This window comes from Delphinapterus leucas, chromosome 2, assembly GCF_059928025.1.
Source record: "Delphinapterus leucas isolate spDelLeu-1000000601 "Yukka" chromosome 2, BTC_Dleu_Yukka2, whole genome shotgun sequence".
Taxonomy (NCBI): domain Eukaryota; kingdom Metazoa; phylum Chordata; class Mammalia; order Artiodactyla; family Monodontidae; genus Delphinapterus; species Delphinapterus leucas.
Window position 1 is genome coordinate 138204426 of NC_143130.1, and position 72089 is coordinate 138276514.

General features: G+C 40.5%; 1 protein-coding gene across 1 annotated transcript; it reads right to left on the reverse strand.

The window, feature by feature from the left end:
• Positions 1-12707: 12707 nt before the first annotated feature.
• CCDC198 (coiled-coil domain containing 198) lies at positions 12708-42502 on the reverse strand. The gene is made up of 6 exons (XM_089907751.1): positions 41977-42502; positions 39521-39633; positions 21049-21135; positions 19805-19906; positions 18867-19026; positions 12708-13192 (listed from the first exon to the last, which is right to left on the reverse strand). The coding sequence occupies exons 1-6, from the start codon at positions 42197-42199 to the stop codon at positions 12963-12965; spliced, it is 915 nt and encodes a 304-aa protein (XP_089763877.1). The 5' UTR covers positions 42200-42502; the 3' UTR covers positions 12708-12962.
• Positions 42503-72089: the final 29587 nt, after the last annotated feature.

Below are 72089 nucleotides of genomic sequence, written 5' to 3' on the forward strand. Positions count from 1 at the left end.
AGTTTCCACGGCCTCCAAAGAAGCACGCGAGGGAGCTGAGAACTGAGAGCCTTGGGGACTCCTTTGCACAGTATGTGGGATGGACAGCCCACCCCAGGGACTGTATAGAAAATATAGTTGATTCTTGGAGGATGAGTAGCACCCTCCAAATTGAGGTGGGGCCCAACAGCAGGAGAAAACTGCAGGGCTTCCTTGTAAGCAGTCAGTACACAAGGCTAGTGCCGAGAGTATGGCAGGAAGTAACATAGCTGGGGATGGGGCTGGGGCTCTTGCTAAGGAGAGGGAGGTAGATGCCCAAGATCATCAAGATGAATATCTTTCAGTCAAGGCCAGAGAGGACAGAGGACAACACTGATGAGTTATTCCTCACACCCCACAAGGACAGGGCCGTAAGCAGGCCTGAGCTTCTTCCCCCAAACTTGGACCCTGGCTGGGGAGAGAGAAACAGGAGTGGAGGAGAATCTTAAGCGAATGCATTTTAAGCCATAGTGGTTGAAGTACTTTGAACTGGTGAGAGGACAGTGTTGGGAATGGGAGCTTGAGAGCTAGAGTTACAGAGAGAGGAACAGCATTTCAAGATAGTATACCCTGAGACATTTCCCTTATGATTAGTGAACCCACTGTTCATCCGTGAACTTCTAAAAAATTATATTTGGAGCTTTTTGTCAGTCGTCTTTTTTTTTCTACAGTTATTATGGTTTATTTTATTTTATGTTATTTATTTATTTTGGCTGCATTGGGTCTTTGGTGCTGCACGTGGGCTTTCTCTAGTTGCAGTGAGCAGGGGCTACTCTTCCTTGTGGTGCGCCGGCTTCTCATTGCGGTGGCTTCTCTTGTTGTGGAACACAGGCTCTAGATGTGCAGGCTTCAGTAGTTGTGGCATGGGCTCAGTAGTTGTGGCTCACAGGCTCTAGAGTGCAGGCTCAGTAGTTGTGGCGCACAGGCTTGGTTGCTCCGCGGCATGTGGGATCTTCCCCGACCAGGGCTAGAACCCATGTCCCCTGCATTGGCAGGCGGATTCTTAACCATTGCACCACCAGGGAAGCCCCAGTCATCCTTGAACTTTTGTCTTTGCATACTGATATTTTTATTTCCGTTGGCTAACTTCTGAGAAATGGTTTGCGAAAGCTGCTGATTTTTAAATATATCTTTTATCCAGACACCTATTTTTAATTCCATTATGCATTCTAAAAGTTTTTCAGCTGATTCTTTTGGGTAGTCTAGGCATATAATCAAATTGTCTGTGAATCATGGTAAATCTCTTTTTAATTCCATAGTTATGTACTTCTGGCTTTTGTTTCATGTCTCATTGAACAGACCAGACTCCTAGAACCACAAAATTTTTTCTTCTTATTTTATTCCTAATTTCAACAGGAGTAAAGCTACTAGTTAACAAACATGTATAGAGCAGTTATTAGGCATTGGGCGCTGTTTATTTTATTAGTTATCTATTTTATACATATTAGTGTATACGTGTCAATCCCACTCTCCCAATTCATCCCCCCACCACTCTCCCCCACCACCCCACTTTCCCCCCTTGGTGTCCATATGTTTGTTCTCTACATCTGTGTCTCTATTTCTGCCTTGCAAACCAGTTCATCTGTACAATGTTTCTAGATTCCACATGTATGCGTTAACATGTGATATTTGTTTTTCTCTTTCTGACTTACTCTGTATGGCAGTCTCTGGGTCCATCCATGTTTCTTCAAATGACCCAATTTCCTTCCTTTTTATGGCTGAGTAATATTCCATTGTATATATGTACCACATCTTCTTTATCCATTCGTCTGTCGATGGGCATTTAGGTTGCTTCCATGACTTGGCTATTGTAAATAGTGCTGCAATGAACATTGGGGTGCATGTGTCTTTTTGAATTATGGTTTTCTCTGGCTATATGCCCCATAGTGGGATTGCTGGGTCATATGGTAATTCTATTTTTAATTTTTTAAGGAACCTCCATATTGTTCTCCATAGTGGCTGTATCAATTTACATTGCCACCAACAGGGCAAGAGGGTTCCCTTTTCTCCACACCCTCTCCAGCATTTGTTGTTTGTAGATTTTCTGATGATGCCCATTCTAATTGGTGTGAGGTGATACCTCATTGTGGTTTTGATTTGCATTTCTCTAATGATTAGTGATGTTGAGCAGCTTTTTATGTGCCTCTTGGCCTTCTGTATGTCTTCTTTGGAGAAATGTCTATTTAGGTCTTCTGCCCATTTTTTTGATTGTGTTGTTTGATTTTTTTTTAATATTGACCTGCATGAGCTGTTTATATATTTTGGAGACTAATCCTTTGTTGATTCATTTGCAAATATTTTCTCCCATTCTGAGGGGTGTCATTTCATCTTGTATAGTTTCCTTTGCTGTGCAAAAGCTTTGAAGTTTCATTAGGTCCCATTTGTTTATTTCTGTTTTTATTTCCATTACTCTAGCAGGTGGATCAAAAAAGATCTTGTTGTGATTTATGTCAAAGAGTGTTATTATGTTTTCCTCTAAGAGTTTTATAGTGTCCAGACTTACACTTAGGTCTTTAATCCATTTTGAGTTTATTTTTGTGTATGGTATTAGGGAGTGTTCTAATTTCATTCTTTTACATGTAGCTGCCCAGTTTTCCCAGCACCACTTGTTGAAGAGACTGTCTTTTCTCCATTGTATATCCTTGCCTCCTTTGTCATAGATTAGTTGACCATAGGTGCATGGGTTTATCTCTGGGCTTTCTATCCTGTTCCATTGATCTGTATTTCTGTTTTTGTGCCAGTAACATATTGTCTTGGTTACTGTAGCTTTGTAGTATAGTCTGAAGTTAGGGAGTCTGATTACCCCAGCTCTGTTTTATTCCCCTCCAGATAGCTTTGGCTATTTGGGGTCTTTTGTGTCTCCATACAAATTTTAAGATTTTTTGTTCTAGTTCTGTAAAAAATGCCATTGGTAATTTGATAGGGATTGCATTGAACCTGTAGATTGCTTTGGGTAGTATAGTCATTTTCACAATATTGATTCTTCCAATCCACAAACATGGTATATTTCTCCATCTGTTTGTGTCATCTTTAATTTCTTTCATCAGTGTCTTATAGTTTTCTGAGTACAGGTCTTTTACCTCCTTATGCAGGCTTATTCCTAGGTATTTTATTCTTTTTGTTGCAATGGTGAATGGGATTGTTTCTTTAATTTCTCTTTCTGATCTTTTGTTGTTAGTGTATAGGAATGCAAGAGATTTGTGTGATTGATTTTGTATCCTGCAACTTTACAAAGTTCATTGATTAGCTCTAGTAGTGTCCTGGTGGCATCTTTAGGGTTATCTATGTATAGTACCATGCCATCTGCAAACAGTGACAGTTTTACTTCTTCTTTTCCAATTTGTATTCCTTTTATTTCTTTTTCTTCTCTGATTTCAATGGCTAAGACTTCCAAAACTACGTTGAATAATAGTGGCAAGAGTGGACATCCTTGTCTTGTTCCTGATCTTAGTGGAAATGGTTTCAGTTTTTCACCATTGAGAATGATGTTTGCTGCAGGTTTGTTGTATATGGCCTTTATGATGTTGAGGTAGGTTCCCTCTATGCCCACTTTCTGGAGAGTTTTTACTATAAATCGGTGTTGAATTTTGTCAAAAGCTTTTTCTGCATCTATTGAGATGATATATGGTTTTTATCCTTCAATTTGTTAACATGGTGTATCACATTGATTGATTTGCATATATTGAAGAATCCTTCCATCCCTAGGATAAATCCCACTCGATCACAGTGTATGATCCTTTTAATGTGTTGTTGGATTTTGTTTGCTAGTATTTTGTTGAGGATTTTTGCATCTATATTCATCTGATATTGGCCTGTAATTTTCTTTTATTGTAGTATCTTTGTCTGGTTTTGGTATCAGGGTGATGGTGGACTCATAGAATGAGTTTGGGAGTGTTCCTTCCTCTGAAGTTCTTTGGAAGAGTTTGAGAAGGATGGGTGTTAGCTCTTCTCTAAATGTTTGATAGAATTCACCTGTGAAGCCATCTGGTCCTGGACTTTTGTTTGTTGGAAGATTTTTAATCACAGTTTCAATTGCATTACTTGTGATTGGTCTGTTCATATTTTCTGTTTCTTCCTGGTTCAGTCTTGGAAGGTTAAACCTTTCTAAGAATTTGTCCATTTCTTCTAGGTTGTCCATTTTATTGGCATAGAGTTGCTTGTAGTAGTCTCTTAGGATGCTTTGTATTTCTGCAGTGTCTGTTGTAACTTCTCCTTTTTCATTCCTAATCTTGTTGATTTGAGTCCTCTCCCTCTCTTTCTTAATGAGTCTGGCTAACGGTTTATCAATTTTGCTTATCTTCTCAAAGAACCAGCTTTTAGTTTTATTGATCTTTGCTATTGTTTTCTTTGTTTCTATTTCATTTATTTCTGCTCTGATATTTATGATTTCTTTCCTTCTACTAACTTTGGATTTTGTTTTTTCTTCTTTCTCTAGTTCCTTTAGGTGTAAGGTTAGATTGTTTATTTGAGATTTTTCTTGTTTCTTAAGGTAGGATTGTATTGTTATAACGTTCACTCTTAGAACTGCTTTTGCTGCATCCCATAGGTTTTGGATCGTCATGTTTTCATTGTCATTTGCCTCTAGGTATTTTTTGATTTCCTCTTTGATTTCTTCAGTGATCTCTTGGTTAGTTAGTAACGTATTGTTTAGCCTCCACGTTTTTCTGTTTTTCACGGTTTTTTTTTTTTTTTTTTTTTTGCGGTACGTGGGCCTCTCACTGTTGTGGCCTCTCCCATTGCGGAGCAAGGCTCCGGACACGCAGGCCCAGCAGCCGTGGCTCATGGGCCCAGCCGCTCTGCGGCATGTGGGACCCTCCCGGACCGGGGCACGAACCCGTGTCCCCTGCATCGGCAGGCGGACTCTCAACCACTGAGCCACCAGGGAAGCCCTGTAATTGATTTCTAATCTCATAGCATTGTGGTTGGAAAAGATGCTTGATATGATTTCAGTTTTGGTAAATTTACTGAGGCTTGATTTGTGACCCAAGATGTGATCTATCCTGGAGAATGTTCCTTGTGCACTTGAGAAGAAAGTGTTATCTGCTGTTTTTGGATGGAATGTCTTATAAATATCAATTAAATCTATCTGGTCTATTGTGTCATTTAAAGCTTGTGTTTCCTTATTTATTTTCCATCTGGATGATCTGTCCATTGGTATAAGTGAGGTGTTAAAGTCCCCCACTATTATTGTGTTACTGTCGATTTCTCCTTTTATAGCTGTAGCAGTTGCCTTATGTATTGAGGTGCTCCTATGTTGGGTGCATATATATTTATAATTGTTATATCTTCTTCTTGGATTGATCCCTTGATCATTATGTAGTGTCCTTCCTTGTCTCTTGTAACATTCTTTTTTTTAAAGTCTATTTTATCTGATATGAGTATTGCTACTCCAGCTTTCTTTTGATTTTCATTTGCATGGAATATCTTTTTCCATCCCCTCACTTTCAGTCTGTATGTGTGTTGGGTGCTGTTTTAAGTACTTTAATGTATGATCTTATTTCTGTCACTGTGAGGTAGGCACTATTATAATTTCCATTTTACAGTGAGGAGGTTTTGAAGACAGGCAAACTTCAAATGAAATTGCAGTTTTTCCAATTAAATGTGTGGGCATTGACATTTCATACACTTTATTAACATCGGTTTTCCCTTTTCAGAATCGAGAATGATAATGTCTATCATGGAATCAGGATCAGGAATTCTGTGCACATAGAAGACTCATTAAAAAATACACAGCTTTTATTAACTATTGATACCTGATTCAGAATTTCTTTCGGTTATTTAACCTCTATGTGGCCATGAGGAAGTTGCAGAGCCGGGCTGTGAATTCTGAGCCTAGAGCCTATTGTTCTTTACCTTTAGACAGGTGTGCTGGTAAATGTTTAATATCCAGCTCTCTGAGAAAAAAAAAAGTCCCGATTGGCAACATTTGCCAAGTTTTGTGGTGTTAACTACTTTCACCATGGTTGATGTGGTATCACTGAATGTGGATTTGGGAAGAGGTCCTCATAATTCCTCTTGGGAGCCGGAACTGGCCACACTAGGCAATTCCAGCACTCCTCAGCCTCCAGCATTACATCATAGGGCAAGGAGGTGGTTGCTGTGTAAGGTACCTGTTGGTTGAGGTTCTTTGGCTTCAAGAAATAGAAATCAGGTGGAGCTGGTCCAAGTCAAAGGTGAATTCGCTGTAAAGATACAGTCTTAGAAGGAAGGGCAAGGAGGCAGCAGGGCTTAGGAGGGCTGGGAATGAGGGATAGATGTGCTGTGGGGTCTCAGTGCATCCCTTGTCTCTGACTCTGTTTACTGCAGGTCTGTGTTCCTGCATCTCTGGCTCACAGAGCAGAATGCTACTATCCATCAATCCTGAATGTACCCACTGAGGTTCTTGCCACCAGCAGAGACTGAGGTCCTCTCTGACTGGCTCAGTTGGGTCAAGGGTCAGTCCTAGACAGTCAGCTATGACCATGTGACGTTAGTGTTGGCCGTAGTCTGTTTGCTTCTGTTCATGATCACATTGGAGATGTCATTCTAGACTAGGACCAGCCCCTTCTGTCTCTGAAATTCTGTTACACTTAAAACTCGTCACACCACGATCCTCTGGACTCCTCACCATCTGTGTCTTGATGACCTTTCTGAGGTCGTCCCTGTCAGTGTCCCCTTTGCTCACTTTACTTTTCCAGCCTTCTTGTTGGTCCTTGAATATTACAAGTTCATCTCAACTCAGGGCCTTTGTACTTGCTCTCATAGGTGTTCTCATGGCTTCCGTCATCACTTCATTCAAGTCTCTTCCTCAGAGATTCTAAAACCATGGGTCAAATCCATTTCACCTTGCTTTACTAATCAAGGTCATTTTCATTGTTGCTACAAAAGATTTGCCTGTTCTCCAACCAGCACATAGCCCAAGTTGTTTTCCGGGAACTTGCAGTCAGCTGTGTCTAGTTCAAGCCGAGCCAGTTAAGACTGGATGGGACCACTGACCCTCCAGCTGGGCATGCCTGAGTATTCTTTAGCTGTCAGAGGGCTGAAAACTCCACCCTCAGATTGTGTTAAGCACTTACATATTTGAATGTGCCAAGGCCTGTAGCTTAGTTACACCTGCGCAGAAGGACAATTACTGCACCTTTTTCCAATCACCTTTCCCCACACTCCCCACGCCCCCCATGCCTCAGACCACCCTGCTGCTTTATTCTTTATCTCATAAATACCCAAGCCCCTTGGCTTCAGGGAGGCAGATTTGAAACTTGTTCTCCTGTCTTGTCTGTCCTGAGAATAAACCCTCTCTTTGCTGCAAACCTGGTCACCGCAGTGTTTTTGCTTGTTGTGTGTCAGGCAAAACAAACCTGGTTCCCTAACAAGCCCCTCCCTGAGCATCCTGCCTGAAACAGTCCATTCCACTGTGCGTGTCCTCATACCTGCTTTATTCTCTTCAATATTACCTGAAATTGTATCATGTATTTGACTCTCTGCTCCAGGTCTCACCGCTGGAATATGACCCATGGGTCCAGGGACTTTGTCTTGTATGGCTGTATTTTCAGCATCTGGAACAGTGCTTGGCATCTAGTAGACACTTAAAACCTATTGGCTGCATGCTTGATTAAGTAAATGAATGAGAGTGAGCTGCAGACTTATTATGAAGTACACATTTGAAAATAAACCTTAACTCTTCACTTTGTTTTAAAATGTTTTTGTTTATTTTGCACATAAATAGTATAATAGTATGCCTTTAAAAGTGAGATGTAATTTGGATTTTTCATGGTCTAAACTTCCCTAATCTACCCCTTAGTATATTTTCTCTCAAGCTTTCCCCACAGTATTCTAAATTAGGTTTTGCAGTAATATGTGGAAATAGGCTTTTGTTTTTCATTTGAGGCAGGAAATATTTGAATTTAATTATGATTTGATGATCCTGGTAAGAAGGGAAGTGGCATGAAGAGCTGGTATTTGTTTTCTGTCTTTAAAGGCTCTGTGTGAGCAGAAAAGATTATCTTCTTGTTTACAAAACTATTTCATAGGTGACTCCTGCAAGAATCATGTTCAGTTAACTCCCAGTACAGTAACTCAGAATTATCGTCAAAATAGATAGATGAAGAAGAATGGCCCTTTGCTGGAAAAAAATAATCGAGAAAAGCATATTTCCAAAAGTATGCCAGAAAAAAGACTTTTTCTCATGAAAAATTCAGAGCAAGAAAGAAAATGCTACTTCCACAAGAGAAAGCATGTATTTGGTCATAGACAAGCCTCCCCCCACTCCCCCCCCCCCCACCATCCCCAAAGCTGAGGAGATTTTCAGTTAGAGAAAATTGACAACTTTGCCTTGAGGCTTAATTTTATAGCATTTACCAGCGGCAGCAGCTGTGTTTACTGACGGCCCTGCGTTGCCTCTGAACAAATTCAAGATTAAGTAAAGGATTGGTGTTCTCAGATAATTACCAGCCAAACGCACAGTCTCTTACTGTGTGTGGAGCTCTAGGCCTCATGTCCTTACCTTTAAAAATTACCTCAGAAGCTGTTGCTTTTAAAGATAGAAGTTGGTATATCTGCTATAATAGAATGTTTGTAGCCCTGAAGCTGTGGTTTTCAACCCCAGCTGCACGTTGGATTCACCTGGGAGCTAAAAGCAGGAAAACACCAACCCAGTGCCAGAACTCTAGCCTGACCCAAATAAATCAAAAGGCGGGAACACAAATCCTACTTGTTATTAGGTGTTTGATCACTCGCTGGCTGATTCCAACATGTGGCTCTGAGAACCACAGCCCTCTGGCCCAGGATACGGTGTGCACCTGAGTTCCATCCTGGATGGGGTGTCTGGTGGGGTTGCTCACTGATCCTGCTCGCAGGCCAAATCGTGAAGACAGTTAAATGTATCTTCAGTCTCTCATCTGCCTTTCTGTACCCCTCACCCCACCCCTGGAAACTCCCCTCCTGACATATTTCTCAGGTGCTCTTATCCTGCCCTGTGCCCCCATTTAAGCACTCAGGCTCCACGGCAATTCTTTCTTGCTAAAAGAAAGCTCTCACCATTTCCAGTGTAATAGCATTCCGCTCCCCAAACAAAAAACGTAACAGAAATGTGAGAATGCAACTGGTGAGCTAAGGTTAAATTGGGGAGAGGAGGCGTGTGCTTCTGGCTCCCATCAGGCCCCTTCTGGTAAGCAGCGGTCTACTCAAAAACACCCAGTTCTGCTGGGTGACCCTGGCAAGTTAGTTGACCTCTCTGTGCCTCAGATTCCTCATCTGTCAAACAGGGGTGACCCACAAAATTGTTGCGTGGATTATATACGGGAAGCACTTGGAGAGTGCTTGACACATCATAAGCAGTCAGTGCACATTAGCAGTTATTACTATCACCGTTATTATTATTATCGTAATTTCAAATTCTTGAGTTTAAGATTGGGTGAAGGAGAGTTCCACATGGAGCAGGAAAATAGAGAAGGCATTATGATTGACTTTCTTTTGCAGCTGACACACTCCGATTGAATTTCAAGAAATATTTTGAGCTATGGCATCTTCATTGGTACACATACGTGTCTAGCTCCTCTATCCCAAGACAATGTCTAATTTGTGCCATCCATTTAGATGTATAAATTCCAAGATCTAGGGGAAAAAAAAACCCCCATCTTTTTTTTTTTTTGCGGTACGCGGATCTCTCACTGTTGTGGCCTCTCCCGTTGTGGAGCACAAGCTCCGTACGCGCAGGCTCAGCGGACATGCCTCACGAACCCAGCCGCTCCGCGCCATATGGGGTCTTCCTAGACCGGGACACGAACCCATGTACCCCTGCATCGGCAGGCGGACTCTCAACCACTGCGCCACCAGGGAAGCCCTTCTTTTTAAACTGTATAATCAACCTTGTACAACTAAGACTCTTGGGAAATGAAAGTGAGAGTGAGCAATTGACGCTAATTGACTAGTTAACACATAAATTAATGAATTCCACAAACATTAAATAATAAACTCGGTGCCAGATGTCATGCTAGGAAGCAGGGGGGTGGGTGTAGGGTGTGGATACTACAGGGAGGAGACGCCGAGCCCTCATGTAGCTCAGAGACCAGTGAACGTGTAGAAGGAAGTGTCGTCCAAGTTCAAGTCACAGACCAGAGCCATGAACACCTTCATTGGCCCTGCTGTCTTCAGTGCTGGGAGTTGCCCATCCCACTTTGTTTTTTTGTTTTCTTTTTTGCAGTACGCGGGCCTGCACTGCGCCACCAGGGAAGCCCCTCCCACTTTGTTTTAAATCTTCCAGGTCAACCATAATATGAGGATGTTGAGAATAGGTTGAACTCATTTCTCCTCTCAAGGATCTTACTTTTCCTTTTTTTGTTGGATTCCATATATAAGTGATATCATATGATATCAATATTTGTCTTTCTCTGTCTGACTTACTTCAGTCAGTATGATAATCCCTAGGTCTATCCATGTTGCTGCAAATGGCAAAATTTCATTCATTTTTATGGCTGAGTAGTATTCCATTGTATATATACCACATCTTCTTTATCCATTTATCTGTCGATGGGCATTTAATATTCCATTGTGTATATATACCACAACTTCTTTATCCATTCATCTGTTGATGGGCATTTAGGTTGCTTCCATGTCTTGGCTGTTGTAAATAGTGCTGCAATGCACATTGGGGTGCATGTGTCTTTTAAAAATATATTTTCTCAGGATATATGCCCAGCAGTGGAATTGCAGGATCATATGGCAACTCTATTTTAGTTTTTAAGGAACCTCCATACTGTTCTCCATAGTGACTGCACCAATTTACATTCCCTCCAGCGGCGTAGAAGGTTTCCTTTTTCTCCGCACCCTCTTCAGCATTTATTGTTTGTAGATTTTGATTTGCCTTTCTCTGGTCAGAATGGCCGTAATCTCTCATAATTAGTGATGTTGAGCATTTTTTTCATGTGCCTATTGGCCATCTGTTTGTCTTCTTTACCAAAATGTCTATTTAGATCTTCTGCCCATTTTTGATTGGGTTGTTTTTTTGAATTAATCCCTTCTCAGTTACCAAGGGGGAAAGGGCTGGGGAAGGGATAGATTAGGAGGCTGGGATTAACCTATACATACTACTATATATGCAAAAGATAACCAACAAGGACCTACTGTCTAGCACAGGAAACTATATTCAATATTTTGTAATAACCTATAAGGGAAAAAAATCAGAAAAAGAATATATATATATATATATATACACATACACATACATATGTATACACATACATGTATATATATATATATATGCACACACATATATATAACTGAATCATTGTGCTGTACACCTGAAACTAACACAACATTGTAAATCAACTGTACTTCAATTAAAAAAAAAGAAGGATCTTACTTTTCCAAACAGGCTGACTGGTCAAACAATCTATGCATTCCTTTGTAAGAAATACGCTTTTTACCTCCCAAAGAAAAAGTAAGAATGCTGCTTGCAAAGAACTGGGAGTAAAAATGCCCAGGGATGACCTAATTAATTGTCTCTGTCCTTGGAAGAAACATGAATGTTCATCCCTTGACACAGCAGTCTTTTTATCTTCTTAGTGACTGATCTGAATGCACTGAATGTCAAATTCAGGGGGTGTTTCTATTGTTTTCTTTTTGGAAGTTTCCTAGAGAAGGCTTAAAAGGTATTTTTGTTTTACTTTGTTTTAAAGTTCACTAAATTCTTAGAAGCTTCTGGATGGCTTAAAAATATTTTTAGGTTATGCTAAAAGTGGAGTCAAATTTTATACAAAAGAAGTTCTTAAAATTGCCTAAAAATCTACTTTGGGGGCCCCTATAGATAGCACAAGGGATTCTTGTGATTGAACTTCTCTATATCTGATTACGGGGTTGCTCACATGAATCTACGCACGTGACAAAACTACACAGAACTAAATACACACACAAACGAGTACAGGTAACTGGTAAAATCTGAATAAAGTAGATTGCTTGAAGGGTAAAAAAAATTTAATTTTGTAAATATAATCACTTTTGGACTGAACATTTCTAAGTTTCCTTTTAAAGAGTTCTAAGATCTACACCATAATCTAAGGGATCTTCATTTAATTTTGAGTTTCAACTCACAGTGACGTTCCACACTTGACATTATTTTACCTTTTTCCTATAGCCTCTCTGTTATGAGGTAACAAGTTTCTAACTCACAGGAAAGTGACTTAAGTGAGCTTACTGTCTACTGTAGCATCACTGTGACTTTTCTTTAAAAAGTCATTTTTATTTCTATCAAATTTACTCTCTCATCTATTTGTTTTATAAGAAATAATTTGCTTTTAAAACAGTGGGGTGCCATGTCTCAGAGATGGACCCCAATAGACCACACTTTGGAATTGATGCCTTGTGTAGCCCCTTTTTCATTACCTGTGGCCTGGCCTATGACTTGTAGTAACCAATCGAGTGTGTGTTGTTGGGGCAGTGATTTGGGGCCCGTTCCATGAATTAGACTTAAGAGGATAGGCAGCTTTTCCTCCTCTGGAAACGTTTGCTTTGGGGAGCCCTGGGCTGATATAAAAGCAAATTCACTACCCTGCAGGAGAGAGCACTTGGGGAATCCACATGAGGAGGTTCTGGGATGATACAGAGAGGGGGCGAGGTCCAGCTGTCTCAGTGTCCTGGTCGGCCTCCAGAGGACTCCAGTCCTAGCTGCCATCTGGCTTCAACAGCATGAAAAACTTCAAAAGACACCAGCAGAAGAACCACCCAACTGAGCCCAGCAACCCACAGAAAAGTTGGACAATAAGTGGCTGTTATTTAAGCCCCTAAGTTTTGAGGCAGTCAGTTATGTAGTATAATTAATATATCTCACAGGTTTAATCTTAGGATTTCAAAATGAAAAGAAAGTGAATTGGTGTCCGCAAAATAGTTCATATACTACCTTGGAGAATTTTTAAAGGAAAGTAAGCTTTCAATGCACTCAATATCTAGGTTAGTGAATAGTATTATTATTCTCAATCAAAAAACTCATCAGAAAGTGGAATTCTCTCTGTCCTGGTTCTCACCAGTGCTCGTGGTTTCTTCTCGTCTTTCCCCAACTCATCTGAGTCAGAGCTGGAACTGTCCCAGAGAAGCTGTCCACGAGCCTCTCGTTCACGGAACCATGTTTCCAATTTGCCAATTTTCTGGGGACAATAGTCATTACTTGCTTGATGTTCCAGAAATTCTGCACTCTGTGTATTTTCTACAAAGAATTAGAAGTTCATTTAATTTATTTTTTCCCCTGACAATGATGTATTTGTTTAAGTGCTTAGGTTTTTAGGAACACAAAATAATCTACTTGGTGTTCTTTAAAAAAAAATATATATATATACACACACACACACACACACATACACACATATAAAGGATTTCAACTGGTGTTTCTGTGAGCATTAAAAATGCTTTCCTTGCTATTTAAAAAACTTCTTAATTTTCTGAAAGTCACAAGAATGGCACAGTATACACTTGTATATCCTAACTTATCAACAACATTTTGTCACAATATTGTTTTATACATATATGTACACACACACACACACACACACACACTTTTCTTCAGCTGAACCATTTGAGAATTAGTTGCAGAGTCACTTCCTCCCAAAATACATCACCACAAGTCTCCTAAGAACAAGGGCAATTTTCCTATGTAACCACAATACAATTATTACACTTAAGATATATGACATTGAGACAACATTGTTTTCTAATATACGGTCTGTATTCAGATATCCATGGTTGTCCCAGTAATACCCTTTATAATGGCTTTTTGTTTGTCTGTTTGTGTTTTATTTTTTAGATCCAGGATCCAATCTAGGAATATGTGTTGCATTTTATTTTCTTGTCTCTTAGTCTTCTTTAATTCAAGAACACCCTCCTATCTTTTTCTTCTTTCTTCTCTTCTCCTTCCTTCCTTCCTTCCTTCCTTCTCTCCCGCTCTTCTTTGCCTTCCCCTCCCCTTCCCTCCTATCCCCCTCCCATCTCCCCCTTCTTCTTCTCCTTCGTCTCTCTTTCTCTCCCCATCCCCAACTCTCTCATTGGCTCTTTTCCTCCTCCACCTTCATTATCTTCTTTTTTCCCTAACACTGACATTTTAAAGCATCCAGGTCAATTGTTTGGTAGAATGGCCCTAAATTCGGGCTTCTCTGATTGTTTCCTTGTGATTAAATTAAGATTAAGTGGTTTTGGCAAGAATATTGCACAGGTGATGTTGCCTGGAACTACTTATTGAACTTCTACTACATGCTAGGCACATACTATACACTTTTCTTAACCTTCACATCAGCTCTGCCTTTCGTAGCAGAATCACCTATGGAGCTTTTCAGAGACACAGATGCCAGATCTACAGAACTAGGGAGCTCAAAGGGTCAGGCACTTATTTTACCTTCTTTTTTTTTTTGGAAGAGATTTAATTTATTTTTTGGTGTGGGATTTTGTGCATGTATGTCTTAACTTTAGCTTTTTATTTAAGTAGTACTCAGTGCCCTTTTAGAATGCGCTTCAGAACAACAGGCTTTATGCAAGGAAGGTGGCTTTTAAGAAAACAAAATCTTAACGATCATTTTCAAGCTTGGAAAATCATCCTGGGTCAAAGTCCAGATTTTCCCCTCGGTCTGGCGGAATCAGCTGTAACTTTATAGAAGTTGTTTTCATGATTGTTGTTTATCAAACCTTAAGGCATATTTTATTTAAGCCCTTGATATCTGAAGTTGCATACGGTTACAAAAGAATATTAAACATTTCAACGTGAGGATTCATGCCTTGTGACTCGCGAGTTCCCTTTCTGCATCACTGAGGGGCTACCCTGCTCTCCCCTTGCATGTTACTCTACTTACTAGCATTGTCTATTTACACAGCCCCGACAGAAAACTATAGTTAATTTATTCTGCAGCCCTAATCTGTCTCCTGAGCTCTGATACATTTTTTGTACAACTGGACACCTCCTCTTTGATGTCTCCTGACAATATGTCAGCTCCACCTTCTTTTTCTGTCTTAAACCTGCCTCTTCTCCCAGTTACCCTAGTCCAGCACTTGGTTGTAACTTTGTTCCATCTGCCTAGTTCTTCAGGAGAAACCCAAGAATCCTCCTGGCCACCTCACTCTCTCCACGTACCCATGTGTAATTCATCACCAGGTTCTGCCAATTCTCTCTCCTAAATATCTTATATCTGGCTCCTTCTCTCCCTCCTCTGTGTCACCCTTCTCTGCTGGTCCAGACACCACCTCTCTCTTGCACTACTGCTATGTACTTCTCACCTGTCTCCCCACATCCTCTTGCATTCCTCTCCCATCCATGCTCCACAGTTCAGACAGAGTAATATTTAAAATATAAACCCAATAGTTCACTTACTTGCCCTTTCAGTGGCTTCCCATTGATCTTAAGATAGAGTTCAAAGTCTTTATTTGATTTATGAGACCCTGTGTGCCCTGGGCCCTGACTGTGCCTCCAGAGCCATCTCCAGTCATTCTCTATCTCAATGTCTCTTCTCCATCTGGTGTCTGGAATCTGTCAGGCTCCTTCCCACTCAAGGGCTTTTGCACACTTATCAATCACAGTTTAGGATGTCCCAGGACTCTGTTCCTTATGCTCACGTGCTCACCTGCTCCCTTCATGCAGCTACTTCCTGTCTCAACTTAAATATCACTTCCTCACAGAAACTGTCCAACTCCTCAGATTATTAGGTCTCTCAGTTATACTCTCATTGGACTTTCCTTTGTTCATTGTGTGTGCTATTGTGTAAGAACCACATCTACTCAGTTCAGTATCTGTTGAAAGAGTAAACAAGTAAAGGAATGAACAAGTGAGCCATCAGAGAATTTTGGCAGGCGGGAAGTATTGGTAACTGGGACCTGGGAAGGGCTTCATTCATTGGGGCCAGGGCGTGTCAATCATCTCTGCTCTACACATGAGCCCAGAACTATTAGAAGCTTCACTCAGATTGAGAACAGGGATTTTCTGCAGACTAGAGGCAGGAGCTTTGAAACAGGAAGAGACCATTTGTTAATGGTGGGATCTAATGTAATATTAGCAATAGCTTGACTCTCACTACGCTCTTGGTGTTATGATATTTCAACTCTAAAGTTAGTATGTGAGGCAAAAGTCACATGTTCAGTTTTATCCTTGAAAATCCCTTAAGTCACTCACAAAGCACTATATACAAAGTTTTGTATACTAAGCATTAAAGTCTGAGAACTTCTGAGCTAGACGTCTTATTACTTGTTACATTTTGATAAATCTCTGTTTGATTCTCTATGGTTGCTAGACTTAAAGAAAAAGTAAAAAAAGAAAAACACAACCTTTAAAACCTAAATGTGTTTTGGGTGAGCAGAGTAGAGGAAAGTGTATCCTACTTCACAATTAATTTGGGGAGAGAGGAAAGAAACAGAAGCCAGTGTGGGAAAAATAGGGAGTGATTTTAGGTAGTACAAGGATCATACCAACCATTAAAAATGTTTGATGGTTATGTATTTTATAATATGTGTTTTAGAAAAATGTATTACCACTATATCGAACCCATAATGTCACAGTTAATTCACAGACAAGGCTAAATTATAAAAATAAAACAAAGCAAGATACCTTAAAGGAAAATACTAAGTAAATAATAGTACAAGTGGCCAGATAGGACCAGAGTTGTGAAGGTGACATTCAAATGATGTATGTGGAGTGACACTTCCCCTGAAGCAGGTAGTTATTTTCACTATAAGACATCAGTTCCATATTTCTTCAGTTTTGTCCCTATCCATATGATACTTTACATTTTATATGTGCTTTTACACACATCGTTTGAATTTTATGTAAACTCTACATGGTAGACACAATGCTTTATTCCCATTTTATAGATGTGGAAACTGAGGTTCAAAGAGGTTAGACAACTGGAAGTTAGCTATAATCTCTCTGTGGAATAAAGCTATATGAACAAATATATAGCTAATATTTATTGTGCGGCTGCTCTTAGCGGTACTATTCGGGCTTCTATTATTCTAATTCTATTCTAATAGTGGTACTATTGAGCGGCTATGTACCAGGCACTGTTATAGGAACAAGAAAAGATCCTAGCTCCCATGGAGCTTACAATTAGTGAATGTACCATCAGGGCTCAAATAAAGGACTTTGATTCCAAGTCCAGTGCTTTTTCTACTCACTAGACTCATATGGCTTCTGGAAAGTGTAGGAGCCACATTAACATGTTAAAACTCATAGAATTGTATACCTAAAAGAGCAATGTTCACTTTGTGTAAGTTATATATTATCATGTATTACACAGATATATGTAATTTACTATGTAACTATCTATAAAATATAGGTAAAGCATGTGTGATTTCATTTTAAAGAGGCAGCAAGAAACAAAGACTGATTTTTATCTCACAAGAGAGCTGAAACTCTCATCCTACCTTCCAAAAGAGGGAATAACAATGGACAAATAGAGCCTTAAATAAGAGGAGCCGGGTACAGAGGAACCTTAATTACCAGAACCCGACTAGCAGAATGCTCATGGAAGTCTATGATCTTAGCGACGTTTCATTTTTAGGAGAAAGAAAAGTGAACTGCTTTTAGAAGACAAAGAAGGTAATCAAAGATGCTACTTCGGAATATGTAAAAAGGAACCATTGCTTGAGCATATGTCTACAGAGTGGCGAGGTCTATAAGGCTTTGCAGTGGGAAGCCTTCTCTTGAGACAGAAATTGGAGGAGTCATAACCTCTACATTTGCTGACTTTCCCAAGGTTGTCCTGGACCCAGCTCTGAGTCGCTGGAGTCCTGATGAGGCTATATGAGGGGATGGGTGGGAGTGCACCCTTTGGAATCAGAAAGACCCGGCCTTGAATCCTGGCTTGTCACATGGGGGCTAATAGTAACTCCTGTCTTATAGGTGTGAAGCTTAAACGTGATAATTCATGTTAAGGGTGGACCACGGTGCCTGGCTTAGAGTAAGCACTCAAGAAACCTTAGCTGGAACTAAATGAAACAGCTTTAAAAAGTATCAGGAGAGCAGAGGAGAACCCCCTTCTCCATGTGCCTCTGTCTCCCCTGGCCTCTCCAGATCTGGAGCATCTTCCAAATGTTGGGGTTTTTTTTGGCCTGATCTCAAGCAATGACTCTAAGTGTCTAATTTTAACTGAGGCGCCTTTCTTGGTGGTTTTGTCAATATTTTTTAAATGGTAAAAGTTGTTTTTCTATGTGACTACACAGCATATTTCATTCTGGGACGTGGACTATAGGTTAAATAGATGTTCCAAGTAGATTTTTCAGCCTTTTCTTATTTAATTAACTTATTGATTAAGCATCTCATTCCTCTGAGCAGGGGCAGTGTCTCTTTCAGCTGGTAACTTTGCATCTTAGAAGCTCAAGACCTCCAGAGAGGAGGCCAGCATTTCTGTAGGTCTCTAAGCGGTCAGTCTTGCTAATGGGCGATTGGCCCACAGCGCAGTAAGCTCTGTATGTGAACAATACCATGCATTTGCAGTGGTGGGTTTGCTCTGGGGGAGTACAGACAGGGAAAACTTAATGGGACGCTAATTGATGGGGCAACACAACACAGAGTTTATGAGCAAAATGTCTGTTGGAAATCACAGAGCCATCTGAGGCCCCTGAGCAACTGGCCTGACTGCAGTGTGTGGGCTGGGAGTGATCATAGCAGGAGATGAAGCCAGGAAGGTAGGCAGAGGCTAGATCCTGAAGGCTTAGAGTATCAGGGCAAGGAGTTATTATATACCTTGTCCTCAGGCTCAAGGAGACTCACTGAAGGATTTTTTCTTTTTTCAGCAGGAGAGTGATATGGTCAGATTTGCATTTCACCTTCCCCACTCCACATCAGAAGTTTATCTGATGAAGTTTTTAAAATGCTTGAAATATTTTACTAAAAAAATTGTGTGCCTCACCTGGACTTCTGTTCAAGGTTTCATCAGGCAACAAGGTTAGAAAGTCATCGTCATCATTTCTTGGGATGCTTTGAAGGATTTTCTTGACTTTATGGTCCCTCTGTTTCTGCTTATTAGTTCTTGCCTCCTTGGGAAGACTTGTCTTCAATTCCACTTGGGCCTGAAATTGATCAGCTATAAACAGTTAGTATTCTCCCCTCAAGCTACTTTCACCAGAGAAGGTCAACAGATCAGCTACTTTGCAAATTGTGTGCTTATCTGTAGACATCTGTCATACCCTAAATAGAACACGGTTCTCTTTTTTCCTGTTAGAAGGTATGGAAACTTTCTTCAGGTGCAGGTTTGTTAGGAGAAAGGGGAGCATGCCTATAATCTCAAAACAGTGAGGACCTTTGTAAAACCATTTCACCATAGGCTAGCTGATATATTTGGAATTGCAGAAGACAGGGACTTCAGGCTTATTCACTAGAGTGAGGAATTTGGGTTATGACATTTACAGGAGACCTTACTGTAAAGGGGTTTGTTACAAGAGACCTTGCTTATAAAATGATTCTATGGCTTAAATTATAGAGAGATGCCTAGGTATCAATACACAGACCAATTCACCACCCTCTTCCTTTTTACTAAACCAAGAAAAATTAACCTCATTTTCCTGCTGGAGCCAGAATGTCATAGAAGCAACAGTTAAAAAAAGGGAGACTTGAGACATGGATACATCCTTGAGAGGATGGAAAACAGAGGAAAGACTCAACAGAGTTGCTAGCAGAAGGGACCTTCCTGCTTCTTCTCAACCCCAGTAGTTGAAACTTCGGCTCCAATGACTAAATTTAAAATGCTAGGTAAAGACTAGAGATGAATGCTTAACTATATTCGTGTGCCAGGGCAGTGATTATGTAGAGTACATTTGGTAAATATGACCCTCTTCTTCTCATGTTTACCTCTTGTCTTTTACGGTTCATTTCCAGCATTTGCATCTTATGTAAATACTGTCTTTTCCCAGAAGGATACATTAGAGTTTGCATCTTCTTTTCCAGTTCCTGCTATGAAAGATGACGCACTCGTTAGCATGGGGTAATTAGTTACTGACTCTGCAATCACAACTTGAAATCCTTTTTGGAACAGAGTGAGATCTTAGTCGTCAGTCATAATCCATAGAGATCTCTTGTGACGTCAGAGGTGGACCGTTGCAGCTTCCCGACCAGTTCTTAGTGAAGCTATCAGTGAATGAAGTGGCGATTTGCCATGTGTACCATATCATTTTTAAGGTTCCTGTAGCGTTTTGCAAACGTTGCATGGAAATATGTTTCCATATCTCATTTTGACAAGATATCACTTTCCATGTCAACAGCTGCTTTAACTATCTTTCCAGAAATGTGTTGCGGTTTGATGAGACCTGCTTCTCTCTCCCTGCTTCTTCTGTCATTGAGTAATTGTCTGGCTGTGAAACTAGAGGGGGGCCAACCTATTTCTGTAGGGTTTACTCCCATATTCCACTATAAGCCCTGGTACACTGCAGTTTAGGAAGGATTTAAAATTGATTATGTGTGACTTGGGTGATCTCCCCCGGTGTATCATAAACTCCAGTGAGACAATGTGAACAGTTAATGAGGGCAGCCAGGGGTGAATATACCCTCATTCATCACTTGCTGTGGCCAGGAAGGGGAAGGGACATGCAGCCAAATGTGTTCAGTGATCCCCTGTTCTGTTTCCTTGTGGACATGAACTGTGGTGGCTATGTGAGCCTAAGGGAGGGGCCCATCTCTATGGGCACTGTCAGTATCACAAACATGGCCTTGGGGATCTAAAAGTACCTGGACATCTTTTATCAACTCAGTCATCTGTGGATGGCAGCATCTAGATAACTCTGAAATGAATCAGGGGAGGAAAGTGTTCACAAATTTGAACGCTTCTAGAATCACCAATCTCCAAGTAAAATTCCTCTCTCTCATCTACATCTCCCTGTTTTCACCAGGCAGCAGAGAAGGGCTCAGAGTTCATCTGAGAGGCAAGAGTAATCACCAGTTGGAAGCAGGCCCAGAAGAGAATGGATAGCTTTGGAAAGTTCTAGCTCTGAATGACTTAATAGCTCTCTTTGCCTTTGAGGTCTTCCGTGTGGGGAGTACAGGAAAAGGATGGCCAGCCCCCCAGTTCCCCACCCCCTCCAGGTTTTGCTGCCACTCACCTTGGCTTTGTGAGTCCTCCCAGCTTCTTCCTGGCTCAGGAGCCTTTCAGAAGTAATTACTTGTGGCAGGTCAATGGGTTCAAGCTTCTGGAAGTCCAACATTTAGAGTATTCAGCATTCCTCACGCCATGAGATGATGAAACATAAAAGCCAGATATTAAACTATCTTAACACTCTGCACGTATTCATGAGAGCACACAGGGAAGGCGGTTTCTCCAGGAGTACAGCTGTATCTGTGTGAAAGGCTTTTTGACCTATCTGGGTTCTTCAGTGTTCTCTTGCACTGTTGCCAGTGACTCATTGATCTAAGTATTGGCCAGAGAGTTAAAGGATTAAGAATCATTTTCTGTCTGCATTGAGGGACTATGTCCACAGTTATCAAGCAACAAGGGTCTTAGAATATTAGAGATGAAAGAGGCGCCAGGAAGCTCCTTTACTTTATTTATCCCTTAACCACCCAGCTAAACTATTCTGGTCCTTAGGGAAGTAACCTATTTTAAGCTCTCCAGAGAAGCTCCCTCAGCCTCCTCAGTAATAATCACTGGTGCTTGTGAGGCATATTGACAATGAAAGTGCACTGTGCTAACAAATCTCAGACATGGATTTTTCCAGCAGGGCCTTGGCTTTATCAGGGGGGTGATGCTGAAGTTTCAAGCGGTCACTGAGACTAGGCAGCAGTTGATGAACTAGTGATTGGCCGCCAGCTCTACCTGTCTTAGATGACTTAATTTGGAGCACTAGGAAGTGACTGAGCAGGCTTGGGAGACAAGGGCTGGTCTCTTCACATTGACATGCAATCAGGGACCTGAATTTATTTGTTCACTCAGTGATGACTTATTGAATGACTGCTACCGGCCAGGCATTGGGTTGCAATGCTCAACAAAAATGGGCATGGTCCCTCTTGGGGCTTACGATCTATGGGGAGACAAGTACACTTTTGCTTGTGTGATTATTTGATGAATAATTACAAACTGCGATTGGGGCTTTGAAGAAAAAGTCTGCAGGGTAGGACTATGACAAGATATAACTGGAGGACTCCACCTTGGGAATGAGGGGTTTTATGAATTGGATTATGTTCCCCCCAAATTCATATGTTGAAGCCCTAAACCACCTCCCCCCAGTACCTCAGAGTGCAACCTTATTGGGAAATAGGGTCCTTGCAGATATAATTAGTTAAGATGAGGTCGTACTGGAATAGGGTGGACCCTCAATCCAATATGTCTGGTATCGTTATAAAAAGGAGAAGTTTGGATGCAGACATGCACACAGGGAGAATACCACGTGAAGATAAATGTAGCAATTGGGGTGATGCTTTCACATGTTCAGGAATGCCAAAAATTGTCAACAAACCACCAGAAGCTAAGAGACAGGAATGGGACAGATTCTTCTACGTAGCCCCCAGAAGGAACCACCCCTGCCAACACCTTGATTTTGGACTTGTAGCTTCTAGAACTGTGAGACTATACATTTCTATTGTTTTAAGCCACACAGTTGTTATTCTCTGTTACCACAGCCCTAGAAAACTAATTCAAGGGACAGAGGGGTCAGGAGGCAGTCCAAGAAAGTTTCCTGAGGAAGTAATTTTTTAGCAGCAGTTGGAAGGTTGGGAGTTTTCAGGGGATTGAGGAGTTCCAGGCAGAGGGAATCACATGGGCAGTAGCCCCAAGGCAGGAGAGAGCATGATCTCTGGAAGGAACTGTAAGAAGTCAGTTGGCTACAGTTGAGAGTGAGAGGAAGAGTGGCTCACATGGGACTGGAGAGGTAGGCAGGGGCCAGCTCATGAAGGGCCTGATGGGGCATCATGAAGACGTTGTCTTCTTAAGAGGAGCAGGCAGCCATCGACACATGTTAAGCTGAGTAGGGACATGCTACATTTGCTTAAAAAAATGATCACTCGAGCTGCAGTGTGGGAACTATACTGAAGAAGAGCAATTATGGATGTGGGTGAGCACTTAGGAAGACAAAGATGATGGGCTGGGGGCTCATGGGGGGGAAAATTGATGGGCTCTACAAATGTTTAGAACAGACCAAGCAAGATTTGTGATGGTTATTGAAGGAGAGTGACATGTCCAAATGACACCCAGATACAAGGGATGGATAGTGCTGTCATTTGCTGAGATGGGGAATCCTGGAAGAGGGCCACATTTGGGTGGAATGTAGAGGGGAGGTCTGTGCTGAAGATGCATGCTTGGGAATCATCCCTGGGTAGAGAATAACTGAAACCATAGGATGAATGAGGTCCAGAGTGAGGAGAGCAGAGTCAAGGATGCCCCAGCACTGAGAGCTGGTGGATGGGGATGGGCTGGCCAAGGAGATGGAGGAACGATTGCTTCAGAAGTGGGAGGAAAACCAGGAGGACACCATGCCACAGAAACCTGTGTCAGCACCACACCCACCTTAGTCCAGCACTACAAGCAAATCCTAACATATTTTGAAAGTATTTTCCATTGTAGTCTGATTGGTTGCTTTATCAAGGGGTAGGCCTGGAAGCCAGTTTGTTCTTCAAGGTGACCAGAGTGAAAAGAGAGGGAGAGACCATGGAAAATGGCAGCCGAGCATCCAGCACTCATAAGGGGGAGCATGACTGGGGCCTCCTGCTTCTTCCCTGTAGAACAATTTCCTGGTCCCTGGGCTGGGCCTGAGCTGTTCTAGGGAGAACAGCCAGCAGCCCTTTCTGGTAGAGCAGCCCAAAGCTGAGCTGGCAAGGAAGGAAAGAAAGGCAAAGGATGTAGAGATGGGAAGGAGAGACAAAGGGGGAAGAACTCATCTCTGTGTTAGATGTGCCAGGCCATTTGCATTTGTGGAAGGAAGTGGTTCTCTGTCCCGGTCTCACCTCAGGTGAGGAAGTGAGGGATTTTTTTTTTTAACATAATAACTTAGCAATGAGGTAATGAGAGGTAATTAATACTAGCTAGAAAGAGGTTTGTTTGTTGTCCTGTCTCTCAACTCTGCAGAACCTAAAGATGCAGGATAAATGACACCTGCTGGCACAGGAAGCAGCCATTGATCAAGTCAGAACCCTGAAGGAATGGAGAAGAAAAGGAAGGGGGAGGGAGACCAAGGGGAAGGGATATGCAGGAACCTATGGGAGGAAGACTCAGCAATGACTGAGGGGGATTTCGGGGTGAGGAGAGAACAAGGAAGTGTTTGTGCCATCCCCTGGACTTGGTTCAAGATTTGGTCCTTTCTGGTGATTAGGCCCATATGCCTTTGCAGCCACTGCCGTCCATCATGCCACGCTCACAATATGTCATTCAATCCCCACGTGAACCCTGCGTATAATTATGGTGATTCTCTGTTTCACAGGTTAATGAGTTGTGCAAGTTTGCAGACCTAGAAAGTGCTGATTCTGGGGTTCAAACTCAGGTCTGTCCACTTCCAAATTCCATGTTCCTTTCTCCATACTTGTTTCTAAACCTGGTTTATTGTTAGAATCTCCTGGAATTAAAAAAAAAAATCCCAGGCTATTCATTGGGGATTGAGATTCAATAGGTCTGGGATATGTCCCAGCAGGAGGGAATATATATATATATATATATATAAAATACAGGGTTGTTTGGCCTGAGGTGATCCAGCACTGGAAGCTACAGGCTCTTTCTTGAGGCTAATGGTGGACTCCGGGAGGGGTCATGCCAAGGAGTACTTCCCAGAACTTCTGCTGCCAGTGTCCTTGTCCCTGCAGTGAGCCACACCCAGCCCCCACCTCTGCAGGAGACCCTCCAACACTAGCAGCCGTGTGGCTGACAGGATCTTGGTCCTCCAGCTGGCTGTCAGGCCTGAGCCTCTGAGGTGGGAGAGCCAAGTTCAGGACACTGGACCACCAGAGACCTCCTGGCTCCACATAATGTCAATCAGTGAGAGCTATCCTAGAGAACTATCTGAGTCTCAACGCTAAGACCCAGCTCCACTCAATGACCAGCAAGCTACAGTGTTGGACACCCCATGCCAAACAACTAGCAAGACAGGAACACAACCCACCCATTAACAGAGAGGCTGCCTAAAATCATAATAAGTTCACAGACAACCCAAAACACACCACTAGTCATGGTCCTGCCCACCAGAAAGACAAAATCCAGCCTCATCCATCAGAAAACAGGCATCAGTCCACCAAGAAGCTTACACAAGCCACTGAACCAACCTTACCCACTGGGGGCAGACACCAATAACAACAGGATTAAGAAGCTGCAGCCTGCGAAAAGGAGACCCCAAACACAGTTCGTTAAGCAAAATGAGAAGACAGACAAACACGCAGCAGATGAAGGAGCAAGGTAAAAACCCACCAGACCAAACAAATGAAGAAGAAATAGGCAGTCTACCTGAAAAAGAATTCAGAGTAATGATAGTAAAGATGATCCAAAATCTTGGAAATAGAATGGAGAAAATACAAGAAACGTTTAACAAGGACCTAGAAGAACTAAAGAGCAAACAAACAATGATGAACAACACAATAAATGAAATTAAAAATTCTCTAGAAGGAATCAATAGCAGAATAACTGAGGCAGAAGAACGGGTAAGTGACCTGGAAGATAAACTAGTGGAAATAACTACCGTAGAGCAGAATAAAGAAAAAAGAATGAAAAGAGTTGAGGACAGTCGCAGAGACCACTGGGACAACATTAAACACACCAACATTCGAATTATAGGGGTTCCAGAAGAAGAAGAGAAAAAGAAAGGGACTGAGAAAATATTTGAAGAGATTATAGTTGAAAACTTACCTAATATGGGAAAAGAAGTGGTCAATCAAGTCCAGGAATCAGAGAGAGTCCCATACAGGATAAATCCAAGGAGAAACATGCCAACACACATATTAATCAAACTTTCACAAATTAAATACAAAGAAAACATTAAAAGCAGCAAGGGAAAAGCAACAAATAAAATACAAGGAAATCCCCATAAGGTTAACAGCTGATCGTTCAGCAGAAACTCTGCAAGCCAGGAGGGAGTGGCAGGATATATTTAAAGTGATGAAAGGGAAAAACCTACAACCAAGATTACTCTACCCAGCAAGGATCTCATTCAGATTCAATGGAGAAATTAAAACCATACAGACAAGCAAAAGCTAAGATTCAATGGAGAAATTAAAACCATACAGACAAGCAAAAGCTAAGAGAACTCTGCACCAACAAACCAGCTTTACAACAAATCCTAAAGGAACTTCTCTAGGCAGGAAGCACAAGGGAAGAAAAAGACCCACAAAACAAACCCAAAACAATTAAGAAAATGGTAATAGGAACATACATATTGATAATAACCTTGAATGTAAATGATTAAATGCCCCAACCAAAAGACACAGACTGGCTGAATGTATACAAAAACCAGATCCATATATATGCTGTCTACAAGAGTCCCACTTCAGACCTAGGGACACATACAGACTGAAAGTAAGAGGATGGAAAAAGATATTCCATGCAAATGGAAATCTAAAGAAAGCTGGAGTAGCAATTCTCATATCAGACAAAATAGACTTTAAAATAAAGACTATTACAAGAGACAAGGACACTACATAATGATCAAGGGATCAATCCAAGAATAAGATCAATCAATTGTGAATATTTATGTACCCAACATAGGAGCACCTCAATACATAAGGCAGATGCTAACAGCCATAAAAGGGGAAATCAACAGTAACACAATCATAGTAGGGGATTTTTAACACCCCACTTTCACCAATGGACAGATCATCCAAAATGAAAATAAATAAGGAAACACAAGCTTTAAATGATACATTAAACAAGATGGACTTAATTGATATTTATAGGACATTCCATCCAAAAACAACAGAATACACTTTCTTCTCAAGTGCTCATGGAACATTCTCCAGGATCGATCATATCTTGGGTCACAAATCAAGCCTTGGTAAAGTTAAGAAAATTGACTTCATATCAAGGATCTTTTCCGACCACAACGCTATGAGACTAGATATCAATTATAGGAAAAAAACTGTAAAAAACAGGCTTCCCTGGTGGCACAGTGGTTGAGAATCCGCCTGCCAGTGAAGGGGACACGGGTTCAAGCACTGATCGGGGAAAACCCCACATGCTGTGGCACAACTAAGCCTGTGCACCACAACTACTGAGCCTGTGCTCTAGAGCCTGCGAGCCACAACTACTGAAGCCCACACACCTAGAACCCATGCTCCACAACAAGAGAAGCCATCACAATGAGAAGCCCATGCACCGCAACAAACAGTAGTGCCCGCCCACCGCAACTAGAGAAAAGCCCACATGCAGCAATGAAGACCCAACGCAGCCAGAAATAAATAACTTATGTAATTTAAAAAAAAGCTGTAAAAAATACAAACACATGGAGGCTAAAAATATGCTACTAAATAACCAAGAGATCACTGAAGAAATCAAAGAGGAAATCAAGAAATACCTAGAAACAAATGACAATGAAAACATGACAACTCAAAACCTATGAGATTCAGCAAAAGCAGTTCTACGAGGGAAGTTTATAGCAATACAGTCCTACCTCTAGAAACAACAATAATCTCAAATAAACAACCTAACCTTACACTTAAAGCAATTAGAGAAGGAAAAACAAAACAACCCCAAAATTAGCAGAAGGAAAGAAATCATAAAGATCAGATCAGAAATAAATGAAAAAGAAATGAAGGAAACAATAGCAAAGATCAATAAAACTAAAAGCTGGTTCTTTGAGAAGATAAACAAAATTGATAAACCATTAGCAAGACTCATAAGGGAAAAAAGGGAGAAGACTCAAATCAACAGAACTAGAAATGAAAAAGAAGTAACAACTGACACTGCAGAAATACAAAGGATCATGAGAGATTACTACAAGCAACTCTATGCCAATAAAATGGACAACCTGGATGAAATGGACAAATTCTTAGAAAGGCACCACCTTCCGAGACTGAACCAGGAAGAAATAGAAAATATAAACACACCAATCACAATCACTGAAATTGAAACTGTGATTAAAAATCTTCCAACAAACAAAAGCCCAGGACAAGATGGCTTCACAGGCGAATTTTAATCAAACATTTAGAGAAGAGCTAACACCTATCCTCTCAAACTCTTCCAAAATATAGCAGAGGGAGGAACACTCCCAAACTCATTCTACGAGGCCACCATCACCCTGATACCAAAATCAAACAAATGTGTCACAAGAAAAAGAAAACTACAGGCCAATATCACTGATGAACATACATGCAAAAATCCTCAACAAAATGCTAGGAAACAGAATCCAACAGCACGTTAAAAGGATCATACACCACGATCAAGTGGGGTTTATCCCAGAAATGCAAGTATTCTTCAATATACAGAAATTAATCAATGTGATACACCAGATTAACAAATTGAAGGAGAAAAACCCTATGATCGTCTCAATAGATGCAGAAAAAGCTTTAGACAAAATTCAACACCCATTTATGATAAAAACCCTCCAGAAAGTAGGCATAGAGTGAACCTACCTCAACATAATAAAGGCCATATATGACAAACCCACAGCCAACATCGTCCTCAATGGTGAAAAATGGAAACCATTTCCACTAAGATCATGAACAAGACAAAGTTGCCCACTCTCACCACTATTATTCAACACAGTTTTGGAAGTTTTAGCCACAGCAATCAGAGAAGAAAAAGAAATAAAAGGAATCCAAATCAGAAAAGAATAAGTAAGGCTGTCACTGTTTGCAGATGACATGATACTATACATAGAGAATCCTAAAGATGTTACCAGGAAACTACTAGAGCTAATCAATGAATTTGGTAAAGCTGCAGGATACAAAATTAATGCACAGAATTCTCTTGTATTCCTATACACTAATGATGAAAAATCTGAAAGAGAAATTAAGGAAACACTCCCATTTACCATTGCAACAAAAAGAATAAAGTACCTAGGAATAAAGCTACCTAAGGAGATAAAAAACCTGTATGCAGAAAACTATAAGACACTGATGAAAGAAATTAAAGATGATATTAAACAAATGGAGAGATATACCATGTTCTTGGATTGGAAGAATCAACATTGTGAAAATGACTCTACTACCCAAAGCAATCTACAGATTCAATGCAATCCCTATCAAACTACCACTGGCATTTTTCACAGAACTAGAACAAAAAATTTCACAATTTGTATGGAAACACAAAAGACCCCGAATAGCCAAAGCAATCTTGAGAAAGATAAACAGAGCTGGAGGAATCAGGCTCCCTGACTTCAGACTATACTACAAAGCTACAGTAATCAAGACAGTATGGTACTGGCACAAAGGCAGAAAGATAGATCAATGGAAGAGGATAGAAAGCCCAGAGATAAACCCATGCACATATGGTCACCTTACCTTTGATAAAGGAGGCAAGGATATACAATGGGGAAAAGACAGCCTCTTCAATAAGTGGTGCTGGGAAAACTGGACAGCTACATGTAAAAGAATGAAATTAGAACATTCCCTAACACCATACATAAAAATAAACTCAAAATGGATTTAAGACCTAAATGTAAGGCCAGACACTATAAAACTCTCAGAGGAAAACATAGATAGAACACCCTATGACATAAATCACAGCAAGATCCTTTTTGACCCACCTCCTAGAGAAATGGAAATAAAAACAAAAATAAACAAATGGGACCTAATGAAACTTCAAAGCTTTTGCACAGCAAAGGAAACCATAAACAAGGCAAAATGGCAACCCTCAGAATGGGAGAAAATATTTGCAAATGAAGCAACTGACAAAGGATTAATCTCCAAAATATACAAGCAGCTCATGGAGCTCAATATCAAAAACACAAGCAACCCAATCCAAAAATGGGCAGAAGACCTAAACAGACATTCCTCTAAAGAAAATATACAGATTGCCAACAAACGCAGGAAAGGTTGCTCAACATGACTAATCATTAGGGAAATGTAAATCAAAGCTACAAGGAGGTATCACCTCACACCAGTCAGAATGGCCAGCATCAAAAAATCTACAAACAATAAATGTTGGAGAGGGTGTGAAGAAAGGGGAACCCTCTTGCGCTGTTGGTGGGAATGTAAATTGATACAGCCACTATGGAGAACAGTATGGAGGTTCCTTAAAAAACTACCAATAGAACTACCATACGACCCAGCAATCCCACTACTGGGCATATACCCTGAGAAAACCATAATTCAAAAAGAGTCATGTACCAAAATGTTCATTGCAGCTCTATTTACAATAGCCAGGACATGGAAGCAACCTCAGTGTCCATCGACAGATGAATGGATAAAGAAGATGTGGCACATATATACAATGGAATATTACTCAGCCATAAAAAGTAACGAAACTGATTTATTTGTAGTGAGTTGGATGGACCTAGAGACTGTCATAGAGAGTGAAGTAAGTCAGAAAGAGAAAAACAAATACCGTATGCTAACACATATATATGGAATCTAAAAAGAAAAAAGAATATGGTCAGAAGTACCTAGGGGCAAGACAGGAATAAAGACGCAGACCTACTAGAGAATGATCTGGAGGGTACAGGGAGGGGGAAGTGTAAGCTGGGACGAAGTGAGAGAGTGGCATGGACTTATATATACACTACCAAACGTAAAATAGATAGCTAGTGGGAAGCAGCCACATAGCACAGGGAGATTAGCTTGGTGCTTTGTGACCACCTAGAGGGGTGGGATAGGGAGAGTGGGAAGGAGGGAGATGCAAGAGGGAAGAGATGTGGGGATATATGTATATGTATAAGTGATTCACTTTGTTATAAAGCAGAAACTAATGCACCATTGTAAAGCAATTATACTCCAATAAAGATGTTTTAAAAATATATACACATGTATGTATTTATATGTATTATATATATTTATATGTATTATAAATATTTATATATATTTACATGTATATATTTGATTAATACAATTTATTTTTTAGAGAGATTTAGGTTCACAGCAGAATTGAGCAGAAAGTACAGAGTTCTCATACCCCCATCTCTGTACGCACACAACCTCCCTACTATCAACATCCCTCACTAGAGCGCTACATTTGTTACAATCATTGAGCCTACATTGATGCATCATTATTGCTCAAAGTCCATAGTTTACATTAAGGCTTAGTCTTGATGTTATACATTCTCTGGGTTTGGACAAATGTATAATGACATATATCCACCATTGTAGCATCATATAGACAGTTTCACAGTCCCCCAAACCCTCTGTCCTCTGCCTAGTCATTTTTCTCTCCCCACAAACCCCTGGCAACCACTAATATTTTTACTGTCTACACAGTTTTACGTTTTCCAGAATGTCATCAAGTTGGAATCATATACTATGTAGTCTTTTCAGATTGGTTTCTTTCACTTAACAATATACATTTGTGTTTCCTCCATGTGTTTTCATGGCTTGATAGCTCAATTCCTTTTATTGCTGAGTAATATTCCATTGTCTGGATATGCCACAGTTTATTTACCCATTCACCTACTAAAGGGCATATTGGTTGCTTCCAAGTTTTGGCATTATGAATAAAGCTGCTATAAACATTCGTGTGTAGATTTTTGTGTGGATATGAGTTTTCAGTTCATTTGGGTAGATAACCAAGAAAAGTGATTGCTAGATTGTCTGTTAAGAATATGTGTAGTTTTGTGAGAAACTGCCAAACTGTCTTCTAAAGTGCCTGTACTACTTTACGTTCCTACCAGCAATGTATGAGGGTTTCTGATGTTCCACATCCGTGTCAGCATTTGGTGTTGTCAGTGCTCTGGACTTTGGCCATTCTAATAGGTGTGTAGTAGTATTTCATTGTTGTTTTAATTGCAATTCCCTAATGACATATGATGTTGAATATCTTTTCATATGATTACTTGCCATCTGTATGTCTTCTTCTCTTCGCATTCTCTTGACATTGTCTATCACAGAACAGAAGTTCTTAATTTTAATGAAGTCAAGCTTATCAGTTGTTTCTTTGGAATATGTATTTTTCAAAACTCTCCAGAGGATTCTGAAGATTTCCTAGGGTGGTGTCCACTGGCCTCCAGACTCCCTCCACTCAGTAAAGGAGCTACATCAAAATAGACCAGGGAGGATTTGTTTGTGGAGCATTATTGAAAAATTGAGTCTGAAGAAGCCTGCTATTTAAATATTTTCAGCTATTTAAAATGGTCTATCCATAAGTTCTAGAGCCAGCTTTTTCTTTGAAAGTATGAATATATATGATTCTATTTTCAGCCTCATTTTCAGTTCTGATAATGGTTAAGTAGTAAGTATCTTTAAGTACTCTCTCCAGGCAATGACTTTCTTTCTGGCCTTTGATAAGAACCTAAAGAATGCCATTCCTCCACAAACGGCACTAGATGGCAGTAGCTAACATTGCAAATAGGATCCCCTGGTTAAATCGTCTGCACTTGCCCTGAGAAGCACTGCAGAAAAGTGTTGGAAAACTGGCATCTCCAAACAAACCAGTCAAATGAAATTGCCTCAGAATTCTGGGTTCATATCAATGTTTCTTTTCCCTGCCTGGGAAGCAAGATGCCTCACTTCATCATCTTCGGAGAGAATACAATGGGAGGAATTACTGGAGAATTGGTAGAATGATGCCTGTTTTTATTTCATGATATAAAAAATGATTATTTGTCTAAAGATTTATGGATTATTTGGCTTCTCAAACAAAACAAATGGTCAGGATAATCAGTTGGAGTGTCAGCTAGGAGATTCAGGAAAGGAGATTAAATCAAGCATAAAGCACAGAGCCTGGTGACAACCACTAACCTGAGATGGTTGCTTCTGTTTACTAGCAGGAAGAGAAAGGTGGGTAGGAGCAATTCAAAGAACTGTAAAGTTTGTTTGGTATCATGACTTAAGAATGTGTCTTTTAAGTTTCTGGGAAGAAGGTAAATGTGTCCAAGACAGATTGGAGCAAGAAACTATAAGGCCAAGGCATTGCAGTGAGTTCACATTTCAATAACATTCTTTGATTCAAATAACCAGCAATGGAAATAAAACATAAACCAAATAAGATGTGGTCAGGCTTTAATACAAGAAAAATATCTCTCTGGATCAGAAAATGGAACAGAAAACTTGGGGGAAGCTGATTCATAAGGCATTTAGGGCTCCTGATGGCTGTGAGTTATTTCTGTAGGCTAAAGTAGACCTCAAAAATGCTCCATATAAGAAGGGAAAGTAGAGGCAGGCTCACAGGGGCCTGAGTTTAAACTCGGGGGCTGAGTTGTTCTCACCTCTTTCCCCAGTCCAAGAGCTGCATCAAATCGTAAGCCGGAAGATTTGTTTTACAGGCATTATCAAAAAGTTGAATAAGAAGCTAAGACTTTATAACAATCAACTTAAAAGCTTAGGTAAATTTCTGGGAAATATAAGTTAACATAATTGCATCGGGAAGAAATAAGATACCTATAAGATATCGAAATCAACTAAGAACCATTCTTTTACTAATTAAGTAAGCAGGAAAATTTCTCTTTCCCCAAAATTCCAGGTGGTCAAAGATGGTTTCACAGCCCTGTTTTATTAGATTTTTAAGGAACAGATAAGAACTATGTTAAATCAAATGTTTTAGAGAACAGAAAAGATGGAAAGGTAATCAACTCCTCTAATAAAACTAGTACGGCCTCGAGAAAAAAAACTGGAAAAAGACAGCATAGGGAAATTATAGAACAACTCCACTTATGAAAATATCAGTAGGTACAAAAATCCTAAGCATATAAAATTCAGCAGTGTATTTATATATGTATCTCATGACCCAGTAGGATTTATATCAGGAATGCAAGCATCGTTCACATCATAAAATCTATTAGTGTGATATATTAGGTCAACCGGTTAAAAAGAAAATCCATAAGATCATTTTAATTGATTATTTACTAGATGGAGGAAAAACATCAATAAAATTTAACACTCAGTCCTGGGAAAAACTCTTAGCCTACCAGGAATAAGAGAAATGAGAGAAATGCCCATAATTTAGTAAACAGCATTGTGACAGATATCTTCCATTTGTTTCTCCAGATCCACTTAGCACATTTCTCTACCCTGTTCTCTGCCTATAACAAGCAAGCAGTTTATCCTGCCTTCTGGCTTCCTATTGGGTTCAACCGCTAAAGAATCCTGGTAGGAAATCTGAGAGGAGAAAGAGAATGAGGTCAGGATATTTCATCTTCTATCTCCTCCCTGCAAGGCATGTTGGGTTGGCTGTGTCCCACTGTTCCTCTCAGAGCAGCTCCCTCTATCTCACTCTTCCCTTGCAGGTTCTAGAAGTCCCTTGGCCTAGATATAGCTACTTCTTACTGCTGCTAGTGGTTATTGCAATACCCCCTCTGGTTCCCTCCATCCAAACCTCGGTACAGTTACCTGTAAAGAAAACTTCCCTGAATTGTCCTAATTCGAATGTACCATCTGTTTCCTTTTGGGACTCTGACGAGCATCTATCAAAATCCTATCGCGAATGTATTTCACTTTAGAACCAGTCCCGTTAATGTCACAGATAAGGCAAGGATGTCCATTATTACTGCTTGTGTTCAAAATTGCAAGGGAAGTTTTAGTCAATGCAAAAGTCAAGAAAACCAGTACAAGGAACAATTGGGAAGAAAGAGAAGAAATTATTTCTGTTTATAGAAGATATTGTCTACATAGAAAGTCAGGAAGAATCTATAGACAATTAGAATTACCAAGGTATTTCAATCAAGTTGTGGAAAACAAAATTTAATACACAAAAATTATTAGCTTTCTTTTTTTCTTTTTGGCTGTGTAGGGTCTTTGTTGCTGTGCGCAGGCTTTCTCCAGTTGCAGCGAGTGGGGGCTACTCTTCGTTGAGGTGTGCAGGCTTCTCACTGTGGTGGCTTCTCTTGTTGTGAAGCACAGGCTCTAGGCACATGGGCTTCAGTAGTTGTGACACGTGGGTTCAGTAGTTATGGCTCGCAGGCTCTAGAGCGCAGGCTCAGTAGTTGTGGTGCACAGGCTTAGTTGCTCCGCGGCACGTGAGATCTTCCCAGACCAGGGATCGAACCCGTGTCCCCTGCATTGGCAGGCGATTCTTAACCACAGTGCCACCAGGGAAGTCCCCACAAAAATTATTAGCTTTCTTATTTGCCAATAATAATCATTTAGAAAATTAAATAGGAAAAATACCTCATTCATTGTAGGATGTAAAAACCAAATGAGGTATTTTGATGGCCAGTTGTATGTGTCAACTTGGCTAGGCTACAGTGTCCAGTTATTCAAACACTAACCTAGGTGTTGCTGTGAAATTCTTTTGTAGATGTGATTAAAGCCAATAATCAGTTGACTTTAACGAAGATTATTTTAGATAATCTGGGTGGGCATGATTCAATCAATTGAAAGGCCTTAAGAGCAAAGCTGAGGTTTTCCAGAAGAGGAAATTCTTCTTGTGGACAGCAGCTTCACCTCATGCCCTACAGTTCCAGTCTGCCCTTCCTGATGGCCTGTCCTATGATTTCAAACTTGCCTTGCCAGTCCACCTCCACCATCATGTAACCAATTCCTTGCAATGTCTCTTAATATATGTCTCCTTCTATAGGTTCTGTTTCTCTGGTTGAACCCTGACTGATACAGGTATCGAGAAACAAACCTAAAAATATACCACACAAGGCCCCTGTGGAGAAATTATGAAACATTATTGAAAGATCTAAAAGAAAATGCGACTAAATGGAGATTTACGTCATGTTCATGGTTTAAAAGACTCAGTATTATAAACTTGGTTAATTTCCCCCAAATCTATGAATGCATTCCAATCAGAATGCTGACAAGGTTTTTTTGTGGAACTTGACAAGAAGATCCAAACTTTACATGGAAGAGCAAAGGACTGTAAATAGCAAAGACAATTTTGAAGAAGAATAAGGTGAAGGGACTTGCCAAACTAGATATTAAGACTTAGCTTAAAGGTACATAATTAGGACAGGATGGAATTCCTGTGGATATACAAGTAGGCCAGTGCAACAGAAGAGAGAGCTCAGAAGCAGACTCATTAAGATCTGGATATTGGATACGTGACAGAAGTAACATTTCAAATCAGTGGTCACAATGGATGATTCCACAGAGTTCTGGGGCAATAAAATAATCAAATGGAAAAAACGTAAAATTAGCTTCCAATTTCACACCTGCATACAAATGAACTTAAGATGGATTAGGACCTAAATGTGAAAAGTTAAAGATTACAAATTTTAGAAATAAATAAGGATATCTTTATGAACTTAGGGAATTAAAAATTTTCCTTGACAAAATATGAGATACAAAACATAAAGATTAAGATTGAGAAATCTGACATTAAAGTCTTTGTGTACACACACACACATACACACAACAAAATGAAAAGGCAAACCATAGATTGAAGATACTTGCAATACATATAACTAACAAAGGACTACATCTAAAATATATAAAGAACTGTCACAGATCATAAAGAAAGAGATCATAGAAAATGGGCAAAGGATTAGAATAAGTAAGGAAAGAGAATAAGTTTGTGACAAATTGTCTAATACCGCAAAGAGTATAATGAAATCATTCAGGTCGGAATCACTCTCCTCATCCCTCACCAGCCGTCTTTACGCTCATCTTTCTCTTCTCTCCATTCATTCTTTCAACACTGATTAACACATACTTAGTGATCACCCTTTATGTGCCAGCTACTGTTCTAGACACTTGGATATTAGTGAAGATGACAGACAAAAATCCCTGCCCCTGTGAAGATTATATTCTAGCATTGAGGTGGAGTGTGCAGGTAGTAAAAAAAAAAGAAAAACACACAATGAACCTAACACATAAGCAAATTGCTTGGTGTGTTAGATGGAAATAAGCGCCCCAGAGAAAAGACAGTGAAGGGTCAAGGGGATCAGGAGTGCCAGAGTAAGGGCTACAGTTGTCAATAGGCTGTCATATAAGCTTTATAGGGAAAGTGAGCTTTAAGAAAATCTTTGGAGATGAGGGAGTCATCCAAGGAGATCACCTGAGGAAACTCTATACGTGGGGTGCGGTGGGAGTGGGGGACCATCTCCACCTTAGGCTGGACCTGAGATGGTTGGACGAGAAGGTGAACCACCCAGAAGGGACGGTGATGGTCAACTCTTCAACATGGGGCGAGTACATTTGATTCAGAGTTCCCTGGCAGAGCTTCTCAGATCTTAGCCGCTCCGAGTTGGAGAACCTTAGTTCAGGACCTGCTGTTTACTTGAGGAGTAGATGTTCAGGAAGTGGAGTATGCCAAATATGAAACTCAAATTATTTAGGATGCAATTAGATTTGGTTTAATAATTAAAGATACTTTTAGAATTTTCTTTGGAAGAGGTTAGGCTATTAATTAGCATGTCATGGGAACCCAGAAGTTATTATTCTCTCAAAAACCCATTTTTGGTAGAAAATGTGCTGAGCCTCATTTGTGAAGATAATTATAGTTTATATCTTTGGGAGTGTCTGCCAAGTTCACAGTGATTTCCTTCTTCTCTGGGACCTGCTTCTAGAATCTATGGAGAGTGTCAGTTGGTGGGGAGTGGCATTTGGTGGCAGGGGGAGGGCTCCCCTGCCCACATTTCTACTGCATGAGCATATTCTCTGGTCATAGCTCATTGGAACAGAGCTAGAATCATGAGCTAAACTGAGCCAATAGCATCTTTTCTCCCAGGAATTTTGAATTAGACCCAAGAGGGCCAGACTAGTTGGTTTGGCTGGAATTATAAGATGCAAATTCAAGGTGGCCATATTTCACCAAGAGGTCTTGAGGACTAGAGAAAGTCGACCTGCAAGAAGAGGTTAAAGCAAATGCACAGAGAGAGTTCTTCTGCCTTTCAGGTTCCAAGACATAGCTCTTCCCTGAAGTCTAGATGCCTCCCAGCTTTTGAGTTCCTTAAAACACTCCTATATCCTTATAATTTATCGCATTGGTTGCTTTGGCTAGTCCATTTGACTTCTAATACAGTTATGTTACAGGTCTGAAATAGCAGGGAGCTCACTTTGATTTTTTTTTCCCACCAGGGATAATGGGTCTCATTCATTCATCTGTTCATTCATTCCTTTATTCATAAACTTTCGAGGGATACATATTAAGTGTTAGTGACTAAATATGTAACACTGAATGAGATGTTGTTTTTATGCTCAAATAATTCATCTTGATTCTTCATTTTTAAGGTGGTTGGCTGGGATGTGGGGAATGCAGTCTTTGACTCTGAAATACCAAATTTCTCTTTTTGAGTTTGATTGACTTGAGAGAATCAAAGCCTGACTCTAGCTTATTTAGGGTTGATAGATATAAAAAAGTACTTTGTGAACTATAGGTTGGTACACAAATATTTTTCACTAGTTATAGTGATATCTTCTATTTGAGTTATTCGGCTTAGAGCCTTCACAGGAATATATATTAAATGAGCTCCTTTGAAAGGATACCTTTGATTTAGGAATAAAACCTAAGTTTTTAAAATTGCCATTTAGCTAGAGATATGCTCAAAAATTAGATATCAATTTTATAGAATTACACTTTATTTTCCAGTAACTAAGCAATATTTTGAGGTTTCTAATATTTTGGGAAAAGATACTTTTTCTGTGTGACCAAAAGATATAATCACTTCAAATAATGATTGTGAGCTTCTGGAGAAGACAGGTAAATAAAAACTAACGTTAAAAGAAATAATCCCCAACAAATGAGCTCAAATACCCCTGGGATTAGTCCGGACACCTGGGTGAGTTGTGTAGCAGGTGGGGTTTAGTTCCAATTCCCTTTTCCAAATGTCAGTGATAGATCCTGCTCACAAGAGAGCCCCAGAGCTTCCTTTTAGCTGATGCTCAGTTTTAAGGACCCACTCAGATCTCTTTCCCCTTCTAGGATGAGAGTTCTTAAAATTTATAGTTCTCTACAGGGAATTCATTAAATATTTATTAAGGTGAATGTATTTTACCTTAAAGCTCTTGCTTTGCCGCCTTGAAATCCAATGTCCTCAATTTAGACAACCAGTTAACATTTAGAACAATGAAAAGTTAGGGATAGAAGGGTTGTTGAGATCATCTATGCCGATGGTTAAGAGCATAGGCTTTGGAGGCCTGGTTGATATGTGGCCCCTGTTGTCCTTGGGCAAGTCACTTAATCTCTGAAGCACATGTATGAAACAAAGATAATCCTTCCTTTCTCATAGAGGGGTATGAGGATTAAATGAATGATGTAGATCATTGTTGCTTAGAGTGTATCAGACTTGTAATAGGTGGTAATTGAATAGTAGTAGTGGTTGTTACTGTTGTTATTTATTACAGTGATTTCCCTACAGTCATCCAACTAATAAGTGCAAGATTCAGGTCCTCTGTGCCCCATTATGTTTATGTCTTTAGTACTATACTTCTTTCTTTTGGTGGTGGTCTTAAAAGTGAAATCATTACAAAAGGAAATCCTAAAGAAATATGGCTTTTGCGTTGACAACATTCTCTTTAACAACACTGTCATTCTCATTAGCTTAGTCATTGTCAATATCCCTCTTCCATGATTATAGTTAAAAAGGGATGTTACCATTAAATCCAAGAAATTCCTTATGAAGCCTTTTAAATGCGTCTTACTTGAAGTCTTCGGGGTGGATGCCTTTTAATAATACTTGTTTCTCCCTGTTCCAGTGGGATGTCAAAATACATGGCCCTCGGTCCTTGAAGGGTTGGAGAGAAACAAAAACAAACTATTAAAAGCAATTTACTATTAAATTAGACTGGTCGTTAGTTATTAGACTTTGTTAACACAGTTTTGTATCTTCAGTTCTATATGTCTAACCGATAGGTTGAATGTGGAAATGAAACACATAAACCAGGGGCCCTACATAACTGCAAATGATAAAATATTAGCCTAGATACAGGACTTAATTTCTGCTTTCATCATTTCCTCCCCAGACTAATATTTAGAAGAAGAGCTGCACAATTAACAACGTATTGAGTGCAAGTGTTATTCAGACATAGAATTTAGCTTGGAAAATAGAAACTTATTGATTTGTTTTAATTTCATGAAATTCTCCCTCAAATAGGAAATCCGAAAACATATAGCTGTAAGAAATGAAAATAAGTTCTCTTTTCAGATAAAATAGATAAATAGGTGGATAGGTATTAGACAGAGAGATGATAAAGAAATGGAGCTTGAGTGTGTAATAGGAGTATGCAACGTTTAGCATTGAATGTTCCCAATTAAATAGTCCCCCCATCTAGGGAAATGAATTCCCACAAGTTGCTACTATAATACAACATATCAGTATTCTTTCCTGATAAAGTAACCCAGGGCTACAGAGTTAAGCCTCGTTAGGAAACAGAGAAGCTCAAGAGATCCATATAGATTTCATTTTTCAGTTTGATTATCCTGGGCCCTTGGGACTACTACCGTGACCAATGCTACATGAATGACGTTCTTGTCCTTTCCTCTTAACAATCTGGAAACATTCTGATTTCTAGATTGTTGTGTAGACTATCCTATAATGCCATTTTGCATTTTAAATGGAAAAATCCATGGGTAATTATGTGTTTCTATCCTTAAGACATTTGAATGATCACCTTAAGAACTCCTCTATGTCCTTATTTTCTTTCGAGAGATGCCAGTATACTGAGCAAGACCCAAAACATGTTGCATTTAAAAATGTAAATATTTCCAGCAAAATTTTTTTCAGCAATGTGACTACTTATTTTTATGCCATGATTTGAGTAATATCACCCCGTTATTTAATTTGATACTGCTGAAATGCCATAGGCTGTGTTACTTTTACCCCTGATTTATAGGTGAAGAAAATTGATGAAGTAACTTGCCCAAAGTCATACTATTTGGTATTTGGTGGAACTGGGGTTAGAATATGGGCCCCTTGAAAATAGTGTTCAGAATGCTTACCATCCGTTGTTATTTATTTTTAATGAGATTTTGCAATTTCAAAAATAAGAACATTTCCCAGTTGGGACTCTTAACATGTTAGAATCAGCTTTTACCTGTCAGTTACCAAAATCTTAAAACTCTAGATGGAAGGTTTGGGTAAAAAAGGAATTATTCAATGAAACTAAGAGGAATATTCCTACTCGCATGCTTAGGAAGTTGAAAACATTAAAAAAAAAAAAAAAAAGGCCATATAGAACCAGTCAAAGGTTGTCAGTTCTGTAGAAGGTAGCCATGAAAATCATTCTAGGTAAGAGCTACTAGGTGCTGAAAGGGAATATATGGCTTTATGGCCAATAATGGGAACTTATTTGTGTTAATAATCCAGAATGTGAAGAAAAGAAAAAACAACATGCATATATATGTGTGTGTGTGTATATATATATAAAATATATACATATGTATATATGCATGTATCTCTTCCCAAGTTAGAACGTCAGTTTAAGTATCATCTGTTTAAGTATCATCGTGGTTTTCATAAAACATTCTATGTCTTGTGAAATATCCCAGGAGAATTTATAGCCACGTCTGGCTCAGAGCTTCCAATCATAATAGGAAAAATTCTCTTAGTTTTGTGTATGACCATGAAGAATAAGGGGCTGGGGAGAGGGTGCCCCATCCGCTCATCTGTACTGCAATAAATCAATTCAGTTTGGGGTGGTTTCCAAATTCACATCACAATGGATTCACTCCTAAAGTACTGCTTGCAAAACAACAAAGCCTGATGCAAGAAACAGTACCGAAGAGAATGATTTAAATTTAGAATCTAACTGAAACATATGATTGTCCTAATTATCACATCTTTATCTATAGAATTTTAATTGCCTGGCAAAGCTAGGTATAAACATCCAAAGCACTATAAACCAAGATGACACAAAATGATTTTTTCCTTCTCATGTGGAATGGTGAAAAGCCCTTAGTACACACACAGTTTACACACCTATTCTAATGTGCCCAGAATACTTACAACTGACAAACATTGTCACCCTTTGAAGAATGAATGTTCTCTTATATTTCAGTAATTTAGAAACTTTCAGGGATTATAGAGATAGACAGATAAATCTATCAATAGCACTCCTCGGCCCAAATCCACAAATCTCACGCTGGGTTTTACATTTACCTGCAGAATATCTTCCATACCAGGTCTCTCTTAGAGGTGGCAACCGCCCTTCCAAAGCTTTATTCCGTTCCTCCAGTCTTGCAAATGAATATGAACTCTCTTCTTCTGGATTCTCAGTGAATACAAAGTCCACAGGGCCGGCTGAGGGAGTCTCTTCCTCTTTGTTTTGCAAAGGTGCTACCTTGGTCACCCTTGGGTGAGCCTTAGAGTGGCTCAGGCCCATTTCACATTAAAGACACTCAGTGTAAAACCATGAGGTTAGTGGTTTGGGGCCTTTAATATAGCTTGTTTTAATCAAGGGATTTCTGAAGTTAACCCAGCTCTAAAGCAGTCGTTTCCTTCATAACATCTGTGTAGCTTTATTTCACTACACACTAACACTTTGGCCACTTCCCGGGAGGCTGGTTTCCATGGAGACTGCCCTTCAACTCCTACTTTGCCATTTCAGACCCAAAGAATCCAGTTAAACATTGACTTGGTTATGCCTACTTTCTGAAAGACTCAGTGGTAGGAAGAGAAACCACTATTGATCATTAAACAAATCTCTTAACACCAGGAAGGCCATTAACAGAGATGGAGAGCAGGGGTTCAGAGGTCTTAAATTTGACCCTTTCATTGGTCTTAAATTGGACCCTTTCATTGTGTGTACCTTCAAACATCATCTGTAAGAATTACCAACTGAGAAGAGCTAAGTCACCTTTGGAAATAACAGGAACTAATCATCTAGGGCTTTGTTAATCTTTAATCTTAATTGAAGAATTTATCTTCCAAATAGGAAAGGAAACAGCAGAGTAGCTAAAATAATTTTTCTGTCAATAATTTGAATTGCCTTTGAAGGAGATGAATACATTACAGGAGGGCAGGGAGACAATAGCACTTCTTTCCTGGGGATGAGGGGACAAAATTCTTGAATAAATAATTCAAGTAAAACTCAAAGATAGCCTATTCAAAGATAGCCTATTTACTATGTTTAAAAAAATTGAAAAAAAAAAGACTGAAAAGCAATGTGCTGAAATGTTGAGCAGTGATTTCTGAATGTTGGGATTATGGGTGATTTTTATTTTATTCTTCATATTGATACTTAGAAACAGAACTCACTTTCAAGTTCTAATTGTTCATGACCACAGATTGCTTATGTTTTCATCATATCCATACAGGGATAGAGAGAAGTTCAAAGAAATTTATTTTTCACTTTTGTAAAATTCATTTTCTAAGATGCTAATATGGGTTTGGAAATTCTTGTAAGCCAATAGAGGACTTCTAAAAAGAAGCCTGAGCTTAATTTTCTCCTACTTATTCCCTTTGCATTTTACACACAATTTTCTCTGTGGCAGGAAGACTTGTAAGAAATAATCATATATAAGTAGTATCTGCAAACAAAACTACCTCTGGTAACTAGAGACTAGTTTAATTATAAAGATTAAAATACTTGAACAATATCTAGTCAGGCTTATTTTTGGATACAATTAGTTTAAGTATTTCTAAGGGCAGGCGAAAGTATTGCAAACTGACCAATGAACTAGAAATTATACTGGAAACTGTGGACTTCATGGATCTGGACCAGTGAGAAAGATTCAGTTCTCATTTTTTGCCTTATTATTATTTAATTTCAAGAGACGTATCTGTAGAGAATATGAGCCTCTGTAGAGGAAGTTGGTTAGTTGTTGAGGAAACGATGAAAGAAATGAAGATTTATACCACATTTGTTTCCATTGATCACTAGCCACTTCCAAGCTTTGAAACTTGTGCAGATTACTTAACTATTCCATGCCTGAATTTTCTCATCTGTAAAATGGGGTTAATAAAAATACTTAATGAGGAATGAATCAATTAATTCCACTTATAGCTCTTAGAATAGTACCTGACATACAGCAAGCTTGAAGTAAACATTAGCCACTACACTTGTCCTCCTGAGGAAGTACTGCTACATGTAATAGGGTAGTCCTTATCACCCACTGGTCATAATCCATTAAAATAGACATATTCCTGTCTAAAGGAGTTTATACCTAAGTATGGAAAAGACCAGTGAGGGAAGGGTAAATTAATTGGGCCTATTTAACTGGGAAAACAAACAATACTTAAGATCTAATATTTAAAAAGTCAGCATGTGCTAAAAGGGGTTTTTAAGAGTGATAGAGAAAAATAATTTCAATTTCATTAAAAGAGGAAAAGGAGAAGTTAATCTCACCTATGGAGTTATATATAAGATACAATTTCTTAACCACAAGAGTTGGAAAACATTAAAAAGCTCTCAATCACAAAACCTTGCCCACTCCTCAGACTATCAGTGATACTTTATAATGATTCTTCTCCAGTTCAAGACTGGTTATGAATATGCAAGATAGTGTGTAAAGATGATTAAATATGTTATTTGTAATACTCAGAATTCTTGAATATGAAATGAGAATATAAGTATATAAATCTATTAAGATGAGGCAGAGAAGGGATTAAACTTTTCTAAAGCTGAAGATAATGCCCGGAGAGAACTTTATTAAGACAGAGGGCACAGAGAACAGAGCAGGTGGTGAGGTGCCAGAGGAGATGGAGAGGGGCAGGGACCCATAGCCAGGGGTTCCATTTCCACATGTGAGGTATGGAAGCCCCAGCTTCGGGCGGCTCCGTAGGCAACCTGACCACACAGTTCCCATGAACTTACTAACCCTGTGCCTTACCTCCTCTTCAGCCTTTAGATCTAAAGACAGGAAGGAGAGGCAAATGCTATAACACAAAGTTGCTTTCTGCAGCCAGAAATCTCTGCTTTTGTTCTTGGTTCAGTCTTAACTTGAGCAAAACTGTTAAGGAATCTTGTTTAGTGAATTTAAATTTTATAGAAACTCAATGCACATTCATAGGAGATAGGTGGATTTTTCTGTTCTCTAATAAGAGAAAATTTTGCATGTGAATACAGAGGGCTGAGTTGGGCAACAGAGAGCAGGTTAGGTGCCCTCTAAGTTTCCTTACAACCTTTTCCAGCCCAATTCACACAACAGTATCTCCTCAGAGGCAGCAAGACTAGAGCATTTTTTTCTTGTGTGGAGACATGACCTACCTTGTTCGTAGGATTGTAATTTGATAGCTCTTGCCATAGTTTTGATGGACTTGCCAGGGTCATCCACGCTCTCTTGTCCCCCTACCTCTTGGAGATTAAGAGGCTGCCATGAAGAAAGGTAGATTTCCTGCAGGGAGCTCACCAGGTACTATGTGAATCAAGCAGCAAGTTGTGACTGCAGTAGCAATAGGCTCTAAGCAGCTACAGACAGAAAGAAAACCACACAGATGCTCAGTGGCTGTTTATAGTAATCTGTAGTAAATTTTAAGATTTATACAACCTAATGTTGGACAAATGAATTTCTTTTTTTAATGGGCTATGGGCATATCCATTTGGATGTTTTATGTTAAGCAGATGGTGAATGCGAAGGTGATATTCCCTGGAATAGGATGGTGGTGATCTGGAGTCAGGTTGGTTAAATTGCCTTTTGATCCTTCAGCGTAGTATTTTCTTGGAAAGGTTTCCGACAGGATTAAAAACAACGTGTATATAAATATTCCTTAGGGTTGGATTTAATTTCACACATGGGTTAATTACTATGCATTGGCCATTCAGTAAGTGGGATTTAAATCCTAAATGTTTACAGGATTCCTAAATTATGCATTTAATAAAGTTATAGTCTTTTCTGCAATTGATCTGTAATGAATAGGCAATCACTAGAGGCTTTTCAGCCATGTGAATTATGTGTTTGGATGCCAACTAAGCAGAGCTGATGTATGATCCAAACCTTAGTTTTCCTCCCAGTGATTATTTTCCTCTATATTTATCCATACATTTGGTGTGAGGGTGACAGTCCAACCAGACCTATTTGGCTTGGAAATGCTAAAGCAAAGCAAATGGAAAAAATGTGAATTGAGGCTTCTTGTATAAACTGTTAAATGAGATCAGTTGAATCAAATTTATATCTCTACACTTTAAATGCAATCTGCAAGTGCATCACTGAATTAAATGCTAAAACCAAACCATCACATACCTGCTCCTCTGAAGATAGCCAGTGTATGAGTTTCCTAAAATGCTAGTGGATTTAACTTAGGTCAAAGAATTTTTGTATATTTTCTCTCTCATTGGGAGAATATCAGATTTTGGTTATAATAATCCTTTTTAAGACATCTTTAGAAAATCTTTTTTCTCTTCTACCTTCTTTGAAATAAGATTACATTTTAACTGTTAATCCATAGATGTTTGTCTCAAGAATTTACATGGAAATTTAACCTTTAATACGTGGTCTCTATCTGGTCTACACCAGATAGAGTCACTCAGGATATAGGCCTAAATCGATTAACATGCATTTTTTTCCCCCTTAAGGCAAAATCCTACTCTTGCAGATGTCTACTAAAAACAAATTATAGAGTTGCTCTTTTTTTGAGAAATTTAAATTGTGGAGCCAGAGGTGAAGACGTGGGATTCTTTCTATCTTTCAAGGTGCATAAAAACAGGGTAGAGAGGAGCGTGGTGAAACAGATGTCCCGAAGTTCCGGGTGGACCAAAGTGGTCCCAAGTGTCACTTCAGCTGGTGTCATCAAACTAAATGCTACCTGGCCAGAGTAGTGTCCCAGCTCAGAAATCTCAGTTGTCAGCCATGTGTTTTAAGGTGCATTTACTCTGGGGTATGCCCAAATCAGGGATGTCTCCCTGTCCTGGGAAACTCTGTACCTTGATTTTTTTTGTAAACTGCAATGAGATGAAATTTAGGGGACACCAAATAAAGAAACCTTCCCTAAAGATTTCCCTTTCCCTCATTCCCCCTTTTGTTACTTTTAATAAATGTGATACCCAGCAATCCTGAGAGGCACCGTCACTTCTCTGGACAGACTCTTTACCTGTCCAGGTGTCCCAGGATCCCCGATCTGGCTTAGGTCACTGGGCGGTGCAGTGAGGACAGAGGGCTTCCTGTTACCTGGGGCTGAGCCCCTGCCAATGCAGTCCAGTGACCACCTTGACCTCCTTTATTACTTTCCTTGAGGCAGAAATTATATGTCCATGATGCCACCCAGCCTTAACTCTTATGATCTCTTTAGGGACTCTTGTAAGGCATGTTTCGGCCTCTCTTTTCTTTTCTTTCTTTCTTTTTTGAAAATATAAACAGAAAATAAATCGGCATGATTGCTAAACAAAGGGATAGAGGCAAAGGATTTCCTAATCTTAAATTTACTTCCTTGCTACCAGTTTGTAGCCGAGATACAGATCATGGAGTGTCTTGCTTTACAATAGAATAATGGAACAATAAACTTAGTCTGTTTATTCCATCTGCTTCTCACGAGAAGGGAAAAATTATTACCCAGAAGTGTTGGGGGGATGATCTTAGGTTCCGCTGGAAAGATTTTTGCAAGGATCTTCCATCATAATATCCACTTGTACCCAAACTCTTTCTGAAGTAGTTCCAAGAGCTGTATACAAAGCCTTGACAGGACGCTGGCCAGCTGCCTGATCGTATTGCTTATGGCTTTTTCTGGCCTCATCAGCATGCCTGTGGGCACTGCTGTCGAAGCAGGACAGCGGGCTTAGGATTCTCTTTATTAGAGCAGTGCAGTTTCCCACGGGTCTTTCCAGGGCTCTCTCTGTTACCCCGGGGAAGGTAGGTCCCCGGGCAGCCAGATGCTTCCTCAGACCTGCATCCCTTCCAGATGTTTCTTGCTACAACTGGCATGATGTCTTCTGCAGGACTTTTCTCTTAAACTTCAGACATCTCCAAGCAGAAGGCAACAGTTAATTTCTATGTGCCCGTTTGCAGCCATGGTGTCTACCATGCATAAGCTCCGCGTAACAAGATCCCCGGGTTCTCTCCAGCTTCCGTGCCTGTTGCTCCTGTTGCAAAGCAGAATGGGGAGGATGCTGTCGAGGAGGAGAAGATGGAGGCAGTCCACTGTGACGGGCACTACATGGGGAGTATCTCACATGAATGGGACACAGCCCTTTTTAGTCTTACTGGATAAAACATCTAGCACTGGTAGTGAAAATTCAAGGACTGGGGCAGAGCTTGGATCTCTAGAACCATACGAATATTTGCAGTTCAGCAAGTATTTCAACAGCTTCCTGCTGCCCTTAGGGTAAAATCCAAACTCATTTATGTGGTGTCTTAGTTTGGGTTCCCTCGGACAAAGCTTTCAGCATAAGCGGTTTATTTGGGAGGCGTCCTAGAGCTCACAGGTGGTGCGTGGGGAGCTAATTCAGGGAGGGAAAAAAGCTAAGAAGAGGGGCTGTATAAGTTAGCTTGTTCCACTGCACTGAGTAGACCTTAGCCCTGCTGTGGATTTCTGGGAAACAGTGTTGAACACATACTTCAGAGATATCCCAGCAGAGAGGCAAGGGAGCTGGGATATCTATACCTCCACTCCTGTCTGTCTCTGATGGAGAATTGCTGAGGGGAGGGCAGGGCAGGGCGGGTTGTTCATTCCCTGGCACTTCCAGCTGGCCATACGCCTCAGGTCAGGGCGAGTTCTAGCAGTCAAAGAAAGCCCTAGGTGGGAAAAGAGAAAGAAAGAAAGAAAGAAAGAAGGTAAGTAAGTAAGCCCTGGGACAGAGTGATGAGTGCTGGCAGCATGCCCTGAAATGGTAAAGGCCCAGGAACTGGGGTGGGGCACCGTCTGCTCCACAGGCTCTTGTATATTCCTGCACAAGCAGCCCTCTGGCGCCTTTTCCAGCCTCAACTCAGGAACAGGTAGTATATGAGGGGGCTTTGTGTTTGGGAGGTGATACTGCCAGTAGGGTGGGTCAGGCATCATTCAGTAAAGCAGCTGCTAAGCGGTAAGTAGGGAGGCCCAGTAGCATCGGGCAGGCAGCGCATACGCCACAGGATCAGTTCAGTTCACCCGCGGATCTCTGCTATGATACTAATAACTGCTGCTTTGGAGTACTCAGTATGCCCATGCACCATGCTAAAGGTTTCAGTGCATTTTCTCAGTTAATCTTCACAGCAGCCCTGTGAAGTAGAATGCATTATTCCCTTTTCGCAGGTAAGGAAATAGGGCTCAGAGAAGTTCAGTAACTTGTGTGAGGCCACATGCCTATACGTGGCAAAGACCAGGTGTAAGTAAGCCCTGCTGGTCTGACTCCACAGCCCTCTGTATTGTTCTGTTTTTGTTGCTTTTGTTTGTTTCCTGGTTGTTATATCTCTAAAATGTCAAATCTTTTCATCTAAAGGAATCTCCCCGCCTTTTACATGCCACTAACTTGCTGAAAAAATTAGTTGTCCTGTGGCGTGTGCATATTCTGGATCTGATTGTTTCTTCCCGGTGTCATTTAACTTGTCCCTCCAGTCCCCGGATTTTCTGTAAACCGGGAGTTAGGTCTAAAGGCTCGCTAGACGCAGGTTCTATCATTTAGTGACCCTGATTCTAGCTGGTTCGGTACACAGCATACTGCATCCACGGGGAGGCTGGGAGCTAAGGTTAATCAGTGGGTTCAGGATGCGACAGTGGATCCCTCCATTGCAAAGATGCTTCCCCCGCTTACAATCAGTGAGTCATCTGTGGGCGATACTTTCAATGCCTGTGCTCTTAACCATAATATAATAGAACTATCTCAACCCCAAAGTTTCAAGTTAGATATGGTGATGCCAAATCTGATCCCACCAAGGTGCCAGCCTGAACTGACAGAGGAGTCTCAGACTTCAGACAGCCTTGGCCTTTGTTTGAAAAGAAATAGAGAAGAGGCACGCTGTCCCCTCTTCACTTCTCTGGACCTGATCTTTTCAGGTTTCAGGTGGAGATAACAATGAGACCCTCGAGGGCTGCAGAGGTTGAGCCCCAGGAGGTAGGACAGGAGGGGCTGGCTTGGGGCCAAGGATACCAGCGTGCCTCTTGCCGTCATTCCAGGGCCTGCAGAGCAGCCCCCCCCTTTCCGGCACTTGCCCAGATTCATTCCAGATGATACTGGGCCCCTCTCTGTCTCTCATGCCAGCCACCACAGGTCCCAAACAAGCCAAGAAACTGTCAGCTTCCACTTCCAATTATGTTAAATGGGCCTATTAATGCAATCAGATCTGATTGAGCACCAGAATAAACCCCAAAGCACCAAGTGATTTGATGACACTCCCACACACTCGGCTCTCATTAACACTTTGCCTGGCCTGGTGAGTTGCCCTACAACCAGATGTGTCCTGGGGGCTGGAACTCTACAGGGAGAGCCCAAGGCTGAGTTGCTGCTGCTGCCCCCCTGGGGCCCCTGAGGCAGTCCCCTCTGGCAGGGCCTCTCATTTTCCCACACTATCGCTTGATATCTGGGTCCAGGGAAAAAGTTCACGGGACCCCTCCGCTCTGAAAAAGTGAGATGCAATCAGTAATAATGTGGTTTGCCCTAAAGGGCAAGCACATGAGTTTGGAGCATGTGAGTGCTGGGCTACCCCACCTGGAAGGGACTCCTAACAAACTTTCCCTCACCCCCAAATCTTGCCAGGTCAGCAAAAGACACGTGGAAAGATCTTTAAGAGAGGAGAGTAGTTGTCGAGACTTCTGGTCACATTTCTGATCTTATTTTGTTCGTGGAGGGCAGGAAAAGAGTTTGCATGAAAGAAGCAAGTTTGTAAGGAAGAAAAAAAGATTTTAAGGCTAAGTGAGGATGCAGTGTGAAAACTGGCATAGGCAGCCGTGTGGGCAGGGGAACAGGGAAGTTGGTGTTTAGAAGATGAAGATCCAGGAGGACTGCTTTTGCATTTGGAGGGACAGGGCCCTAGGAAACAAGCCTACAAAGTCAGATCCAGAACAGAGAGTGGCCAGCTGCAAGACACAGTGGGGTTAGCACATGTAGCAATCTAGAGACGGGCTGCACTTTAGGTAGCATTGAAGAGATGGGTGATCCTTATTTTGGGAGGACTTACAGCTTTCGTTCTTGTCAAATGTTTTCTGAAACTTCTAATCTTGTAGGGGGGACCAAACCCTTCAAAGTATATTCCTATTCAAAACCCTGAATTTCATCTTTATGGATATCATGATTAATGTGATTCTTATCTGCTTTTTGTTATTTACAATAATAATAACTAGCATATAATGAGCTTCAATTATGTACTAGAGACTCTACAAAACTTCTTTTTTAAATTTCTTTTTTGTTTTTTTAATTTTCATTGGTGTATAGTTGATTTACAATGTTGTGTTAGTTTCAGGTGTACAGCAAAGTGAATCAGTTGTACATATATATATATCTCCACTCTTTTTTAGCGTCTTTTCCCATATAGGCCATTGCAGAGTATTGAGTGCTGTACAGTAGGTCCTTATTAGTTATCTCTTTTATATATAGTAGTGTGTATATGTCAATCCTGATCTTCCAATTTATCCCTCCCCTACTTACCCCCCACTAACTATAAGTTTATTTTCTACATCTGTAACTCTATTTCTGTTTTCTACAAAACTTCTTTTATGCATTATTTTATTTCTTACAACCTGACAACGATGGTCCCATCACTGTCCCTGTTTTACCTGTGAGGAAATGGAAGCCTGGAGAGACCAAGTCGCTCATCCAGAGTCCCATGGCGTGGATTCACTGGGTTATGAATTCAAGCACTGTGACTAGTCTAGAACCCTAGCTCTATCTGTCTCCTATTGTGTAATAAATTAAATCCATGAAGAGGAGCAACTCTACCCTACCCTCCTCTTTGTACCATCTCTCACCTCCACCGTCTACATACTTAATCCAGAACCTTCTATATAACAGGCCCGTGTAAGTGTTCATTGGAAGAATGGATATATTACCGGACTTTCCCTCTCTTCTGCACTAGGCTCTGGGGAAAGAATTCTGGGTTTTTAATCAGTGCTAGGTCTTCAAATTAACATAAAGAAAAAAAAATCCTTCAATTCTCATTAAGCTCCTAATGAGCTTTATTATAGGCACAAAGTAGACAGCAGTGACCAGTTTGGGTCTTGCGGCTATTGATCTATAATCGTCCCTATTGTCGCGTGCATCGTGAAGACCCCAGTGAAGCATTTTGAGCCCCTCCATTTGAAGAAAATCTTGGATGCAGAAGCTGCTTTTTAAAAGCCAAGATGCGTGTTGGAGGGAGTGTATCGTAAGGACTGGGGCATGCCCCCTACCCAGAAAGCCGAAGGACCGCTGCCTTCCCATGTGTGGCCTGTGCCACATCCATCGCTGCATCCAGGTCTCAGCTGCGGCCTGTACTCCCACCTCTGGCCCTTTCACCAAGTCTGCTGATGAGGGCACCCTACGTCGAGGGAGAGCCTTCCTCACTTGGAAGGGGAAGGAGTGTTCCGGTACACTTTGCAGCCTTTATTTTATTTTACTTTTTAAACATCTTTATCGGAGTATAATTGCTTTACAATGGTGTGTTAGTTTCTGCTGTGTAACAAAGGGAATCAGCTATCCTTATACACGTATCCCCACATCTCCTCTCTCTCGCGCCTCCCTCCCACCCTCCCTATCCCACCCTTCTAGGTGGACGCAAAGCACGGAGTTGATGTCCGGCTGCTTCCCACTAGCTAGCTATTTTACATTTGGTAGTGTATATATGTCAATGCCACTTTCAATGGAGATGATTTCCGGCTGCCACTGAGTTGGTGGACCGGCCTGCTGGAAGCCAGCATGGTCTGCAGCTACTCTGTCATGTGTTTGAACGCTCGTGATGAGGTACCGTAATGGAAGATACAAAATCAATTATGTTACAACTATCAAACTGAATAAAAAATCTCCACACGCCTGGAAAGACTACCAGATGGTGAATCATGATCCCCTTGTGTCAAGCAATACTTGACTCAGCCCATTCCAGTAGAACAAAAGAGCTTGGAATATCCCTTGAGACAGGGTTTGACCTATGGGCCATGAGGCCCCTATGCTTGAGAATTTCTCATTCTGAGTCATTTGGGTCCTGGCTTCCTCTGTGGGAACAGCAGCCGGTTCTTCTTGTCACATGACCTGATTGAGAGGCAGGAGGTGAGTAATTGAGAGCTTAGACTGAGAAGCCAGCTGCCTGCTTTGAATCCTGGTTCTATCACTTTCTAGCTGGGTAAGTTAATGTCTCTTCATGCCTCAGTTCTGTGTTGTAAAAAGGGAATAAAAATGCTACTTATTTCACAGTGTTATTAAGAAGGTTAATACGTGTGAAGCACTAGAAGAGTGACAGGCATGGTAAATCTTTATGTGTTAAGTAATAATAACAGTAATGATGATGATGGAAATAAAGCTTTACAACCCTATGAAGTAGGCAGCTTTTATTTCTACTTCAAAGATAAGGAATTGGTGGCTCAAAGCAGTTTCTAAGCTACTAAGAGATAGAGTCTGGATTCCAAACCATGATCTTACCCACAACACCTCCCTAGACCCAGTTTCCTCAACTATAAAATAAGGGGGCAAGGTGGCTCTGAGGTTCCTTTCAGACCCTAACATTTGACAAACCCACTGCCCTCTGGTCCTGTGCTCTCGACAACATCTGTAGTTTCTCTCTTTCCAAGGGCTTTCCCCTTCCAACTTCAAATGTGCCCAGATTGCCCTTAGTCTAAAAATTCTTCATTGTACCTTTCTGTCTGTGTCAGCTTCAGTATTCCTCTCCTGTCCTTAAAGTTAGAAGGTGTAGAGACCACCCCCACAAATCACCCATCATCTCCCTCCCTCTGCAGTCTTTTTCTCACCTCTACTGCTTAACTTGTAGTGCTGTCATGAAGGTTGGTGATGACTTCCTTCTACCCAAACCCATTCGCCTTTTCTTATTTCTTCCCTGACTCAGCATCTCTGCATATGGACTATGTCAACATGTAATGATCTACAGTGGCAGGTGTCATCCCTGAAGGACCCTCTACATTTGTCAGACCTCTTTCTCTCTCTCAAAAACATGAACAATTTCAGATATTTCATTATATTGTGCCACTTTTTTACCCCTGCAACTCAACATTACGTATTGAGATTGTCCCATGTCAGTCACTACCTCATTATTTTTGATTGCTGTGTATTATTTCAGTATGGATACACATATTTAATTATGCCTTTATTGATGGACATGTTCTTTGATTGCAAACAATGTTGTTTTTGTCCCCTAATTTAGATCCAGTTCCCTTTAAGTAATTAATTTAAAAAATTGAAGTATAGTGGATTTACAATGTCATGTTAGTTTCAGGTATACGGCACAGTGATTCAGATATATATATATATATATATATATATATATATATATGTTTTTTCTTTTTCAGATTCTTTTCCCTTATAGGTTATTACAAAATATTGAGTAGAGTAGTTCCCTGTGCTATACAGTAAGTCCTTGTTGGTTATCTATTTTATGTATAGTAGTGTGTATATGTTAATCCCAACCTCCTAATTTATCCCTCCCCCACCTTTTCCCTTTGGTACCCATAGGTTTGTTTTCTCTGACTGTGAGTCTCTTTCTGTTTTGGAAATAAGTTCATTTGTATCTTTTTTTGTTTTAGATTCCACATATAAGTGATATCATATAATATTTGTCTTTGTTGGCTTACTTCACTTAGTATGATAATCTCTAGGTCCACTCATGTTGCTGCAAATGGCATTACTTCATTCTTTTTTATGGCTGAGTAATATTCCATTGTATATATGGGCCACCTCTTCTTTCTTTATTATTTTCGGCTGTGTCGGGTCTTAGTTGCAGCACGCGGGATCTTCGTTGCGGCGCGGGCTTCTTGCTAGTTGTGGTGTGTGGTTTTCTCTCCCTAGTTGTGGCGCACAGGCTCCAGGGTTCGTGGGCTCTGTAGTTGTGGTGCAGGGGCTCTCTCATTGAAGCGCGCGAGCTCAGTAGTTGTGGCACGTGGGCTTAGTTTTCCCGCAGCACGGGACCACCTCTTCTTTATCTATTCATCTGTCAGTGGACACTTAGGTTGCTTCTGTGTCTTGGCTATTGCAAACAATGTTTTAATGATCATCCTTGAATATGCTTCTTTGGACAGAGGTGTGAGTATTTTTCTAGGGTAAATGCCAAGATGGATTTACTGGGTTATAGGATATTAAATTTTAATAATTAGTTGTCTTTATTTTAGCTGTCATCTTTTAGCTCAGCTCAGCTCAAATCGAGGATTAAGGCATGTTCCTAGCAGGGAGGCTATTCAGAGATCCTACTTCAGCAGTTTAAGATTCACCTAAGCTGACTCTGCCGCTGCCCCACCTCTGACCACGGTAACTCATTGTCTGAGCTCCTGCTTTTGTGTTTCCTTCTCTGTCTCAGCGACTTGCCCTGATTTCCCCTATGCCTGAGTCTCTGAACACTGTACCTGTATCTCTGAGACACTCAGCACCTACCTGTTGGAATCTTCACCAGTTACTGCTCTTCTCTCCTCCCCAGCACACTGGCCTGGATGAACTCATTTGTTCTTGGCCTCTACGCCGACCGACTTGTGGGATTCTGCTCTCATCTGTCCTTTTCCCTTAGTCTAGGGTACTAGTGCTATAGGACCCATTAGAGTCCATATTCTTCAGCTTTAGTTATGATATTAATACCTTAAAGACCCCTTTTTTGGCCTCCTACTCTATCCTGAAGTTCCGTCTGGACTCTGCCACTTCCCGGCCTGGTGGCTGTCCAAGCTTGCACAGTGTCACTGGGTTTCACATTACCCTACAATACTGATTATTTTCTATTTCTAACCATATCTCTTTTTTTCCCCAGTGAGAAATTTCCTTTCTTTTTCTTTTCCCTGTTGTTTGATATTCTTCAAGGCTAGGTCTTTGTTCTGCTATTCTTTCTAAGCACTTACTTCTTCAATATTTTCCTACTCTTACTTACCTTAACAGACTTAAATACAGTTTATTCCCAAACATACATATCCAGCCTTCACCCTTCCCCATGCTCCATGAGTGCATTTCCAATTGTCTGCATAACATCTCCATTTGAATGTTTCCCATCACTTCAATTTCAATATGTCTAAACCCAACAGAATCATCTGTTACAATTTTACCCCATCTGTTCCCTTTCCAGTTTTCTCTGTCTCTGTAAACGATATCACATTTTCTTGATCACCCAGACTAGCAATCTTGGACCTATATCTGATTTCTTTATTTCTTCACCTCTTATAGACAATCCAACACTGAATCCTGCTGAAGTTTTTCCTTTGAAAATAACGTTGTGGGTGACTTCTGAATGAAAAGTGGATTGGGTACATGCATTTATCTCTTTTCTGAAATGCCACTAAAATGGCAGCCAAGGTATGTTTTAAAAGGTAAAACCCCATGCAAGACAGGAAAAGGAGAAAACTACAAGTTGGACAGTACATGATAAATGATAACTTATTTAGCACATCCCTGAAAAAGCTAAACTATAAGCCAAGAGCAAAAGAGACCCTAAGAGTGTCTAAATTTTTTTTTATCTCCAAGCAACTCAATGGTCCAGAAATTTGGAAGCACAAGGTACATCAAAAAGTGTGGGTGAAGGCAGGATTAAAGAGAAGGAAAATTTGTAAGTCTTTTTAAGGCAGTTAGAACCCTAGTTGTCTTTCCTGATCATCCCCATCCCAAAAAAGACTAGAGATTTATTCTTTGCAACAATGGATTTCTGGCCTGGGAGCACCAGTAACTGTTGTAGGCTGGTGCTGTATCAACTAAAAGTTTATAGGCTGAGTGCTGAGAGTATTGGTTCTCTTTCCCTACTAGCCCCCAGAATTCAACTTCTTTGAGGCAGGAAATGGAGGGTACTTTTCTGGAAACTCTAGCCGGCTCAAGAGAAAAGACCTAGAGATACTAACACCAGTGAGTCCCCAGTGACATGGTCTGGCCATATCATCTTCCAGGAAACCCCACAATAAACAGGCACATCTAATCAACTTTTTAGTGCCCCACTTTTATTATTTTTTGTTTATTTATTTTTTACATCTTTATTGGAGTATAATTGCTTTACAATGGTGTGTTAGTTTCTGCTTTATAACAAAGTGAATCAGTTATACATACACATATGTTCCCATATCTCTTCCCTCTTGCGTCTCCCTCCCTCCCACCCTCCCTATCCCACCCCTCCAGGTGGTCACAAAGCACCGAGCTGATCTCCCTGTGCTATGCAGCTCCTTCCCACTAGCTATCTACCTTACGTTTGGTAGTGTATATATATGTCCATGCTTCTCTCTCGCTTTGTCACAGCTTACCCTTCCCCCTCCCCATATCCTCAAGTCCATTCTCTAGTAGGTCTGTGTCTTTATTCCTGTCTTACCCCTAGGTTCTTCATGACATTTTTTTTTCTTAACTTCCATATATATGTGTTAGCATACGGTATTTGTCTTTCTCTTTCTGACTTACTTCACTCTGTATGACAGACTCTAGGTCTATCCACCTCATTACAAAGAGCTCAATTTCGTTTCTTTTTATGGCTGAGTAATATTCCATTGTATATATGTGCCACATCTTCTTTATCCATTCATCTCATGATGGACACTTAGGTTGTTTCCATCTCCAGGCTATTGTAAATAGAGCTGCAATGAACATTTTGGTACATGACTCTTTTTTCTTTTATGCGGTACGCGGGCCTCTCACTGTCATGGCCTCTCCTGTTGCGGAGCACAGGCTCCAGACGCGCAGGCTCAGCAGCCTTGGCTCACAGGCCCAGCCACTCCGTGGCATGTGGGATCTTCCCGGACCGGGGCAAGAACCCGTGTCCCCTGCATCGGCAGGCGGACTCTCAACCACTGCGCCACCAGGGAAGCCCTACATGACTCTTTTTGAATTATCATTTTCTCAGGGTATATGCCCAGTAGTGGGATTGCTGGGTCATATGGTTGTTCTATTCATAGTTTTTTAAGGAACCTCCATACTGTTCTCCATAGTGACTGTACCAATTTACATTCCCACCAACAGTGCAAGAGGGTTCCCTTTTCTCCACACTCTCTCCAGCATTTATTGTTTCTAGATTTTTGATGATGGCCATCCTGACTGGTGTGAGATGATATCTCATTGTAGTTTTGATTTGCATTTCTCTAATGATTAATGATGTTGAGCATTCTTTCATGTGTTTGTTGGCAGTCTGTATATCTTCTTTGGAGATATGTCTATTTAGGTCTTCTGTCCAGTTTTGGATTGAGTTGTTTGTTTTCTTGTTATTGAGCTGCATGAGCTGCTTATAAATTTTGGAGATTAACCCTTTGTCAGTGGCTTCATTTGCGAATATTTTCTCCCATTCTGAGGGTTGTCTTTTTGTCTTGTTTATGGTTTCCTTTGCTGTGCGAAAGCTTTGAAGTTTCATTAGGTCCCATTTGTTTATGTTTGTTTTTATTTCCATTTCTTGAGGAGGTGGGTCAAAAAGGATCTTGCTGTGATTTATGTCATAGAGTGTTCTGCCTATGTTTTCCTCTAAGAGTTTGATAGTTTCTGGCCTTACATTTAGGTCTTTAATCCATTTTGAGCTTATTGTTGTGTATGGTGCTGGGAGTGATATAATCTCATACTTTTACATATACCTGTCCAGTTTTCCCAGCACCACTTATTGAAGAGGCTGTCCTTTCTCCACTGTACATTCCTTTCTCCTTTATCAAAGATAAGGTGACCATATGTGCATGGGTTTATCTCTGGGCTTTCTATCCTGTTCCATTGATCTATCTTTCTGTTTTTGTGCCAGTACCATACTGTCTTGATTACTGTAGCTTTGTAGTCTAGTCTGAAGTCAGGGAGCTGGATTCCTCCAGCTCCATTTTTCGTTCTCAAGACTGCTTTGGCTATTCGGGGTCTTTTGTGTTTCCATACAAATTGTAAAAATTTTTGTTCTAGTTCTGTGAAAAATGCCAGTGGTAGTTTGATAGGGATTGCATTGAATCTGTAGATTGCTTTGGGTAGTAGAGTCATTTTCACAATGTTGATTCTTCCAATCCAAGAACATGGTATATCTCTCCAGCTGTTGGTGTCATCTTTAATTTCTTTCATCAGTGTCTTATAATTTTCTGCATATAGGTCTTTTGTCTCCTTAGGTAGGTTTATTCCTAGATATTTTATTCTTTGTGTTGCAATGGTAAATGGGAGTGTTTTCTTGATTTCACTTTCAGATTTTTCATCATTAGTGTATAGGAATGCCAGAGATTTCTGTGCATTAATTTTGTATCCTGCTACTTTACCAAATTCATTGATTAGCTCTAGTAGTTTTCTGGTAGCATCTTTAGGATTCTCTATGTATAGTATCATGTCATCTGCAAACAGTGACAGCTTTACTTCTTCTTTTCTGATTTGGATTGTTTTATTTCCTTTTCTTCTCTGATGGCTGTGGCTAAAACTTCCAAAGCTATGTTGAATAAGAGTGGTGAGAGTGGGCAACGTTGTCTTGTTCCTGATCTTAGTGGAAATGCTTTCAGTTTTTCACCATTGAGGACGATGTTGGCTGTGGGTTTGTCATATATGGCCTTTATTATGTTGAGGAAAGTTCCCTCTATGCTTACTCTCTGCAGGGTTTTTACCATAAATGGTGTTGAATTTTGTCGAAAGGTTTCTCTGCATCTATTGAGATGATCATATGTTTTTTCTCCTTCAATTTGTTAATATGGTGTATCACGTTGATTGATTTGCATATATTGAAGAATCCTTGCATTCCTGGAATAAACTCCACTTGATCATGGTGTATGATCCGTTTAATGTGCTTTTGGGTTCTGTTTGCTAGTATTTTGTTGAGGATTTTTGCATCTATGTTCATCAGTGATAATGGCATGCAGTTTTCTTTCTTTGTGACATCCTTGTCTGGTTTTGGTATCAGGGTGATGGTGGCCTCGTAGAATGAGTTTTGGAGTGTTCCTCCCTCTGCTATATTTTGGAAGGGTTTGAGAAGGATACGTGTTAGCTCTTCTCTAAATGTTTCATAGAATTCTCCTGTGAAGCCATCTGGTCCTGGGCTTTTGTTTGTTGGACGATTTTTAATCACAGTTTCAATTTCAGTGCTTGTGAGTGGTCTGTTCATATTTTCTATTTCTTCCTGATTCAGTCTTGGCAGGTTGTGCATTCCTAAGAATTTGTCCATTTCTTCCAGGTTGTCCATTTTATTGGCATATAGTTGCTTGTAGTAATCTCTCATGATCCTTTGTATTTCTGCAGTGTCAGTTGTTACTTCTCCGTTTTCATTTCTAATTCTATTGATTTGAGTCTTCTCCCTTTTTTTCTTGATGAGTCTGGCTAATGGTTTATCAATTTTGTTTATCTTCTCAAAAAACCAGCTTTTAATTTTATTGATCTTTGCTATTGTTTCCTTCATTTCTTTTTCATTTATTTCTGATCTGATTTTATGATTTCTTTCCTTCTGCTAACTTTGGGGCCTTTTTGTTCTTCTTTCTCTAATTGCTTTAGATGCAAGGTTAGGTTGTTTATTCGAGATGTTTCCTGTTTCTTAAGGTAGGATTGTATTGCTATAAACTTCCCTCTTAGAACTGCCTTTGCTGCATCCCATAGATTTTGGGTCATCATGTCTCCATTGTCATTTGTTTCTAGGTATTTTTTGATTTCCTCTTTGATTTCTTCAGTGATCACTTCATTATTAAGTAGCGTATTGTTTATCCTCCATGTGTTTGTATTTTTTACAGATCTTTTCCTGTAATTGATATCTAGTCTCATAGCGTTGTGGTCGGAAAAGATACTTGATAAAATTTCAATTTTCTTAAATTTACCAAGGCTTGACTTGTGACCCAAGATATGATCTATCCTGGAGAATGTTCCATGAGCACTTGAGAAAAATGTGTATTCTGTTGTTTTTGGGTGGAATGTCCTATAAATATCAATTAAGTCCATCTTGTTTAATATGTCATTTAAAGCTTGTGTTTCCTTATTTATTTTCATTTTGGATGATCTGTGCATTGGTGAAAGTGGGGCGTTAAAGTCCCCTACTATGAATGTGTTACTGTCGATTTCCCCTTTTATGGCTGTTAGTATTGGCCTTATGTATTGAGGTGCTCCTATGTTGGGTGCATAAATATTTACAATTGTTATATCTTCTTCTTGGATCGATCCCTTGATCATTAGGTAGTGTCCTTCTTTGTCTCTTGTAATAGTCTTTATTTTAAAGTCTATTTGGTCTGATATGAGAATTGCTACTCCAGCTTTCTTTTGGTTTCCATTTGCATGAAGTATCTTTTTCCATCCCCTTACTTTCAGTCTGTATGTGTCTCTGGGTCTGAAGTGGGTCTCTTGTAGACAGCAAATATATGGGTCTTGTTTTTGTATCCATTCAGCCAATCTGTGTCTTTTAGTGGAAGGATTTAGTCCATTTACATTTAAGGTAATTATTGATATGTATATTCCTATTGCCATTTTCTTAATTATTTTGGGTATGTTATTGTGGGTCTTTTCCTTCTCTTGCGTTTCTTGCTTAGAGAAGTTCCTTTAGCATTTGTTGTAAAGCTGGTTTAGTAGTGCTGAACTCTCTCAGCTTTTGCTTGTCTGTAAAGGTTTTAATTTCTCCATCAAATCTGAATGAGATCCTTGCTGGGTAGAGTAATCTTGGTTGTAGGTTTTTCTCCTTCATCACTTTAAATATGTCCTGCCAGTCCCTTCTGGCTTGCAGAGTTTCTGCTGAAAGATCAGCTGTTAACCTTATGGGATTCCCTTGTGTGTTATTTGTTGTTTTTCCCTTGCTGCTTTTAATATGTTTTCTTTGTATTTAATTTTTGACAGTTTGATTGGTATTTGTCTTGGCATATTTCTCCTTGGATTTATCCTGTATGGGACTCTCTGTGCTTCCTGGACTTGATTAACTATTTCCTTTTCCATATGAGGGAAGTTTTCAACTATAATCTCTTCAAATATTTTCTCAGTCCCTTTCTTTTTCTCTTCTTCTTTGCGAACCCCTGTAATTCGAATGTTGGTGTGTTTAATGTTGTCCCAGAGGTCTCTGAGACTGTCCTCAGTTCTTTTCATTGTTTTTTCTTTATTCTGCTCTGCAGTAGTTATTTCCACTATTTTATCTTCCAGGTCACTTATCCGTGCTTCTGCCTCAGTTATTCTGATATTGATCCCATCTAGAGTATTTTTGATTTCATTTATTGTGTTGTTCATCATTGTTTGTTTCATCTTTAGCTCTTCTAGGTCCTTGTTAAATGTTTCTTGCATTTTGTCTATTCTGTTTCCAAGATTTTGGATCATCTTTACTATCATTTTTCTGAATTGTTTTTCAGGTAGACTGCCTATTTCCTCTTCATTTTTTAGGTCTGGTGGGTTTTTATCTTGCTCCTTCATCTGCTATGTGTTTTTCTCTCTTCTCATTTTGCTTATCTTACTGTGTTTGGAGTGTCCTTTTTGCAGGCTGCAGGCTCGTAGTTCCCGTTGTTTTTGGTGTCTGTCCCCACTGGCTAAGGTTGGTTCAGTGGGTTGTGTAGGCTTCCTGGTGGAGGGGACCTAGTGCCTGTGTTCTGGTGGATGAGGCTGGATCTTGTCTTTCTGGTGGGCAGGTCCACGTCTGGTGGTGTGTTGTGGGGTGTCTGTGGGCTTATTATAATTTTAGGCAGCCTCTCTGCTAATGGGTGGGTTTGTGTTCCTGTCTTGCTAGTTGTTTGGCATAGGATGTCCAGCACTGTAGCTTGCTTGTCATTGAGTGAAGCTGGGTGCTGGTGTTGAGATGGAGATCTCTGGGAGATTTTTGCCATTTGATATTATGTGGAGCTGGGAGGTCTCTTGTGGACCAGTGTCCTGAAGTTGGCTCTCCCACCTCAGATGCACAGCACTGACTCCTGGCTGCAGCACCAAGAGCCTTTCATCCACACGACTTTTGGGAAGTCTGAGGTCTTCTGCCAGCCTTCAGTAGGTGTTCTGTGGGAGTTGTTCCACGTGTAGATGTATTTCTGGTGTATCTGTGGGGAAGAAGGTGATCTCCACATCTTACTCTTCCGCCCTCCCACTTTTAAATATGAACAGACATAGAAGGATTGCCAGACGTTTGAGGAAACCCTTTAATATGAAAGAACCTAAAACAAAAATATTAATTGGAGGAAACAGAAGATACAGGGAGAAGAAAACTGGAGAAAAACAACTACCTTCTATTAATATTCTCAATGATAGAGGAGAATATTTTACATCTGTGAAGGAAGCTACAGTAGCCACGTAAAAAAGAACATACAGGGAACAAAAAAGAGCTCTTAGAAATTCAAAGTATTATAGAAGCTATTTTTTTAAACTGTAAAGAAATTTTGGAAAATAAGGTTTAAATTTCTGCAAAATATAAAGGAAAAAGATAAGGAGATGGAAAATAGGCAACAATGGAGAACAACAACAACAGAAACAAACAACATTCCAAAGAAAGAGTAGCAAAAACAGAGAGGAGGAAGGAGGAAGTTATCAAAGAAGTAATTTATGAAAATCTCCCAGAATTGAAGGGCATGAGTTGCCAGACCAAAAGGTCCACTGAGTGCCTAACACAAGGGATGAAAGCACCAAGTCCAACCACTGTGAACTTTCAGAGCACATGGGACAAAGAGAAGATCCTAAAAGCCTTCAGGTAGAAAACTCAAGTTTGAAATAAAGAATACAAATAAAATGGTATCAAACTTCTCTATAGGACTGCGGGAAGCTAAAAGACAATGGAGCAATGTCTTAAAATTCTGAAGGAATATTATTTCCACTGTAGAATTTTACACCTAACCACGCAAACATAATTTAGCATGAGTGCATAATAAAGACCTTTTCAGGCATGCTGTATCTCAAAAAACTTAACTGCCACGCACCCCTTCTTAAGAGGGTAATGGTAAATATGACTTACCAAAATGAGAAGGTATGAAGAGAAGTGAAAACTTGGGACCCAGGAAAATGTGATTCGACATAAGTGATAGACAAAAGAAATCCTAAAGATGAAGGTGAAAGCAAAATCCAAGATTATAGCTATGCGGGAAGCGTGGAGCAACCAGCCCATCCTTGGAGCAAGTCGGAAGGCTCAAGGCAAAATTTCTTCAGGATGAAACCAATGGCTGTATTTCTCCTCCTCCCCATTTGCCTCCTTTGCTTCCTTCCTCCTCTTCTTCCTTCTTCTTCTTTTATTATACTTTGGTTCCTTTAAAATTACTTTTGCTGTGAAATATTTTCCCTTTATTTCCGAAGTACTCCTTGATCACTGTAAGAGATCAAACAAAATACTAATGATAGCTAACCTTAATCAAGTAGTTGTTAAGTGTGAAGCACTCTGAAGTGTATTAATATTATCTGAAGATTGAGATAATCTTCATCCCAACACTGTGAGGTTGGAAGCCTTACGATCTCCACTCACAGTTGAGGGAACAAGGCACACAGAGGTTAAGAACTTGCCCAGTGACACACATAAAAAGTGGTAGGGTTGGGATTTGAACCTAGTCTGACTACTAAGCCTATGATCTTGACTACTGTGCTACGTTTTAAAGGAAATGTTAAATTCTCTCCCTATTGCCTCAAATCCATGAGGTAGTTTTTCTTAAAAGTTTGGCATGTATCTTGATAGCCATATTTCTTTCATGTTTATATGAATATATGAACATATATATGGAGTTCTTTTCTTTTTAAAAAAGATTGAACCATATTGCATGTTTTCATTTTATTTCAATTAAAATTCACTGAATGAACATTTTGTGCTTGTCACTGTGCTAGGTATAGGGATGAAGTAAGAGTTATATAGTTCCTGCTTGTAAGGAGCTCCTAGATTAATCAATTGAATATTCTGGTTTGTGGAGAGTTACTATCATAAAACATGATTTTTTTCAAAGAATTAGAGCACAATAAATATATTCAATGTTAAATTATACCAAATCTAAGCTTTCCTTTGATTCAGACACCACTTTCTCGAAATACCTTTGCCTTTGTAGTATGAACATCAGATATCTTTGAATAATAGAGCAAAAACTTCTGTTATGTGAATTTTCAGGTATTTGGATTCTAGGGAAGTAAGCCTACACTAAGCATTTAATCAACCTCTCTGCCAACCCTCTTCTCTTAAATGCCATCCTCCCATGGCCTGATGTTGTGCCAATTTAATAACATTGTCTTGGCCCCAGGCCAGATCTCATGTAAGTTAAAAAACCCCACAAAAACCCAGGTAATGGTGTCTAGGTTGTTGATGTGTCTAATCCTTGAACTAGTGGCAAACTTTATGGTCTATTTAGCAAAGATTTTTGCTTCATCACTTCACCCTTGAGAGGACAAAATGGTAATAACTAAAGAATAAAACCTGTTTAGTCAAAGACAAATTGTTGACTCTGGATGATGCTTGTTTGCTGAGTGCAGCAAGGAACAGATTTTTTCCTTGGAACCGATTTGTCTCGAGAACTGCTAAGTTTTTTCTTGTGTGCATTGGTGAATCTCGGTTAGCCACGGAGCTTGAGTTATAGCTGTTTTTACTGGAATTTGGAGATTGTCTCTTTGGCATGACTTGTCTTGGAGGTAATCAGCCACCTTGAATCTGGGTACACTTCCTCATTTGTAATCTTTATCTTGCGTAGCTTTCCTATAGCCTTGTATTTTGTCTGATAACAGGAGAAAAAGTATTGATGTTAAACTGTATAAGAGAGTAAGATAATAGATCAGTCTCCAGTTCTTTATCTGTAGAATGCAGTATTCCATTGTAGGTGGTAGTGGTCTGCTTAAGGTCAGGGAATATATCAAATCCCCCAAAGACCTGAAATATGACCTCTCCAGCATGACTGATGTTCCAGCATCTGGGAGCATGTTTGCTGGCTGTAATCCAGTTCCAGAGGCTACCGCAGAACAGCTGTGATTGCAATCCACAAATGATTTGTGAAGAGAAGTGTTTGAGCATGCTGGGATCACAACAATTTGTGCTGCTGCTTTTTTTTTTCTTTCTTTTTTTTCTGATCAGCTTTACTGAAGAACAGTTTACAAACAATAAAATCCGTAAACTTTAGGTGTACATTTCAACAAGTTTAGACAGATTTATACACCTGTGTAACTACCGCCTCAGTAAGTGTGCAGAATATTTCTGCCTTCCCAAAGAGTTGCCTTGTGTCCCATCCCAGTCATTCTTCTCTCCATTCCCCACACCCTTAGCCTCAGGCAACTGCTGATCTGCTTTTTTTTTTGCGGTACACGGGCCTCTCACTGTTGCGCCCTCTCCCGTTGCGAAGCACAGGCTCTGGACGCGCGAGCTCAGCGGCCATGGCTCACGGGCCCAGCCTCTCCGCGGCATGCGGGATCTTCCCGGACCGGGGCACGAACCCACGTCCCCTGCATCGGCAGGCGGACTCTCAACCACTGCGCCACCAGGGGGGAAGCCCGGGAAAGCTCCCAGTACATGTTCTTTTGTGTCCACCTTCTATAACTCAGTGTAACGATTTTGAGATCCATCCATGTTGTTTATGTGCAGTTTATTCCTTCTTGATGTTATGTGACATTCCATTGTATGAATATACCACAATTTGTTTATCCCTTCACCTGTTGATCAATTGTTTTGGGTTGTTTCCAGTTGTTGGCTATTATGCATAGAGTTGCTGTGAACATTTGTGTACAAGCTTTGAGTGGACCCGATTTTCATTTCTCTTGGGTAAATGCATAAATGTAAAATTGCTGAGTCATATGTTAAATGTATATTTAACTTTTTAAGAAACTGCCAACTTGTTTTCCAAAGTGGTTGCACCGTTTCACATTCCCCAAAACAATAGATGACAGCTACAGCTGTTCCACATTCTTGCCAACATCCGGTATTTTCAGCCATTTAAATTTTGACTGTTCTAGTGAGTATGTAGTGGTATCTCCTTGTAATTTTAATTTGGATGTCCATTTGCTTATTTTACATCCATCTATCCTCATTGTTGAAGTATCTGTTATCTTTTGCCCATTTAAAATCTCTATTTGCCCGTTAAATTTTGAAAAATTTTCTCTAAGAAAATGTTCTTTTTCTTGAGTTCTAAGTGTTCTTTATGTATTCTGGAGAAAAGTCTTTTTATCAGATATATGTTTTGCAAATATCTTCTCCCAGTCTAGATTTGCCTTTCCATTTTCTTAAGAGTATCTTTTGAAAAGCAACAGTTTTTAACCTCTGATGAAGTCTAATCTTTCAAATTTGTTTATGGTTTTTGCTTTTTGTATTCTGAGAAATCTTTGCCTAACTGTTCTGTTACTTTAAAAAAAAATAAGCTTTTCTTTTGCTCAGCAAATGAATATACTATGACTGTGTATTCAGACAGACCAAGGCAATTAACTTAACAATTATGAGAGCTAATGAGAAGTTTAAATAAGGTGACCAGAATGAGATTCAGATCGCAACTTTCTTGTATCAGTCAGGGAGCTGGCAGGATGGCCCACATATTCAAAAGGAGTGACTGGAGGGACTATTTATAGAGGTCTGAGTAGGGTTAAGCACTCAGGATCTAACAACAGCAGGAAGCCAATACTAGCCCTTGGCCAAAGGGGCAAAGCTGTGGTTTTTGGTAGAGGAATACAGCCACTGTCAGCCCATGGCCCAGCAGGGAGTGAGTCAAATGAGTAGATACTTCAAATTCTCTCCTCCCATCCTTTGAATCCTCTGCCATTGCCTCCCATCGGCCAAACTCAACTGGAAGATGGTAAGGAAGAGCAGCTGACAGAGTCAATAAAAATCAGCCTCTCAGAGCTGACTACTGTTTCGTTGGCACAAAGAACCCAAACTGACTAGAGGGCAATCCCAGCTTCCAATTTAATGGAACATTGACTGTGTTTACTGGTGGAACCATTTCTCCCTCGGACAGGATGCCTTACAGAACATTAAGCTCAAGATTGCAGCATCAACATAAGGAGCCAGGACTCCTTATGTGGGTTATTAAGTCTAATAGTGAGAAGTGCCAATCCCAGTTCTATCCCTTGCTTTCCAGCCATGAGCACTCTGGCTATGAGATAGCACTATATATTTACCTTGGGTTTGTTACATATACTGTGTCTTGTAGGAAGGCACCGTACCTGCAGAATTAGACTCTAGGCTTGGCTTTCAGAAATCTCAACCCTGAGTCCATGGAGATATGGTTTCTTTCAGAGTGGTCATAGGAGATTTCTTTTTTTTTTTTTTTAACATCTTTATTGGGGTATAATTGCTTTACAATGGTGTGTTAGTTTCTGCTTTATAACAAAGTGAATCAGTTATACATATACATATGTTCCCATATCTCTTCTCTCTTGCATCTCCCTCCCTCCCACCCTCCCTATCCCACCCCTCCAGGCGGTCACAAAGCACCGAGCCGATATCCCTGTGCCATGTGGCTGCTTCCCACTAGCTATCTACCTTATGTTTGGTAGTGTATATATGTCCATGCCTCTCTCTCGCCCTGTCACAGCTCACCCTTCCCCCTCCCCATATCCTCAAGTCCGTTCTCCAGTAGGTCTGTGACTTTATTCCTGTCTTACCCCTAGGTTCTTCATGACATTTTTTTTTCTTAAATTCCATATATATGTGTTAGCATACGGTATTTGTCTTTCTCTTTCTGACTTACTTCACTCTGTATGACAGACTCTAGGTCTATCCACCTCATTACAAAGAGCTCAATTTCGTTTCTTTTTATGGCTGAGTAATATTCCATTGTATATATGTGCCACATCTTCTTTATCCATTCATCCGATGATGGACACTTAGGTTGTTTCCATCTCCGGGCTATTGTAAATAGAACTGCAGTGAACATTTTGGTACATGACTCTTTTTGAACTATGGTTTTCTCAGGGTATATGCCCAGTAGTGGGATTGCTGGGTCATATGGTAGTCATAGGAGGTTTCTGATAACTTCTTCAGACCTTTAGCTAGAAATGCAAAGCCCTAAGCACATCCGTTTTTTCCTTTAAGCTCTCCAGCTCACTTAGAAGCAAGCAAACAACCCCACAGTTTGTACCATATTTCCACTAAAATATGGGACTACTTGGTCATCCAAAGCCTTTGACTTCTGTAGGGTCTTGACTCTAGGTGACTACAGACAGTACCTGAGGGAACTTTTTGGTCACCTTATGCCATGTGTAACTTTTGCCAGTGGAAACATGGCCATTAATGCCTTTAAATCTAGCCAGTCAGAGAACCAGTTGCAGATTCCCATCCTCACCCTTCTGCTTTCCTGGAAACCTTTCTGGTGTCAATAACTTTTGAAGTCAAGGTTCAGGGAGGAGAATAGAGTCCCTGTGAGAATGGCGGGACAGGGATTTATTACAGGGATTGGACCTTACGTAATTATGGAGGGAGATGCAGAAGTGAAGGTCTGGAGGTGGGAGCGTCTCCCAAGACAATAGCTTTCCAGTTTTCACAGCAAGTTATATCCATCATCCCCAAACAGTCTTGCATTCCAAATCCAGCCACTAGAAGAGATGGTATTTTGTTGCTCTTCAGTTTGTTTCCACAGCAAAATTAAAGACTCTATGATGAGACAAAAAGACATTGTTTTCTTTTCCCACTTCAACCTGCTACATGTTATTGAATCCACTTGTTCATTCACCAAATATTTCTGACTCACCTGCTGTTCCAGGAGCTGGAGATACATATGTGAAGACAACAGGCAGAAAATGCATGCCTTGTGGAGCTTGCATTCTAATAAGGGAAGACTACAAACTAAACAATTCAGTTGTTCTAGGAGGTTGGAAGATGAAGGGAAGGGGCTATTGAAAGGGAGACTGACAAGCCTGGGATCCGAATCCCCCCACATTGGGTGTCTCTGCATCTGGCCTTGGCCTCCCACAGTCTTGCCCAGCCTTGCCTGACATACCTTGTCTTTCCCTGCTCCCCAACACGAGCTCCACCTTCCTATGACATGAGTCCTTTCTCTCTGTTCTGGCGATAAGCCTTGTGTTTCCTGAAAATTGAGCGTCCTTGCCCTCACAGCAGTTGCAGTGGGAGCCACTCCCAGTGCCTCCCCAGGCCTCCCCCTTTGATTCTGGGCTGTGACACACTCTCAAGCTAAGTTTTCAGCCTCATGTATTCCTGGCACATCTCCTCCTTCTGCCGCCTCTCTCACACGCACACAGCATCGGGGCAGAGTCACTGCTTCTGATCCTGATTTGCAAATTTACATTTTCCATGGGGCAAATCTCGAGCGGAGTCAGCAAAGTGAAACCATATCTCACTTGACAAAAAAGCGTTTTGGGTTGCTGGGGCAGAGAGAATGTGCGCAGTTGGGGAATCTAGATAAGAACTGCTGCAGAAAATAGACTGAGGTCAGGCAGGGTGCTGATCTGCAAGTCGACGTCACATATTTTCCTTGGAGAAATTAACAGGTCTTATCTCCCACCCCCAACAGGATTGGGATATTATTCTGCCTCGGAAAGAAAGGGCGATTGTCAGGGTGCACATCAAACACTCTTTCCTGGAGATATTGATGTTTCTCAGTGCCAGGGACCAGGGCAAGCTCAGTCATGGTTTCAGAACGCAAGTCATGGGAAGCACACTTCCTTACACCCAGGGACCCAAGGGTGTGATAGGTATTCTGTGTGTGCTTGCAAGGTCTAGAGGCAGCGCGTGCTCTGAAGCCTTGGAAATTGTTTCCCCACAGCCTAGAGTCATGCTTCAGATCTTGTCTACCCCTGTTACTCAGGGTGATTAGGGGCCAACACTGCCTCATGAGCTCACCAGTGTGGGCTGGGCTATGGAGCTGACTCAGGCCTCATTGACTGTCCCCCTCTCCTAGTGCAGTCAGTCCTCAGGTTTCCAGGCAAGGTGGTCAGGCTCAAGCTTGCTTCTGAGTACTCTATAGTTGGATTTTCACAGTGGAGGCAAATTTCAGCTGCAAAGTTAACTCTCAGAAAATTCTCCTGGGAGTCTAAGGAAACAGCTGTAAAGCACTTTTCATGGGAGCACTTCACAGGTGAGAAATAGGCTTAAAGAGGTCACACAGGAGATGTATGGAGGATTCAGGACTTAGACCCAGATATCCTGACCCCAAAGCCTGTATTTTCATACTACATTTTGCCTACGGGACTGCAAAATATTTGTCAACCGTTCTTTTCTGAGAGTACTATTTTGCCTGGGAGTTTGTTTATATCAATAATTCTGATGTGATGGAAATCTTTCGGTGGAATGGCAGGAGGCAGCATATTTTATTGGAAAGAGCAGTAGATTAAAACTCAGGAGCCTTGAATTCAAGTCCCACCTTGGCCACTAGAGGGCTGTGTGACCCTGAGCCAGCTTCTTAACCTCTATGGCCTTAGATTCTATTAAATAAGGGGCTCGAACTTGATATTTGTGTTATTTTACAGCTTTTGAATTCTCAAGGAAATCTCATTCTATTAGGGAAAACCATGCAGGTGCCACGGAAGACAGACCTTCTAAAAAACAAGCTCCAGTTCTGACTGCCCCATCAGGGCTTGACTTGTAAAGTCAAAGATTTGGTCTAAGAGTCCTTGTGGTGTCTGGATGACCATAATGTTGTGTTTTTGTTTCAGTTATCTAGTGCTATGTAACCTAAGAGTAATGGCTTAAAATAACAAGGATTTAGTGTTTCCCACAACCCCGTGAGTTGGTTGGGCTCAATTGCGCAGTTCTTCTGCTCGCTCTGGGGTCATTCATGTGGCCGTATTCAGCTGGGCACTTAGTTGGGGATAGAGTGCCCAAGATGGCCTCATTTGCATACTGGGGCCTAGGTTCTGGCTATTGGCTGGAGCTCAACTCAACTTATCTCTCCAGCATGATAGCTCTGACTTGTTTTCAAGGCAGTTCAAGGCTTTGAAGAAGGTGAAAATACAAGTTGCAAGACCTTAGCTTGGAAGTCATATGGCATCACTTCTGCCATATTCTTTTGGCAGAAGTCAGGCCCATTCCAGATTCAAGGGGAAGGGAACCTGACTTCTCCACCTCTTGATGGGAGTAGTGGCAAAGCCCCTTTGCAAAGGGGTACACAGCATGCCATCCTTGGAAATAATCTGCAAAAGGAGAAGGAAACCAACTATGGAAGAACTGGTGATCTAGGAAAATAGCATCAGACCAGAAGACTCAGGATCCCTGAGTGTGTTCTATCGATCTGGGATCTCCTTAGAGTACACGTCAATTCCTAACAGAACCATGGGCCTGTAGGGGTGCATTGGTAGAATGGATTAATTGTTACCAGTTGTCTGTTTTAAACTGTCACCATCCTTATTCTCACTTTATTTCCTCATCTTCCCTGTACCTTTTCCCACCTCTTACCCTCTACCCTGCTCTTATTTGGTCTCCAAATGCTTGTACTTAAGCTACTTGACTTTTCAGGGTAGGGGGGAAGGTATTTAGTGGAGAGTCCTCTTCATTTGCAACTTAAATACATGTGCATGTACAGACTCAAGG

What these genes read in the sequence shown, in the direction of transcription:
- CCDC198 (XM_089907751.1), bottom strand. Translation starts at nt 42,199, where the DNA reads ATGGGCCTGAGCCACTCTAAGGCTCACCCAAGGGTGACCAAGGTAGCA. An exon ending in ATCCACCCCGAAGACTTCAA is followed by an intron (nt 21,136 to 39,520) that starts GTAAGACGCATT and finishes TTGGACTTCCAG; the next exon opens with AAGCTTGAACCCATTGACCT. An exon ending in GGAGGACTCACAAAGCCAAG is followed by an intron (nt 19,907 to 21,048) that starts GTGAGTGGCAGC and finishes CATCTTTCATAG; the next exon opens with CAGGAACTGGAAAAGAAGAT.